Source organism: Neopelma chrysocephalum, unplaced genomic scaffold (genome assembly GCF_003984885.1).
Source record: "Neopelma chrysocephalum unplaced genomic scaffold, ASM398488v2 Primary Assembly neopelma1_25, whole genome shotgun sequence".
In the NCBI taxonomy this organism is placed as follows: domain Eukaryota; kingdom Metazoa; phylum Chordata; class Aves; order Passeriformes; family Pipridae; genus Neopelma; species Neopelma chrysocephalum.
The window spans coordinates 10,195,472-10,267,560 of NW_020897694.1; the positions used below are offsets into that span (position 1 = coordinate 10,195,472).

The 72,089-nt window shown below is 41.8% G+C and overlaps 1 protein-coding gene across 4 annotated transcripts; it reads left to right on the forward strand.

The window, feature by feature from the left end:
* Window positions 1-8,784: 8,784 nt before the first annotated feature.
* On the forward strand, window positions 8,785-53,882 carry FAM124A (family with sequence similarity 124 member A). Of its 4 annotated transcripts, none has more exons than XR_003532820.1 (5): window positions 8,785-8,913; window positions 19,217-19,248; window positions 36,477-37,216; window positions 39,098-39,265; window positions 48,051-48,125. XR_003532820.1 is itself a non-coding variant. In XM_027674406.1 (5 exons), the coding sequence occupies exons 1-5, from the start codon at window positions 8,855-8,857 to the stop codon at window positions 53,182-53,184; spliced, it is 1,062 nt and encodes a 353-aa protein (XP_027530207.1). In that variant the 5' UTR covers window positions 8,785-8,854; the 3' UTR covers window positions 53,185-53,882. The 4 variants fall into 4 exon arrangements, 3 of the variants coding, with proteins under 3 accessions (XP_027530207.1, XP_027530208.1, XP_027530206.1); XM_027674406.1 differs by lacking the exon at window positions 39,098-39,265 and adding an exon at window positions 53,107-53,882 and having other exon boundaries at window positions 48,051-48,203; XM_027674407.1 differs by lacking the exon at window positions 39,098-39,265 and adding an exon at window positions 48,874-52,025 and having other exon boundaries at window positions 48,051-48,203.
* Window positions 53,883-72,089: the final 18,207 nt, after the last annotated feature.

Consider the following 72,089-nt stretch of genomic DNA (forward strand, 5'->3'; position numbering starts at 1 on the left):
ATGTACAGGATGATACCTATAAATCACTGGAGGCCAGCTCCAGGCAGTAGCATTGCCAGTCACTAATGTGGAGGTTTTGGTAGACTCATCAACAAGTTTTGCTACATCACAAAACTCTGACTGAGACATATCAGAGCTGCGGACAACAGCCATTAGATGCTCTGTCACCTACACAGTGTAGAATTCCATGGGGAATGCAATCAGAGTGTAACTGTTACCAAGAAAGCTTTCTTGTTTCGTTAAGATTTTTTTCCCCACCGCTAGCTATGAGATGATACTAGAATGCTGCTAGAATGTGTAGCAGTCACCAAATCAGCCATATTCTCATAGCCAAACTGTTACTATGATAAGAGGTGGAATAAGCGTACCTATGTTCTGATCCACTTCATGCACTCTTATTCCTGGCCTTCTTACATATCAAAGTTGCATCTTGAGACAAATCAGTAAAGTATCATTAAAAGTTATGCTTTTCTTAAACAGCTGTTTTTGGCTACTGAATGAGAGAGATACTGGGCTAGGTGGATCTTAGATATGACCTAGTAGAACTATTCTAATAGTCACCAATAAAAGAAGATTGCAGAGCAGCCAGGGGATCCAGGAGGCACTGCAGTTTGAAGGACAGGCATTCATATGCTTCACTGATGGGCAACCATACAAAATACTATGGTAGATGGGAGGCAATAAACTCTGAAAATAAGCATATGGTTCTCAAGCTACACAATGAGTTTACAAAAAATACTAATGGAACGGCCTTAAGCTATTTTATGTGCTTCTTGCAAAATGCCAGAGCCAACTATTACATGTCCGAGTTTCTTACATATCAAAGCTGTTTTTTGAAGTTGATTTATACAAGCCAAAAGAACTTATGTAATTTTCAGTTAAAACTTGCAGACCACATATATAGCATGCAAATTTCTTTTCTAATAATCCTTTCTGGCTAATGGATTTTTGGGCTGAGTTTCTTCCCTTTATACTTTTAATTGGCCCAGTTACAGTTCTACAAATCTTTCAGCGCAGTTTGAGAACACCAGCTGAAGTTAAATTGAATTTCGGCTGCTGTGGTCCTGTCCTCTGCCCTGAAGGAGCCATCTACTGCCAGCCATGTTGTTCTGTCCCTCTCTGTTGTCTTGCTGCTGGAATTTGTGCAAGCAGAAGCTGAGTCTGTCCAGGAAAGGATAAACCACTTCTTTTTTTGGCTGGGCTGGTTTTCAGTCAGATCAGCTCTTCAAATTCTCCAGGTAGTGTGGAGATGAGCAGGTGGACATGCATGGTCAGGGATAGGAGAGAAGGGTAGAATTTGCAGCCCTTTAACTGAGTATTAGTTGCTGAGGAGCTCCGCTAGTAGCAGAATGAGACATTCTCTGTGGGTCACTGGATGATGCAGCTTTCAGGTTTAGTTGAGACCTTTAATTTGATCCTTTAATTTGAGACCTTTAATAAACTCTCAGAAAAGACCACCATGGTACAAATGGATGAACCAGAAAACTGGGAAGGTTTACATTCTTTCAATGATTTGCCTGCTCTGATAGGACACGAAAAAAGTGCCTAGCCCATATTTTGGGGGCAGAATGTTTCTATTTAAGTTCCAATCATTTTCTTTCTATGGTTCCTGTACAAGACTCTGCCTTCCATTCCTTGTCAGTTTTTAGTAGAATCATAGAATCATTGAATGCTTTGGGTTGGAAAGGACCTTAAAGATCACCTAGTTCCAACTCCTCTGCCATGGGCAGGGACAACTTCCACTAGACCAGTTTGCTCAAAGCCTCATCCAACCTGGCCCCGAACATTTCCAGGGACTGGACATCCACAAGCACACATTTATATCAAGCATGATTTCTCTCTTGCACCTGCCTCTCGCCACGCTGATCATCAGCAATGATGCCTCTGAAACAAAACACTCATGACTCACAAGTCATTGGCAGTCATTGCCTCCTAACATTCTCAGCACAGGTAGAGAGATCATATACATAAAGGCTGCTCCTGACATGAGAGAAGGGATGTAGTAGTCTCAGCCTCAGTCTCACAAGGAAGGGGAAAGGAGGACTGTACAAAGCCACTGGACACAGGAGCTCCTACACCAGCCAGAGCAAATGGTACTTTAACATCTCCCTCTACACCAGTAAATCTACTCTTGCTTACAGATCTCAGAAGTGGAAAGTGAATGAAATATCTTCTAGCAAAAACTGTTTAAATTTTTTTTCTGTGATCTAATTCACTATGTTTACTATTGTTTAGATTATGCATAAAAGAGGCACTCCTGCTGTTCACTTGATAAATAAGTTGTTAAAATTCACAGCTACTGAATGAAGAGTTCTAATAAAAATATTTAAAACTAATAGGACCATCAGACTGCCAATCTTATGATCAAAAATTTGTATCACAGGTAATTCAAAACTAGATTTTTTTAAAGTGTGGTAGAACTATTTATTAAGAAATAAAATTTGGAGATCAAACAGTGTTTTAACTGTAGCTGCTTGCCAGAGTAAAATTTTTCACTCTCATGACCAGCTGTAAAGGAAAAAAACTGAAGATCATTTTCACCTTCAGAAGAGTTTACATGTAAAAGCTGCTGTAATATTTACTGCTGCTGCCATAGGGGCTTAATCCTTCTTCTTTGAATACCAATGGGTACAGGATTGGTCCTTGAAAATAAATGTTTTATCTGCCTTGTAAAGCATACTATTACATGAAAAACTGCATTTAATAGGAGTTGTGATGGCTACCAATATAGGTGTGAACATCATAAACATTCACTGAGTATATATGAAGGGTTCGGAATGCTCACCAGAAGCCAGAACTGTCTTATTGATCTCATAAAAGTGACACCAAGTCCACTGTTTGCTTTCCTGGTATACTTTTCACATATGTGGCATGCCATGACACTAGCTAGCACTCCTTTAAATGTGTCAACTGAAACATTTCCACTGTGCTTTAATGGAAGTGTGCCAATACACTCTTAACATTTCTATCAACAGAGAAACCATGCAAACACCTGAGCATCACCAAACTCATATTCTGGCTCAAGCACTGCCTCCTTACCTCAACAAGTCCACAGAAGACAACTACATACTCTATCAGCCTGCACAGATCAGAGTAGTCTCTGGCCAAGCGGGCTAAGAGTACCTGGAAATATGTGCAAATTCGTAGGCCTATATCCAGCCATTGATATCTTGAAAGCCCCTCTCCAGTCCCAGAGGAGGTAGAGACAGCCTTCTTTGGATTGTGCTGGTGCTCTCTCTTGTAGGGTACCAAAGAAGGGGTGCAGCATAACCAGCTGGTGATCAGAAAAAGGAGAATTCAACCACATGACCTCCACATCTCTTCAGACAACTGTGACACATAGCCCTTGTACATCAGGCTTCCCACCTTCAGGGCTGTCCAAACTGGTGCTAAGCTCTTCTACGTTCCCTCACACCAGTAAGGGCTGGGTCAAGGTTTAGAGCAAAGGCTCACCTCTTATGCTTTATCTAGGATGTCAGTACTGATCAGTGCACTCACAGAGCTTGGGGACTGATTCAGTACTGCTTGGCACAGAGCTACTGCCTGTCGAGGCCTGGGTGTTGATCCTGGCACCTACATGCAGCAAACCACTGATTACATCAACTGGAAAGATCTGTCTGAATGGGGTCATTGCAAAGTGAGAGCAAGATTAATTCCTAATAGTCCATGGTGTGGAGTAATCTTGACTTCCTTCCCCTGGAAAGGACTTTCCATCATCCAGCTTGGTCAAGCCTCCAAATAGGAGCTTGCACAGAGATAGGGTACAGCTCTGCTTCCCCTTGTACTCCCATTGAATTATGGGATATTAGGATGATACAGAAAAGGATTCCAAACAGTCAAGGGTTTATAGCAGTTGTTACTGAGTGCTAGAAGTTTTCCATAAAAATATTAATATACTAGAATTCAAGTAAAAAAGAGCAATATGCTTATAAAATGCATACTTGCTGTACTGTACCATGAACTTTGGTAGGAGTGTGCATGCTACGGTTTTCAAATGAAACTTAAAAGAGTGGGACGTGGGAACCAAGCTCCCTTAAGCTTCACTGAAAACCCTTGTCTCAGTGTTTTGAAGAAACAGCTTTTTATTGCATAGTTGTATTTTACCTCAAAATTGTAGGAGGTTGGGTGTCTGGCTTGAGATCTACCACAAATGAAACTGACCTCATCATAACCCTTCAAAATCCCAGCAACCCAACAGTCTGCATGAGAAACTGCCACAAATATTTTGGCAACATTTACCAGTCTGAAAGTCAGGGCTGCTAGGGCTGACCTAGCATGAAGACTGAACCACATGTCAAGCCATAATTCTCTTCCTCCTTCCAAAACTGCAATTGTCTCAAGTTTTTTAAACCACAACCCAGTGTCTTAAGTCCACTAGTGAATGTTAACAAAGCCTTGACCTGCAGAATGCTAATTTCCACTGGGACCATTAAAGGAAAAAACCTTTTCTATAAATGCTGGATTCCGTAAACTGGGAACTTTATCACCGCAGCATCCAGAGTAGGATAAAAAGTGCCACTAATGGAATCCAAAACCCTTTATTAGGGGTAAGATTCTGCCTCCAGAGTCAGGTAACAGAGGGTGGAGACAGCACAGTTTGAAAAGTTTTAGTTGGGAATGAAAAATCCCATCCATAGACTTTGTCTATGGTACTGAATCCTCTAATAAGCTACATTCTTGGTCTGTCTCTCAAAACTAAGAGGACTCTAGTTTATAGCATTACGCCAGAAGGAACTGCAGTGGCATTTATCCCCTGTCTTTTTGGAATTGCACAGAAAAAGGGAGAGATCCCAAATGCTGCATGAAAAGAACAGAATTCAGTGCTTTTTTCCCCCCAACAGAGTGCCCTTATCACCAGAATTTCAGTTATACAAAAAGAGAAATATTTTTCTTCTCTCTCCCTACCCTACTACACCCTTTGCTCACATTCCATCCTCAGGCTGGTGCAGGAAAGATGATACCCCAGCAGATAGAACTCAGGGAGCACAAAAGGTATTGAAATTTGAATCCAAGAGTGGATTCATCAGGGAAATGGATGCTTTTGCTTCCTCTTCTGTTTTAGCCCACGCATGATCTGATGCGGTTCATATTTCAGCTTTCCAATCTGCCTTTCTTCAGCTCGAGGCTGCAGCTATCACTCTCCTGCACTGTGTTCTCAGTTGCTAAGACCATTATCTGATGGATGAGGAGGAGGTTCTGTTGCCTGTATTTGCTTCTGCAAGAACAGAGATTATAGTAGCTGGAGGTTGCAGTTGGATGATGCTTGACTTTGCTGATACAAGCTAAAATGGTTAACCTTGTGCAATTTATACATACAGCACCAGATACGTTGGAAGTTTCCTCTGAAAGGTAGATATCTCCTTATCAGGCACTGTGTAGGACTTACCACATAACAGATTTGAACACAGTCATAAAAATTGTCTTTACATCCTCTTTTAAGCACCTTAAGTCCTATTTTAGATCTGACTCTAGGCAACTAGGAATAAGAAAGCTGCCTGCAGAACTAACATTAATTTCATGTCCTCAGCATTTGGTTTTGACAACAGAGTGCTTAATTTTTTTGGCATCTTTGAAGATGTCTCCTGATACTTTTGTGTCTGAGTTCTTGTGACCACTGCTGCTAAATAAAAGGCTTGAAATTTGCAGAAATTTAACCTAGAAATGTTTTCATTATTATCTTTGTCTTTAAACTGACATCACAGCTTCATAAGTATAAGAAAGTAATTAAAACTTAACTTTTTTTCTTTCAAGAAACCCTACAGAGGACCTAACGTGAAGTACAGGTAACAGAGAAAACCTAAGTAAAAGCCAGGACTTAACACCTCATTCATTAAAATCTCTGAAATGCTTGGAATTTAATGCAGAGAAGTCTCCTTTTCACCATGATTATGTGAAAGACCAGAATAAAACAGAGTTAAATGGGGCAAATATATAAATAAGAGAACCTACACTTTGTGGTAACTTTACTTACTATCTAAATTATATATTTCCTTTGAATGTTTCTTTTTTCCCTTCTTGAGACAGATGGAATAAATTAATCTTAAATGCAGCAAAAAAATCTATTCCAGATCCCCTCATATGCCAGTGTTTAAACATAACTAACTAGAATAATAAAAGTCAGAGATGGAAAAGATCTATTAGCTGACCACCTAAAATTTTATATACAGAAATGTATCAATTTAACTCAACCTATTTCTAAATACTTAAGGGAGTCTGGTTACATCTTAAATCAGCTCAATGGTGGCTAGAGTCAGTTTATTTCACTTTGAAATCACTCTTAAAAGCAAATGGAAGTGACCTGTTCTTAAGCATAGTTGCACTAGCTAAATAAATGAATGTGTGTAGACTAAGGATCAGAGAGACAGACAGGTCTGCCCAATTCTGGTAACAGAGACTATCACATACCTTCTTTGGGGGGCTCAGAGTCGTCCATGGCCATTGCAGTGATGGAGAATAAAATGTCTACTCAAAATAGAGGCCCAAGTTGGGAATCAAGATATACTGAATTGTTGTCTCAGTTTTGCCTCTCTCTAGCCTTGGGGAAATCTCTTAATGACACACTAGGTCTGAAAACACATTAATGCCTCCTACCTGAATATGATTATTCAAATACTAGCAAGCTGGGTACCAGACAGGCATGGCATTTTGGTCGCAGTCCTAAAAGAAATTGTATGAATTTAATTTTGTGACTAAATCGTTCTTGATGGCAGTTTACCATTCACGAAGGATAGAAGAGTTTGTTTCCGTATGTTCTGAATTACTGTGTAGGTGCCTGTACAGGACTATACTGTATGAGCTCTATTTATAGTCTTCTCTCCAAACTAGCATTTAACAACTTGCTAGGGGAGGGATGGAAGAGGAATTGTAATTAAGGGGTCTTATTCCATACCTAAAGCTTTATATTTATGGGAACGTTAATGTAAAATCCTCCACATAAAATGAGAAATCATTTATCTGCTTTCAAAATGACATGCATGCAAACCTAACCAGACAGTCAAAACAGATCAAACACCAACTTTCCTATGTTATGATTTTTTTTCAAAATCTTCATGAACTTCAGTAGAGGTTGAAAGTTTCCTCTGAAGATCTCTGGACACAAAGTGGTCTGACCTTCTGTGATGCTGAGAGGCTACAAGACAGCACACGAGTTCAGTGTCTCTCCTAATAAAGCAGTGGGAATTCACTAGTTTCATAAAAAGCATTTTGGAGTTTAGTACTCATTTGTTGTTCCACAACACCTTGACAGCTCTTCCCAAGGTGTTTTCTTTTTCTTTGATTCCACAATGGTCCTTCTCATATCTAGATTATTTTAGAGAACTAGGACCATACACTATTACAGACAGCAGTAGCATGAACTACACCCAGGCTGTTAAACAATGCTAGATGTCACTATTTGTGCTACTACATACAACTTGACAGGTCACTGACAAGCTTGAAATGAGGGGAGGGATATCAACGCCATGCAACGTAGAGATACATATAAAAGTACTGGTAGCAAACTAAACCAGTCTAGCACTTCTTATGCTAATGAATATTTTTATAATCTGGTCAATTTTATGTCTTAAATGTTGAGATTTTCACTAGTTTTCTTCCTTCTTGTAAGATACAAATAATAAAAAGTAGAAGAAAAAACTTTTTATTCAAAAACTTTTTATTCATTATTTTTACTTCTGATCACTTTCTGCAGCTTCTAGAAATTTGGTAGTTGTTAGAGATTTTTGAAGAGAAAATTCCAATTCATCAAAGCATTTTCCACAACACATGAATGGAAGAGGTTTCCAGTTGTGGGGTAGATTTAATTATCCCACAACATCTAGATTGTAGGGAACACAGAGCACCCCATGCCAGTTTTGTGCTAGAAGCTGATTCAGAAGAGACAGAACTGGTATCCCAGCTTGGAGAGACAAGGTAACAAATCAGTTCTGTCACCTCCTTTTGTAAAATCTGCCACAGTCTGAATGAGCAGATCAAGGGAAGACTGATTTTTTTTTTTTAGCAAGATCTTGGTTCACACCTACATGGGTGGATATTTGTATTTATGCAAGTGATGGAGAAAGAGAGGTGTTCACCTCCAAATACAAAACAAGCAGGCATGCACGACATGAACAGAATATGGGAGCTCACCCACAACTGTTCCCTGCATTCTCATATTATTGACAATACAGTCAGCTGTCCTACATCAGCATTTCTTCACAGGCAGCATTCAAAATGCTCCTTTTGCAACATTACAGAAACTCTCATAAGATTGGAAAATCATCCCCTGCCCGGTTTTGTGTGTAATTTCAAAATTATTGTATTCAATGTAATGAGCAAGTGCCAGGCAGCACTGAAGGAGGGAGACTGGAGAAAGCTCAGCACAGTGAAAGACTTCAAATTAAAAGGCTGTAACAGGGAAATGTTCCAAAACCGGACGGATAGTGAGGACGTCCATACGCCCAACAGACTCTCTTGACTTGCGCTGAATATGGGGCGCCGCACCTTTAGCCCATCTTCCAACTGGAAATGCGAAAAGTGATAGAGTGGAGGTGCTGAAGTAGTTTCTGAAATACGAGTCCCTAAACCCCGTGTCCACGCGTGGATGAAAGGTCTTCTCTGCGGGCCGGGAGTGTTTCGAGGGGAGCGGGCGAGGCGGGCGGCGCTTTCCCCTCGGAGCGGGCGGCGGGAGGGCGGTGGCAGCGGGGCGGAGAAGGGGAGGCCGGGCCGGAGGAGCGGCCCCGAGCCCCGGGCGGGCCGGCCGGTGGCGGCGGGCGCTGTCTCTCACACTCGGCGAGCGGTGGCGGCAGAGGCGGTCGCGGCGGCCGCCGCTCCCAGCGGGAGGGCGGGCTGGAGCCCTCCCCACCGTGCCGCCGCCGCCATGGAGAAACAGCCTGGCGGCGAGGACGACTGCGTGGACTCGGGAGCGGAGACGGGCGGGTGAGTGGCGGGAGTCGCACCTGCCCCCGGGCCGGGGGCGCTGCGGGGCTCCCGCGCAGGCCGTGGGGCTGCACTTGTTGCCGGCGGCCGTCGCTCAGTGCGTCCCGGCAGCGGCGGGGCTGGGGCGGCGAATTCGAGTGCCCGGCACGGCTGCCCCCCTACAGAGGGGGCCTGCGCCCCGGCACCATCCCGCTCAGCGCCGGGTCTCCTTGCTTTGCCTCTCCTCTCCCCTCCCATCCCGGGGCTGGGGGTCAGCTGTGACCCCGCGGGGAGCGCGCCTGCCGCGGGGCATCACACTGCTGGGGCAGCCCCGGGGATTTCACATACCCCTTCGGTGGAGGTCCCCACCGCCCTCTTGCTACACGTGGGGAGGAAGACGCGAAGAGATCGTGGCCATGGGCTTCAAGTTTGAGCTCCAAAGGACGTTGTGCTACCTCAGCTGTGAGGCCCAGCGGGCTGTAGACGCACTGGTTAGGGCTTGGTGCCCCACCATCCCTGTATCCTAGGGATAGTGCGGCTGGAGATAGTCTGGAAGCTTGCCCAGGTACCTGTACTGTCCTTCAGGCAGTGACACCCGGACAGCATCAGGCAGAGAAAGCTGATTCCTTAGAACTACCATTAGAGAGCCACCTGAAAAGCAAGATAGATTTGTAGGCTTCCTGAAATTGAGTTGTTTCTGTCATGATACTCATCGTGATACTTGTCGCGATACTCATAATTTTGAGTAAACTTTAGTGTCATATCAGAATCAAGGAGAAAGACTTTTTTTCTGACTTCGTGACCCTACTGCCAGAGGTGTGCTATGTTTGTTAGTTGGATTGCTTCTCCTAAGTTCATGGAGCTGCAAGTGTGATCCATGGTGTCTGCTATTCAGCTTGCACCTTCGGCCCATCTCTGCTGGAGAGAGAGAGGAAAGTGCTTTCCAGCCCATCCTACATGCTGCTGCCATGGCATCTTGTCAGGAATGGCAACAAGCCTTTGCTCCTTCTCTGTCTCCAGATGGGCAAAAGAAGGTTGCATGCTCCTGTTAAGGTTGTACTTTCCTGAGTCTTCATTCTCCTCCGTTCTTGCTCTCCCAGTTGTTATTCTCCAACTTCTTGTCTCATGTATCTCCTTTGGCCTCTAGTCTAACTGTTGCAAAACTGTAAAGCTAATTCTTTTTACAGTGGTGTCAGGAGCACAGTACTAAAACCAAAGCAATATTACAAATAAAAAACAAAAAGGTGAAAATTGAATGTGGTAATTTTTTTCATATATCCAGTTATTAATTCAATTTTTTTTTAATCTCTTCTGTAGTCTAAGGACTTTTTCCATAACTTTGTATGGTGGGCACACCTAATGGTGAAAGTCATGTGACATGAACTTAAAGGAAAAAATTCAGGCCAGTTTTCCAAATATTGATTAGTCCCCTTTGGGGAACCTGGTTAAAAGGAAGACAAAGTAATCAGTGAACTCATGGCTAGTTCAAAGCTCAAAAAACCCTTATGGGTCAAGTCACTCTTAATTTGCTGTGTTTACCTTTAATAGAAAAACCTCGGTTTCCTTGGGACAGGCACTTGGAAGGATTTGACCCAGCTGGTAACATTAGCCTTTAGACCTCAGTGGCCAGCATGACAGCTGCTTGTGCCTGGCATTGATGCGGTGCTAAAGCTGATGATTTTATGAAGCATCTCTCTCCCATGCTTGACACTGGAGACTGGAGGTTGGTGTTAGAGTCTGTCTGAGGAATTTGAACAGTGACATATGGCAATTAATAATTGCAGTGCTTTGCACTGATGTATATTTTGAAAAGCATTAATGGGTCTCTGCATTTCAATTATTATTTTTAGTTCTATTTAGCAGCTATTTAACTCTAATAAACATGTTGCGTATGTCTCTTTCACAATGTTTATATTTCAGCTTTCTCACCAAACCAACTGTTCACAGCACTTGCTTTTCCCTCTTACCAGAAGATCTGCTATTTGCTTTGTCTCAGTCCCCTCACAGCTATTGCTAAATTGAGCTGTTTTCCTTTTTCTCCAGTTACTCAATGGTTAAAAAAAAAGTATAAGGAGAAACAACTGTCAGAGTAATTCAGTAACAGTTTTATGTCGAGTGGTCCCTTTCTGTCACTCAGGGAACAATAGTGGATAGTGACTCTAGTAAATCCAGGCACTGCAAGCCCTTGTCATCTCAATGACTGTATGTAATGATGTATGAGCTCTAATATGGAGCCTGTACTGCTGAAGCTGCTTACAGCAGCTACCAAATTGAACATATCAAGTACTCCACAGGGCATATGTTGCTTGAGGTTTTGTTGTGGCTGCCAGCCACAAAAGCAGGCAAAACTCTGTGCTAAAGGCAAGATCAATTACAATTTGAAGACTTCATTTTCCTCATCCGTTGGAAAATATGTTCCTCCTACTGCATTTGCCTTGGTAAATAGGGTTGGCAAAGAGTCTGATGAACAAAAATAGCATATTTTCAGTTCCTGAATCCAATAAGAATGGATTGAGCTGGTGTTGTCAAGTACCTAAATAAAGAGTGTAGAACATATAAGCCAATTAGTTTATATTGGCTGTTTATTAATGAGATTTGAAATTGTTTGTCCATTCTTGGCCTGAGAGACTCTGCCTGTACAAATTGTATCTTCTTGGGAAACGCATTTTGGGGGGTTTTAGTATAAAAACCTAATTTCATCTGCTACTGAAAACTTTCAGCCCAAAAGTATGGGGGATAGAGCTTTCTCTGGTAATAATTTTAGTAGTGGATTTGTATTATAAAACATGACATTTTAGGAAGATTAGAACAGTCTTTCTTTGGACTTTTATTAGAAAGTGAACAGAGAGGAAAAATAAGTGGAAGAAAGACATTGAAGGGAGGAGAAATATGTAAGTTTACAGAATTGTAGTTAACTGGGAAAGAAAACCAAACAAGCGAGGAAAAAAAATACTAAGTTACTTAAAATTAATTGTAGAAATCTGAATTTTAAAATTTTCTTCATTTTACAAGCCATGCAAATGCGGTCATTTCACTCTTTAGAAAAGAGCAAAGGGGTTTGGGGGCTAAAACACTCAAGACAACAAACTAAGACAATTTTTGAAGTTGTTAGGCATGCCTAATTTTGAAGCAGATTCTTGCTACCACTAATATCGAGCGCAAAGCATCTGCTGAATTCTCTGTATTCAGAACTGATATCCCAAGTGATACATAATGAATATAGAAAATGGGTATTTTCTCAGTTCTAAAGTTCTTAATTTTTTATTCCTGAACTTTTATTGGCTCGTGTTAGTTGTGTTCAAGGATTGCTTCTGTAGGAATGCTCTCCCCTGTTTATCAAGCAAACATGCATTAACAGAGCATAACACTTCGGTAAGATAGCTGGCATTAATGAAGATTTCAGCATATGTGACAATTCCCAGCAGAAATTTACTTGTTCACTTAGACAGCTGTAAGAGCCCAGGCCTTAAAAGGTTCACACTTTAATCATTAGCTTACTTATTGTTTCAATTTTTACCTAAATACATAGGTTTTTTTCTTCACTTTAAAGTCATTTAAAGTTTTCAGAAGTTGTAACTTTTAATTTGAGTTTGCAATTTTCCACTTATATTTCCATTACTCTTTGGTTACAGTTAATACTCATGGTGCTTGTTCCCTCCTTTACATTTTCGTCTGTGTTTCTGTTCCTCAAATTAATTTTGCAGAGATTATGTTAATTTTTCAACTGTGCTATATTTGTTTGTTGGTTTTCCTTATGGCTCTCACTAGCTGTATGTGTGATCCTGGCCAAATTGCAAATTATTTGAGCCTCTGTTAACTTATCTCTTAAGCAGATTATGTGTGAGATTCTAAAGCAGAAAATACAATTGTTAATAGAAGACAAGGAAGCCTATATAAAAAAAAAGGTGTTCCTTACTTAAAGGTAAAATACTAAGAATACTGTATTGTGTGTCCTCAGTCAGAATGGGTTGATTAAATTATCAAATGAATAGTAGAATGGTTGGGGTGAGAGGTTGTTTTCATGTCTCGTGTTTCTAGCTTAAAGGGATTCAACATTATGACTTTGTCATCTGTATGGTAGTCCTTCAAAATGACATGTCAGTCTCTTGTCACATATTTCATCCATCTATGAGAAACTCCCAGGAACACAAACCAAGGCCCCTTTTTTTTCAAGGCCTATTTTTACCTTGGGACTTCTTTTGTTTTTTGCTGAGACTTTCACTTTATGTAGACACATCAGTCCAGATATGTCATGGTACTCAACTTGTCTCTGATTTGACATTGGAATAATGTAAAGTTGAGCTGCTTATCACAAATCGGGGTTGAAGCACCATTTCTAACCAGATTTACTCACTGGAATGAAACTGTTTGGTTGAACCTCAGGGCAGGCACACCTGCAAGTGCCTGGCACTGGGGCTAGGTTCTGAAAGCAAGGTTGAAACAGACTTTAAATCACATTCTGGTGGCCATGGGCTCTGTGCTGACACCCCTGATGGCTAGGTCCCAGCAAGCAGTGAGGTTCACTGCAGCGGTGTGTATGTTCGATGTTTGGTATAAATTCAGCTTCTTCTGTTGCTAGTTAAGAGAACGAGGACCTTGGGAAGATGACCGAGCCTGGCTTTGGATATGTGGATACGTGACACCTGATCTGTCCCTCTGGGAGTACTCAGTGAATGAGTGGTGAGCAGAGTGTGCAGGCAAGTGTGTTCACTAAAGCACTGAGTGGTCCTGCCTCGTCAGATGCTTTTTGGAAGATTACAAACAACCTTTCATTCTTATATGATAATGATGATGATGTCTCTCATGTGGAGTCGCAAACATTACTGCTGGTAATAAGCTCCTGAGTGTAATGGTTAGGGCTGCACGATGGGAATCCGTCATCTGACTTTATCACTCTGCTAGAATTCTAGAGCAAGGATTTTGAGACAAGTGACTCTGAATTATTCCGTTTCAGTCATCTTGATTACACGAGTAGAAGTACAATGAAGGTAAGAGATTTGCATTGGACTGGTATTAGTGAAGCAGATTGTAATCTGATCTACAGGAATTTGGTGAGAAGAAACCCAAGACAGAGCTACCATGTCAAATCTTCTAACTTGTGCACGGGGCTTTAACTGCTATAAAATACTCCCATGTGCCCTCTGGAGCACTTTCTGAGGAGGGAAGGTAAAGAAGCTGTTAAACATAGCTCTTAATATGTAACAGTGACATCTGCAACAACTCTATGTAGAGAAGACATGGGAAATGTGAATCCAGCAGATGCCGTTCCATCGGTCCTAGGCAAGTGAAGGATGCAGACAGCAGAAGAGATTGTAAACTTTCCACTATTTCGTTTTGGAGAGGTGGGATTAGGAGCCCTGCTAATGGAGACCATGGGCATATTGGGGTGTAGTATTATGTTAGAATTACTTGAGATCTGTTTGTTTTAAACAGCAGACTGCCTTGTGGAAATGCTGCACGGCTCAGGAACCTTAGTTCCAGCCATGCCAGTGCATTAAACAGCATGTAGGGGTGTCCCTGAACACCAGGACAGAATTGTCCATATTGTTGAATACTTAAAATGGTTGATGGCATCAGTTTGAATGGGGCCATCTAGCTCTCTCCCATGTCATTCCTGGGTATGTTTTACCATGGGCCAAGGACTTGTTTTGCCATGTTACCATGGCTCAGGGATCATTCCCAGCAGGCCACTCACCAGTATGTTTTGGAAGGCAAGAGGTTTTAATGGTACAGGTGCAGACTGTTTCATGGCAGTTGGCCTTGGTCCCAGACAGTTCTCTTGGGAATATTTGTTTATTACCATAGCTGTCAGTGCTGTATCTCTTAACATGATGCTGTGCCACAGCTGATCAGTGTGCCAAAGAAACACAAGCACAGAGCAGTGCTGATGTAGCTACATTGCTTGTGTGATTCAGAGCTGTAATATAGCCATGTTTCTTACCCAAAGAAACAGTGTTTTCATATACTGTACTCAATGACTGCAAGCTGCACTAGCAGCTACTTACTGGTATTCCCTGGGATGTTTCCCTCTCTTGGGTATTTTCTCTGTATCACAAATCAGCAATGAGCAGTGCACGTAGATCTCAGAGGATTGCTCGGGATCTTTTGTGCTCCTGTTGCTATTACCCCTCTGATAGCACACAGTTGTGATCCTTCAATGGCACTAATGGGAATCGAGGTCCCACCTTTATCTCAAGCTCCTACATTCCTATTTTAGTGTCTTTTGACATCTTCACAGCTCCTCTTTGCTGGTGGACTGCTCATTGAGGACAAATTCTTTGCAGACTGGTGTGTTTTTTGACTTATCAATGAGCCTTCCTTTTCACTACCTCACACTGTTTCAATACCCTTTTTGATAATTTTTTTTTTCTCATTATGTGCCTATAAAAGGAATAGTCCTCTATTTGTTCAGTTTCTGTCCTGAATGTCTCTTTCCTTTTATTTATAATCTAACATCTCTCAGAGGAAATAGCTTGCTGCAAGACCATATAATTAGCCTGGAACCTCTGAGCCCCAGCATGGCCCCCATCTGTCACCATTAAAGACCATGAGTGTTTTACTCTTAAGTTATCCTAATGGGAAATTCCTCTTCCAAGGGAACTGATAGAAGCTGATACTTGGGATGTTTAAGCAGGAATGCAAAGAACGGGAAGGAACAAAGTAGTTTGATGTCCAGAGAGCCTATATGCCCCAGGAGATGTTTATTTCAGTACTTAATTTTTCTAATGCATGGCTTTGTCAAAGGGAATGCTTCTTGTGTGTATCAGTCTGAAAACCTTAAAAGACTTATACTAACTTCAGAATTTAGTGTCCTAAATAAGTGATTACAAGGAAAAATAATTATTTTGTGAGCCACTTACAAATACATGCCATGAATCTGAATGATTTGTGCTAATGTTTTGAAAATATTAAGGATTTTACTAGCAGTGTTATATTTGTTCTCAAGGACTAGATACAAGACAAAGAAAGGAGCTGAAAGGAGGACAAAAGGTGATTCATGTTGTCCCTGGTAGCACACAGAGAGACTCGTATTCAACCCATTTGGTTTTAGACATGTGACAAAGGGTCCTACATTAGGAATGTTGTTTTTGTAGCCTTCTTCACTAGACACAGTTAGGGAGACACACTTCAGACCTCTCCTTTTATTGACAATAGAAGTAGCTTGTGAGGGTGCAGTCCTCATTTTGATATATGAGGTTGACATGAGCTTAATTATCCTTTTTTTTTAATTATGTGTATGTCAGTTATGCAACAGACATGAATTAAATATTAGGTTGAACAATATTAGAATTACAAAAAAAAATACAATTCTAAAGCCTATTAAAATGTGTCTGTGCAATTAGTCTCCAAGCACACTATTGTCTCCTCCTTTCTCGCTCCCCATCTTTTTATTTTTCCTCTTGTCTCATTTTTCAGGTCCTTCATGTAAGGACTGCTTCTCCCTCAGTTCAGGACTCATTAGTTCTCCATGTCCCATAATGTGCCTGCAGCACTTTGGGATAATAAAATAACAGTGTGAAGTAATAGAATGCTGCTACTACTTGCAGTAAGCAAAAGGCAAAGTGTTGTCTTGCTTCTATCTGAAATACAAGCAGTGCAGACTTATTTTGAATTAGCTGCCAACTGCTGAACACAGATACATTGAAGGACAGCCCCAGGCTGTTTTGAAACAGAAGTGCAGAGTAAATGAATCCTTGCTTGGGATGCTTGAAGGCAGCTGGATGCATATTGCTTGCCTCTAGGCCTATGAGGAGTGACATGTTACACAGTTTTCACACCCTTCTAAATATACATGGTGCCAAATGACACTGACGTGACTTGCTGCTGAAAATACTATGCAGTTTTATGGCTTGCATAGCACCTTAGCCAGCTTCTGGGATCACTTCCCCTTGGTCCCTGCCCAGCGCTGGACCAGTGATGTGTGTACATTGCCCAGCAGTAGGAAGAAGGTCTTCTTCTCTGCTCATGTTGATGTGTTAAAAAGATAAATTACTTGTTGGTAGAATTGCCCTGTTAAGGATTGGGACTTGACATGCTTCAGTGATCTCCAGTCTAGGGGAAGGTTAGCAAAGCTTGGGGAAAGGGATTTACTGCTGATAGTGGGCACAAAGAATGCAGAATTTGTGGGCCACAAGGACATTTGGCAGAACTCCCAAGATAAGGAAGAAACTAACAAAGCCAACTCAGCAACTGTGAAGAAATGAGGAGATTGTGGCCAGCAACTCACAGCCCACTGAGTCAAGAAACCCACCTACTCAAGAGAAAAACTGAGCATGTGGACTAATTAGCATGAGATGTGAGAGAATCATTAACCAATAGAAGGTAGAATACTAATCAATAAGAGAACTCTGTGACTTGTAGCCAATGAACAGTGATTTCTTTGTTTACTACAATGTATAAACGGTGTAAAGTTTTGATATTAGGGGAGCCAGCTCGTTGCGGGTTACCACCAGCTACTACTTTGTGCAAATGAGAAGAAATGGAAATACCTTGTCTTCACGTGTAAATTGGTGCTGTGCACCGGGCAGCCTACATTTGGGACAACAGTGTTATTACTGCCTCTGCCTTTCTCAGCTACACCAGAGTCCTGGAGGCTATCGGTTGAGGGATAGCACTTTATTCGTGGAGAAGGTGCTGTGTAACAGGTATTCATGGGTGACTGATAGTGGCTACTAATGGCCTAATCCTGTGGTCTCTGCCAGTGTGGCAAAGATGTTTGCTTGCTCCCTGGCATTATCAAAGTGGCTGGGGGTACAGGATTAGCAAAGGAGAGTGAGTGAGGGAGAGCTGCAAGCCCCCATCAGCAACTCTCTCCCCAGCATTGCCCATATCTTTTCCGAAAGTTAGGATAACTTCATGGCACTTGATGGTATTAGTGCATCTTTTTTCATGAGTATTGTGGAAAATTCAGATTGTGTCATCTTTCACTGATCCAGCAGGCTTGGCAAAAAGATTTGGTCTCATGGTCTTTCTCACTTAAACCAGCAGTCTTGGCACCTGATCTGCAGAAAGTTGAGTGCTAAGCACAGAGCTGTGAAATATGGGGATGACTGTAATTGCTTTGTTTCTTCTGCAGAGATATGTCCATATTAAAATCAAAACCAGATACTATAGCTATGTGGGATTGATTGTCCTTTATTCTCTTGGATACCTGAGAGCCTAGAGCATGAAGGTATCCTGAGAATATGCTTAGATGGTATCCACTTCCACACAAATATCTTAGGAGTCAAGGCTCATATGGTTTCTTTAACTTAAAGAAATGTTGCAAACTTGCTGCAACTATTATATAAAAACAAGCATTTAGGTTTGAATCCAAGAACTGTGTTACAGCTCCCTGAGCACTTTAACTGTTATTTTCAGGGCACCGCAGGGCATAAGTGTGAAATGTTAATTGTGGCAAAGTGCTCTGGAGAGTGGGGTCTGTTTTGGGGACCCAGCAACTGGGAGGGTGGAGGCTGTGTGACTGGGAACTCCAAGCCGAAACACCTAGAAGTCATAGGTAGGGTCTCAGAAGTGGGGGTTTTTTATTAATTCTTTTTAGTATTCCGTGATGGTGTATTTTATTTACCTTTAGTGTTTCTGAATCATCAGGACATAAATGGGCTATGTCTTAATCAGCCCAGAATGGGGTTTTCAGGAGATTGGGGTTAGTGCAGCTGAAAAATTAATTGCACTATTGCTCTAAATACTTAACTGCTCTAACTTTATCATAGGTAATCCAGTATGCACTGAACTAGAACCAGTGGTTGTATAGTTTTATTGAGAGATGTCTTGAGGAGGAAAATGGTTTCCTAAAGCAAAAAGCTTTGTCATCTAAATGTTTGTATTTTAGCACTCTTTTTTTTTCTTCCCTGCCATTTGTGACCAAAGAACTATAAAAATTCTGCTCTTCCAATTGAGTTCTCTTAAAAAAAAAGAAAAAAAAATTCTACAAAGCAACATTTAGAGATCATAAAGTGAGAAAGGTGAGGAGCTGAGTCAAAGTCTAGTAAGACTTCTAGTCCTGACCTGTGTCTGAAGCAGACTATTTTTTCCTTGTAGAGAGCCTTCTGAGCTTTTATTTTAACACCTAAAGTTAGGTAGCGTGAATGCCCTAGATAAAACCCTAGTTGCTCTACTCACTTTGCTTACATGTCAAAATTCATGTGAGATGCCAGTTTTTCTGAATCAGTGTTCATAACTTGTTCCAGTTATTCTCTCAGCACAAAAATAATGCTAAATGGGCATTAAACTGTTTTAATATACAGTGTCTGTTATGTTTGGTAATTTTTTTTGTGATCTCTTTTCAGTGTAATAAATTCTAACTAAAATCATTGTCTTGCAGGTCTGAGTACAGCCGTATGTCCTCTACCAGCAGTGAGTATAACTTTGATTATTTTTTTAAAACAGATTCTTGTATTTTCTATTTTTCTGCTTGCTTCATATTTATTAACATCAACCTGATGTTATTGATGGAGTTCACTTTGACAGAGTAAAGCCCCCATTCCTCCTCTTCTTGGATCTATGTCTAGAAACAGCATAGAAAATTAAACTGATTAAATATTTATGACCAAAATATAAGCCGTGGGTAAAGTCATAAATATTGGAGCTCACAAGTATGCAAGGCAAAATGAGAATAAAACCTATAGACACTGTGTGGCCAGTATGAATGGGCCCTTCATCCGAAGGAGTTTGCAGTGATGAATGTCATTAGAGCTGGGGAATGCAAGAATAATTGAATTATTGTAAGCTGGTGCCAGTGAAGCACTTCAGAGCAAATTTTTCTTTGATTTCAAAGATGGTAGAGGCTCTAATAAGTGTCACAGGCTTTCCAGGTATTTACAATAGCCAGTTGAATTTCAAGTTACCCAACTGATAAAAGACGAATTCTGGTGTCTGGATTATTTTTTATTTATTTTTCACCAATGCAAAATGACGATTTTTTTTTTTTTTGAAGAACAAGGAGCACTTTTTCAGTCCTCTTTCTACTCACTCCAACCACTTCCTTAGTTGCAGGACATACTGCATCCTCAGCACTTTGAAACGCAATAATGCTTATTCGTGCATGGCTACTAGTATCTCTCTCTTGTCAAACTGCAAAGTGATGCCCGTCTCCCTGGTTCACACATAGACATGAGCTTTGTTTATGCCAAGCAAGCACATCAAAAATTCACAGATGACAAATTGTGTTTTGTAATCTGGATCTTTAGGAACCATGAAAATCAGAGGGGGAGAAAGCTGTCAGTTTTTTCTCATTCACACGTCCTGACTGAAGCGTGGAGAGTGTTATTTTCTATCTCCCATGGTCTTCAGTGAAGGACTTTTATTGATTGCAACAGGAGCTGGATCAGACAATTTTTGTAATGTCTGGCTCATGAGCTGGTGTGACTAGCAGGGAGCTCGCTGTCTTTCCTCCATCTGCTCAGTGTGTGTGTGTGTGTGTGTGAGAAAAAGAGAATTTAGTGCAGCTTTTTCCTAAATTCTGTTATTTAAATAGATTTCTGGATTCCCACTGTCAGACATAATTTTTGAAATGACTGGGAGGCAAAATCCAGGCAATCAACTTCTCATTATAGTAAAAGCATATTGGATTTGACTGGTTACACCAGATGTATGCCCCAGCACTTCCTCAGCTCACAATTCCAGGTAATGGGTTGGGGAATATGCTGCCAACTTCCTTGTCTTTTTGGGTGTTGACTCAATTATTTGCCTAGTAGAGGCAGCTAAGTTCAGAAGACAGCTTGTAAGTAAAATGTTTCTCATCTAAAAATTTGGTTTGGATCCCTTACCAACTTTGCATGACTGCTGCACATTTACAAATAAAGGTAACAAATTAGATTTGTAAGTCCTTGTTTTTATTAAATGAGCTGTTCTAAGGGGAATTTTTTTTGTTGTGTGGCAGCTACAGTTTGTCATGTTAACTGTGGGCACCTCACTATCTTGCTGGCCACGCTGTCCAGTGTACGTGGGGATTGCAGATGTATTTCAACATGAGTAATTTGTCAGTACAAGAAGATATTATCATTCCAGCAAAGACACACAAGTTCAGGAGACAGGACAGTCTCCTTCTTTCTCTTTTCTGCTTCCAATGCAAATTATACTGATACAGCTTCACAAGTAGTATTATTTAACTCTGTATTTGAACGGGTTTGTGGGGTTAGTTTGGTCAGACAGTGCAAGAGTAACAGAAACAGTTATATAAAAGAATTTCAGTAAAATAGAAATACTTTAATGTCAGAGGCTGGTAGTCAGTGGGTACATAATGCATTTGAAGAAGAGATTACTGGGGAAGAGAGGTTGGGAATGAAAGGTGATTTGGACCTTTTAATTTCTTTGGGGAAAAGATTAAACAAGTGATATAATTCTCACTACAGAAAGCAGTCTAATCAATGATGATGTTAGGCCCTAATCATAAAGCAAAATAAACTGTTGAAAATTAAGAAGCAAAGAATCTCAATTATCTATAGCTCCTTCATCTGAAGCTCCTGTTCCAATGAAGTGGAGTTTATCTAAACCAGAAGGATCATAAGCTAATTTGGTTTTGCGGGGGTCTTTCTAGATGAATTCCACTGGACAACAGTTTTCCACAGACATGGCAAGAAAAGGTTAAGAAAGATTTAGCAGGTGAATTAACTACAGCTGCCTATGTCACCGCAGCTGAGCAAACTGCAGGACTTTGCACCAATGCAAAGGTGTACAGTAACTCTACACCCCTCTAAATCAGAAGTAGAATCTCATTGACTGCTATACAGCAGTGGAGGAATCATTCTGTATATGTGTTTATTTTTAGTACTTTTTTTCCCTAAGCATATGGCAGCAGTTATCAAGTATTACTTCAGCGGTTCAAAGCCCTGCCTGGTGGATTAGTTGGACCTTGGGTCTATGCAACATCTCTCTTTTCTTTTTTTCCTTTGTGTCCCAGCTTCAAATAATCAAAACCTGCTTTTTTACTGTCAGCATTCATCTAGTATTTGTGGTTTTGTACAGCACGTAATTTGGGAAAGAGTATCAAAGTTTGTAGAATGTGGGTATTTCTGCAAGAAAATGCAGCAGCTATCTGCTGTGCGGACTCTGGCTATTGTCAGCATGACTGTGCCACTTTACCGTTTCTTATTGAGTAGAGCAAAAAGGCCAGGCAAACCTGTCCGCTGGATGCTGCATTTTGAAGTATTACAGTTTTCAAAGGTTCAGCAGTATGATTTCAGTGAAGAAAAATGCTGATTATTTTTTTCTGAATTTTGGTGTGTATAGTCATTTTTCCCTTTGTTCTTTAGGGGGAAGTGTGCTTTGTCTTGTTAAGATGTTTTGCATATTGGTGTGCTCTTCATTAGTCTAGGAAATGTATTAACCTTCTTTTTGCTCATATTTTTAATTACCTTTTCAATTATGGTTTTCAATTACCATTAGGGATCCCTAATTTTGTATGAGAGAGAATTGTGCTAGGCGCTTTACACCCACAGAAGAGACCTTTACCCGAAGTACTTAATACCAAAATATAAAGACCATAGGTGGCATATGGATACAGTTGGAATCACAAAGAAATAATTAATTAGTGTTGGCTGGCACAATAAGCAACAGTCTCTGTACATCATCATTTTAATTATCTTCTGATTGCTTTGAGCTATGTGTTTCAGGGATGATTTTTGACCAGGGAGGAGGCGTTTTGATGGGGGCTGCTTACTACCTCCTCTTCATAATCTTTGCCTTTATGATAATAGCTCTTCAGAAAGACCCAAACCAGAAGTGGACATTTTGAAGAAAGACTTTTGTGATTTGTATCATTCACAACGGATGAGAGGAAATGGCCTCAAATTGCACCGGGGGAAGTTTATGTTAGATATGAGGAAAAATTTCTTCACTGAATTGCGGTCAGGCATTGGAACAGGCTGCTCAGGGAAGTGGTGGGGTCACCATCCCTGGAAGTATTCAAAAGACATGTGGATGTGGCACTTAGGGATATGATTTAGTGGTGAACATGGCAGTGCTGGGTTAATGATTGGACACGATGATCTTAGAGATATTTTCCAATCTTCATGATTCTATGATTTTAAATATTCCATACCTAGTCAGCTCTGGAGCCATACAACCAGATTGTCTTAGAAATAATTGTGGAATTGAGGGTTTTGCTTTTGTTTGGTTCTTTTTTTAGCTAGGCAGTGAGGTAGCTGCCTGGATACACATTTGTACTGATCCAGGTAAGTTGGTAAATGAAACATAAAAATGGTCCCTTGTGGAAGAGCTTAGAACATTTGAGATAGCAAAACCCTGTAGCACGCATTAGTTCATGTTGTGCTTCTCAATGAGGTAAAGGGCTCGCTCACCTGCTTTGCAGTTGGAAAGCTGGTAATTCACTTTCCCCTGCTCCCCTGCCTTTCTTTAGCAGCTAGGAAACAGCTGAGTCCTTCTGGGGTGTTTTTAGGTTGTTCATACTCTTCAGTGGTAAACCCGAGAGCTGGGATATTAATATTTTATTTCCATGTTGCACATACCCATGTTTCTAACCCATGGAATTTCACCCACTTTCTGGTTCTAAAAATTAAGCACAAGAAAGTTTGTTTTGGCAGATTTAAGATATGTGAGTTACTGAGCGTATTTCCTGTTAATAAATTTTCTATTTGATATTCTGTTCCTATGCTAGTATAAATTCAGATCTCTGTTTTGGGATTTGGTCAATGTTTGGTCAACATTGTGTCAGTGTCATTTGCATCAGCTCCCTGGGCTGTGACCCTATGGGAAGTCCACACTATAGCAGGCTCCTGCCAGAATCTGCAGACCTTTGGAGAGAGGAACCCACACTGGAGCAGGTTGCTGGCTGGACTTGTGACCCTGTGGGGAACCCACACTGCAGGAGTGGGTTCCTGAAGGATTGCACCCCGTGAAAAGGGACCCACACTGGAGCAGGTTTGCTGGCCAGACTTGTGACTCTATGGGGAACCCACACTGCAGTAGTGAGTTCCCGAAGGATTGCACCCTGTGAAAAGGGACCCACGTTGGAGCAGTTCATGAAGAACTGCAGCCTATGGGGAGGACTCATGTTGGAGAAGTTCATGGAGGGCTGTCTCCTGCGGGAGGGGCCCCACACTGGAGCAGGGGAAGGACTCCTCTCCCTGAGGAGGAAGCAGTGGCAGAAACAACGTGATGAACTGACCGTAACCACCATTCCCCATCTCTCTGTGCCACTGGAGGAGAGGAGGTAGAGAATGGGGAATAAAGTTAAGCCCAGGAAGGAGGGAGGACTGGGGGAAAGGTGTTTTTAAGATTTGTTTTATTTCTCATTATCCTACTTTGATTTAGATTGGTAATAAATTCAACTAATTTCCCAAAATCAAGACTGTTTTGCTCATGACAGTAATTGGTGACTGATCCCTCCCTATCCTTAACTCATAAACCTTTCATTATATTTTCTCTCCTCTGCCCAACTGAGGAGGGGAGTAACAGAGTGGCTTTGGTGGGTACCCAGTGTCTAGCCAGGGTCAAACCACCACAAGATGAATACAGAAAAATGGCTTCCTGTTACTTCTGTGTAATTTCAAAATCTGTCTTCAATGAACTGTTAAAGATGATGAAAACTAACCAGAAGCAGGAAGAGGAGTGAGTTTGATTTGGGCTTTGAAAAGTCTGTCACAAAGCTTGAATGTCATAATATAGTTGCCTACTTTAATTTAGGTTAGTTCTTACTGATTCTGACCCAGGCACTGCTGGACTGGGTATTTTCTAAGTCTGTTTCTCCAAACAATGTAATTTAATGAGTGTAAGGATGTAATTATGTTCTTTTATTGCTATACAAAGATATACTGTAGTCTGTATTGTTACTTATTTCCATAGAGAACTGAGATGCTTTTACAATGGCTAGCAATGAGCTGTATTAAATACAATTGTAAAAATAATCTACAGTGGGCTTGGCAGCATTATGCTGTTTTTCCAGAAGGTGTTATTATAAAAGAAAGACTAATTAAAGTATGAGGAAAAATGCAAGAGGAAATTGGACCCAAATCATGTAAAGTCTTAGCCTGCAGCATCTGTCAGTGTTGCAAATTCAGATGTTCTGTATAGTAGTGAAATCTGAAGTGTCAGCTCCTGTGGAAAATGTATCTGTAAAATAAAATACATCTTCTGTATATCTTGCCTGGCCTGTGTTATACTGCTAGGTGTAAGGAGCGATGGTGCTTCCCACCATGTCTGGGTGAAGAAGGAAAATGTAATTGTAACATGCCACTTAGCAGTCTTTGACTGTGCAAAACATGTTATGTAGCTGGTTGTCATCAAGTTCCACCATGATGAAGGACCAAATGCTTGCATACGGGATAGAAAAGTATAGTACTGAATCACAAAGTTAGGATTGGAAGGCACTTTTGGAGGTCAGGCACAGTCATGTGTAAGGACATGCAAAAAAGAATGTGTAACTTGAAATCAAACCTAGATTTGACTTTTATATGCCAAGTGTGTGGCAATGACCACAACACGCCATTCCCGTTGTAAAGACTGAAGTTCCTGTTCAAATCTGTACAGCTTGGAGTAACCCATGTATCTCTGTTTTATATAATTCAGAGTTTCCCTCTTTGGGATCGTTTAGCATGCACCAAGCTATGTGTCCCATGGTTAAATTATTTCCCACTGGCTTAGTGCTAACTTGGGATTTCTGTAGCGGGGGTGTAAGCGTACCCTAAACAGTTACTGGACCAGAGCTATGAAAACATTGTTTTCAGTTGTTTTGTGTAGTCTTTTCTGTCTGTATCCAGTCAGGGGTTTTTTTTCCTGTCATACAAATACAGCAAATGAAAACTGGACTAGTTATTAAAAAAGAATAATGTGTATGGATGACAATCTGAATGTTTTTCTAGCTCCTTTTTAAAGCACACAGTCATAATCAAAACCATATAACCAAACACATCCTCTTTTTTTATTACCAAGTATAATTCAGAAGCATAGGAAGTCTTTGATTGACTGAGCTATCAAGTGCCATACAGTTCTAGTAAAAACTTAGAGGAAATATTTCAGAGAAAGTTAAATTGGATTATTTGATGATGTGGGTTAAATTTCCCTCTGTGGAAGTGTTACTACTGCTGTCCCAGAAAACCACAAGGAGCTAGGCAGCCATTTAGTGGGTGTTTTACCCTGAGAAATGGGTTGCAGGAAATCCAAGTTCAGCTGGTACAGTGATGAGAATGATCTGGAAATGGTTGTGATGTCTGTCTGAATTGTTAAAGCCCAAAGAGGGAAGCTAAAAAGTCCCATGGCAACTTCTGACTCAGAGGCACTACTTGGGATAGAACAGGAAAAGCTATCTGAGTCACTGAATCAAATAACAAAACACTTGTGAAGGCTGAAGCTATTGAGACAGTTTCTACTAAATGTGCACTGTTTTGACAATGCCAACAATTAGTTTCCTCATTTTATGGCCACAGTGCATTATCGTGGTGTATTTCCTTTAATGTGAACTTTTAAAATAAATAAATAATGTTTATTTATGCAAGCTTGCTGGGGAGCTGAGACATTTGGTAATTGGTGCATGCCACATTCTAGAGCAGTCGATGTCTTCTGCCTGCCTCGTTTTTGTTGGTACAACATATTTGTTAATTAGTAGTTTAGAAAAAAAATGGTATCTGTGATTTCTGAAAGGTTCATGAAATATTTACCAGGTGACTCCTGGCTTCCATCATATGGGACCAGGATGAAGCACCAAAAAAAAAAGCATGCTTTCTGTTCCTGCTTCCCTTATCCATCAGATGGTACAGGGTAGATCTTTTGAGCCACCTACTGCTGTCAGTGAAAAGATTATGAATGAAAAGATTATGAGATTCAAGCTAATTTTCCACTATTGTCAAGTCTAAATGAGTCCTTTGCTGTAATGCTAATATTGTTTGTTGTCTACAGAGACACAAATGTGGCAATGCTTGACCATGTCTCGGGGTTTGATCCTGTATTTTCTTTGGACATGTCTAGAGTGTAGTTGTTTTGCTGTGGCTTCTGCCTGCTCTCTGGCTTTTCTCTGCCACCTCTTTCTGATATCAGGAGCATTTGTGCAAAAGTGCAAACTCATTAAAAGAAGAGGTCTGCCTGAAAATTAACATTTATAGCCAAAACAGTTTTCTGACTGCCACCAGAAGACACAATCCTTAATACTTCTTGTCTGAGGGCTTCCTTTCAGTATGTTCAGCAAGCTCTTTCAACTTGCATCTAGACCTGACATGTGGGAAGCACTGGAAACACTTAACTGGGAATACTAGGGGGAAGAGTGCCAGCAGTAAAGTCTTAAATTGTTTTAAGCCCATCATAAAATCACACTCTCAGTTAACTAGAGTACATTGTGTGTGGTATGGAGCCATTGTTCGACCAAATTTGTTAGCTGCTCAAGCATACAGTGTTTCTTGGGGTTTTTTTAAGGCAATGTTCAAGCCCTTTTATAAAAAACATATTTTTTAGAATCTCAGCTTTACATAGGAGTCAAATTTTAAGAGAACACAATACCTGTAATCACAAGACTTTTAAAAGTATGGTGTTGGATGCAGTTTGTACAGCTTTTGATTTACTAGTGGCTACTGATGGGAGTTTTACTGAATTACTGCACATTGCAACACTGTACAGAATTTGGTATTTATACTGAAGATCGGTATCTGGGTTCTTGCCAAGTACAATCTTTCCATATCTTCCTTTAGGAAGATTTATGATTGGGAAGGACGTATTTTTATGCAAAACTTTTCTTAAATGGAAATCTGCAGCCATTTGGAATACTGCTTTCTCTGTTTCAATTTCATGCCCTTTTCCCTTCCCCCCCCCACTCCTAAAAAGTGAGGTGATTTTTTTTTTGTTGAATTCTACATACAATATGAAATAACAATCAAACAAATTAATGTCATAGTTGAGCATTTATAATTAACGCACCTTCCCTATATCTCTCCACTGGACTGAATTTAGCAGCAATATAGGCTGTCACATGAAGTCCCACATCTTACTCTGATGGCCCAGGCGCATTCGTGCCAGCATCACCAAACTCACTGGGTCAAATCCTCTGAGCAGCAGGTCACCATTGTGCTTCAGTTCCCCACTCAGGGCTTTCTGATTACTGTTTGTTCTTGTGCATTTCTGAAAGACACAGAGTGGCAATTGCCAGCTGTTTTCCATAGATCAGGAATACTCATCAGGATATCAAAATAAATTTACCGTGCTGTTTCTGTTGTGGGTATTGGGTATCCTGTGAGAATTAATCTGTGTGATGAAGACATTTAGTCCCTAGAGAGGCAAATGGATGTAGATCGTGGCTTTTGAGTGAAGACAGCTGAAACAGTCAAGATAGTTTGAGGATGCCAAATCATGTGAATCTATTTTGCAGCATGTGCAGACTGAGACAGCAAGACAGCTCTCAAATTGTGGCAAACTGTGTGGAAGGGAAGAGAGAAAATTACAGCAGCTTACACCCAGGAATATTTCTGTAAAGGTGTATGAGTACACCAGCATTTTGGGGTTCTTACTTTTCAGCAAGTTAGCAGCTTAATCTGTGGTTGAGGAGAGTATTGAAGGCTTCAAGTGCCCTCCAGAGGATAAGCAGATGATAAGGTTGTTGGCTTTTTAAATTGGAATTCTGATTATTTCTGACACTGCTGTTGCCAATGAAACAAGGTGTCAGCAGCATATTTTGAGAGAGGAGAACAGCAGGCAGTAAGAATAAAGGAGCTCACAGAGAAGATCGTAGCACTGGCAGAAAAATCTTTCTCTCTGGTAGTGTTTGTAAGGAATTGCCAAGCAGTTTACTTCCTTGTAACCGTGGTGTGAAAGCACCCACTGTAGGTTCCTAAGGTTGTCTGCATGAAGATCCAATACACTGTCTTCTCAGAGCTGGAAGTCTTTTTTTTACTAGGTGCTTAATATACAGTAAGCACAGCCTTTGCTTTGATATGCCTACAGGCCCCATAAAGCCTAGGTAAAATACACGGACACACCAAGGAGAAAGCTGAGGGCCAGGGACATGGGATTACACAGCCAGAAACACAGTATGACATTCTCATCCCTTTCCTTTTACCCTGTTTCTCTGAAGGGAAACGTGATGTGAATATGTGTCATCTTTCTTCACAGAGACACTAAATTCCCACAGGTTTCATTGGAAATAAATGAAAGGCAGTGGGACAAATTTTTGTCTCCACAGAGAAAAAAGACTGTAATATGAGTTCGAGTTACCTCTTTTCCTACTCTCCAGCTGGACAGTCAGCCCACAGGCAACACACATCCCTGTATACCAAGCATGAACTGTTTCTTGGCTGCCAGGTAGTTTGGGGATGAGTGAGAAAGCTGTGAATCAAGAGATGAGGGAAATGGGGACCGAGGACATATCTGTGACCTAAGGAGTGTCTCTGACTCTTAGCCTTACTATGAACAGTAAGCCACCTGACTACAGGAGCCAAAGAAGGTGGTTTTGGAGGATGTAATGGAAGATATGATAATCACATAGTTCAAGAGTTTTTCTTCTGTAACACTTATCACAAAAATACTTCACATTTGACAAAGAGTACAGCAAGATAAGATACTAGAACAAGAATGATTTTCAAAATATGCGCATAGGCACAATTTACCCTCCATTTTAGTTTCACAGTGAGGCATCCAAGATAGAAGGGTGTACAGTAGAGAGTGATGGGCCTTATCTGAAGTTTTGATTCTGTCTCTCACCTTGGGCTACAAAGGGAACCAAGTACAGCCAGCCTCCTGATGGAGGGACATCCTTCAGGTACCTAACTCTCCCTGGGATGACTCTGTGCCACAATAATTGTGATTCCTATAAAGAAGATGGGGGCCATATGGCTCTGAAAAGGGCCAAGGCAGTGATCTTGGCACCATAGACCTGATGCCTGCTCAGCTGGTGCTACGAAAAAAAAATCTAGGAGCCGTAAGCTGGGGTGAGATAAGAAAGGGTTTAATTATGCCAAGGCAAAGATGTTACACGACACGCGCCGGGCTGTGCCCGGGATGTTACATTTATAACAATATCTGGCCAATCCTAAGTGTGTCCACCCTATAACTTTTGGCCTGGTCCACCCCCTGGCCCGCCTCTTGGAATTGGGTCTGGGGTGCTTTTTGGGACCCCCTCTTCATCATCTTCATCATCTTCAGGGTACAGAGAGCAGGGTGACCCAGTTCTTTGACTCTGTCCTGCGGTTTAGGCCAAGATACAAGCGTTCTCCAAACAAGACAGGCTTGCTTTGACTAAGAGACTAGACATCTTCTACTAGATATGGGAATAGGGTTGATATGGGGGTATGGAATGGGGTGAAAGGATTAAGGAATGTATAAACTAAGGGATACTACGGGGAGGAGGGAGAAAGGGGTTTATTTCTAAAATCTACTTCTATTACCTATAAAACTTATAAGGTTTACAAAATTAGAAAAATAAAAAGACATTAGGGGCTTAAGGCATCAGACCATATGACTGCAAATGGGAGAGTGAGCATCAGAGTGCTTTTGCATGATCCATGTAGGACATGTAGCTACACAAGTGCCCAGGCCAATAGAGGGGAGTGAGCAGGAATGCATGGAAAGGTGAAGAATGTGAGATGAAGTGAGATAACCCCTTTCAACAGCAGCTTAGGTTGATCATGCAGTTACCCTTAGGCAGGTCAGGGGAAGGTAATATGTAGAGGAGGGACGATAATTCACTGGAGCTGTAGCACACTGAGGCGTTTCAGCAATAACTGCACCATCTACATTGCCTTTGCTTGATCATGCAGGGCCTCTGTGGACATTAAGTATCAGTTTTTGATAAGATTCATTCCCTCAGGGTTGGTTGAATGCTGTACACTAAGGGCAATGATGCCTCTTAAGAGTATTCATATTAATATAACAGAGAAGGCTTTTTATCTCCATCAGACAGATACTGGGCTTAATTTTTGAGCTTTGTTTTTGCAATGTTGTTGTTGTTGTAGTACAGCAACTGGAGGAGCAGATTGACCATTTTGCAATGCTTGTTTGTATGCTGGGCTGTTATGCACTGTCTATACTACCTAAGTACAGATGGAGGAGTGACCATCCTGACACCATCGCAGAACGCTCAACTGCAGCTCCTCAGGAAAATGCTGCTCTGAAGGGAGTGTGAAAGAGGTTCCTCCTCTTGGCTCTTTGCTGTGCAGAATATCCCCTTTCTTCTTGCTTCTGAACGTCCTTCATGAGTTTGAGGTGGTTCTCAGCAAAGCATGCTGAGAAGCACATTATCCAGCAGCTCTTCATTCGTCAGGTGCTATTAAAGAGCAGGGAAAGAGAATGGAAGAGCTGGTGAATCTGTCACATCCTGCTTGTTCAAAAGATTATTGATGCTGCATAATTCATCAAAGCATGACTTAACAGTGGGTTCTGGTGCCAGAGGTGTCCAGTACTGCTTCTGTTGCAGCTGCCCATAAAGTGACGCTCCTTGTTTATGAAAATAGCCTCTGCCTTTGTGTCTGTCCATGAGCCTTTCAATTAGTACACCAAAAATGGTCAGTCTTGCCTTGGACTCAGATAAAGTGTGAAGGTCCTGTTCACTGAGAAATTCTACCACTGTGACATTTCTTTGTGTTTTGGAATGTGATTGAAATAAGGAAATATGGACATTTTCTGTGCAACAGAAATCCTGGGAAATATTCAATTGGAAATATTATAGTGCTTTTTTTCTGACATTATTTATACAGTGTTTGGGGCTATTTTACATTCCCACAGCGTAAGATATGTTCAGGTTCCCATGAAGCAGCATGCTGCAGTGGAAAAATGAAAGTTAGCATTCCAATGTTCAGGTTCTCAATGCAATAATACAGGTCAGCAAAAAAAAAAAAACCAAAGTCAAGTATTTTTAGGTTGGGTATTTCCTCTGAGTTTCCTGAATAAAAGATTGAAAATGTAGGTGACTAGAATATTGAAAATATCTGCCAAAGTTTGGAAATGCTTTTTCCCTTGCACAAACTGGGGCCAGGAACCAGTCTGCCTGGACAATCTTTCTTTGTTACAAATTCAGTCCTAGCTCACATACTTTCCAGGTCTGCCTAACCCTGTAGGTAAGTCCTCATTAAATACCTCCTGGCGAGACAGAGAGGTCTTTAGGTTCATACCTTGTTTCACCAAAAGGTTTAGGAGAGATATTTCAGGGAGACAGATACTTAAATCCTTCCTAAACTTTGCTACAGGCTGAGTTTAGTCCACTGGAGAAGCCTGGAAAATCAGATCTCATTTAGGCTGCTGATGGTGACTTCTCCTGCAATAAAAAAGGGGTTGGAACACTGCCCCGAGAAGGACAGGACTGGTTTTTGGTCAAGAGGGAATGCAACCTGGGTCTGTCACAGTGTAAAAGAGGGACCAGACTGCCGGGTCATGGCCATAGTTTTGCTGGAGCAAGCTATGCAAGAGAGCCAGGGCCAAAAAACAAATCAAAGAGGGAGAATTCTCTAATCTAGAATTATGCAGGTGGCATGGAAGAAAACTCTACAGACATTTTGCCTCGTGTTGTTTAATGTTAAATGCATACATACTCCAGGAAGAAGGAGTGTTAGCTCCAGTTCCCCATATTTGCAGATGAGTCTAAGTGCTTCCCAGCTGCTGGGGTTGCTGACTTGATGTTGCACCCACTTGTGCCTGCTTTGGGCCAGGAGCTCTGCCTTCCTGGCCAGCTGCAGCAAAAATGGTGTTACCAGATACCTGAGTCGTCTTGGCATCTCTCATGGATGGTGGCTGCCCCCTCAACCACCACCCTAAGGGAGCAGAGGACTTAACCCATTCCTTCCCTCTTCACTCATGGGCATTTGTGTCACCAGATCATAGAATCATATAATCATTTAGGTTGGAAAAGACCTCTAAGATCATGAAGTTTGACTGTTAACCAAGCACTGCCAAGTCTCCACTAAACCATGTCCCTAAAGGCCACATCTACACATCTTTTAAATACCATCCAGGGGTGGTGACTCTACCACTTCCTTTGGCAGCCTGTTCCAATGCTTGATAATGCTTTTGGTGAAGAAATCGTTCCTATTATCCAATCTAAGCCTCCACTGGTGCAACTTGAAGCCATTTCCTCTTGTCTTATTGCTTGTTACTTGGGAGAAGAGACCAACCCCCACCTCACTACAACCTCCTTTCAGGCAGTTGTAGAGAGCAATAAGGTCTTCCCTGAGCCTCCTTTTCCCCAGGCTAAACAAGCCCAGCTCCCTCAGCTGCTCCTCCTAAGACCTGTTCTCTATACCCTTCCCTAGCCCTTGTCATAGCCATCCAGCTGGGCACCTCTGGCCAGGGAAGGGCTGGGCAGCTCTGGATGCCAAGAAGGTTGGCCTCTGCAGGCACTGCTGTTCCGTTCAGAGTGAGGGGAGAGGAAAGGAATGAGGAAGGCAAGATCATCCTCCACAGGTTTTTCAGAGGTGGCTGCCTCTTTCCATACACACAGCAGGGGATGTAGGCAACCTGTCCTGTCTGTTCTCTAGCCAAGGCAGCTTCAACTTCAGAGAAGTCAAACTGAAATGAGATAGCTGGCACAGACAGACTTGACAGGACCCACTGCTTCCTGTCATATTGTCTTTCTGATGAAAAGATGGTGGTTTCTGGGCAGGGAGAGGAGGGAAGGAAGAACCACAGGGCAAGACTGCCCTTCTGCTTTGCAGGACTTTCTTTTATCTCTGCTCAGCAATATCCCATCGGCAACAAAATAAAAATAATATGTAGAGAAGGACCCATACAAAGCTCAATCATAAAATATCAGGTCTGACAGCCCCACAGAATTTGGGCTGATGCTTTAACCTCTCACACGTGATTAATAATACCTAACAGAAGAGTAAAAAGTTTAGAATTGTAAAATACTCTCTCAATCCTGGTAGTAATTACCTCTTAGCAAAGTTAGTGCTTGCCAACTCAAAAAGAACTAATCCCCTTCTGTCATAGAAAGGGGAAAAATGTAACAGCTATGAGAACTGTGAAGCTTATTTTCAAATAGATGCCTCAGCATTTTGATATTTTCTGTGGGATTAACTAGTAACACAGGAAGGCTAATACATATGCAGAGCTTTCATTTGCTTCTGTAACAATTTGCCGGGGGCAAATAGAACTGTGTCATGAGAAATGGTGTTGTTTCCCCTCCTTCTTTGTCAGATGGAGCAAAAGACTTGTTAGTAACACAGAAACAATTTGCAACTTAACGTCAGTTCAGGGAAAGTTTCCTGTTGCCTCATATTTCTGCTTTTCTGAAGTTTCTCTTTTTCTTACCCAAATAGAAAGAGCTGCCATTTTAGAAGCACAGAAACCACATAATGAAAGGTGTAAAAGCATTACAGGAAAAGCATAACATAAAATAGAACTGAAGCTCTTTCTCCACTGATCTGTTACACTTTTCCCCCCTCAACTGAGTTGCTTCTAGCTCAAAAAAAGATGATTTGCCCTGCTCTATGTATAACCCCAGTTCCTAATGATGGCTTTGTGCTGTGCCTCTGAGGCTGGTTCTGTGAGCATCTGGTGCCAATGGGTACAGGCAGTGATGGCTGCAGAATACTAATGCTGGCACTGGCTCCCACAAGGCTCTGCTTGTGAAAAATGCTTTAGCCATTCAGTGTCCATGCACCATGCTGAGCAACAGGAGGGCAGAAAAGCCATGCTCAGGGACTTTTTTTTCAATGCAGAGCAAGAAGGCATCAGCAACTATGGCTCTCTGCTTCACATTGTTATGCCCAGCCTTCTTTCAGAGCTCCAGTCATTTATATGCATAAATATCAAGCCTGTCACTTGTTGCAGGCTTTGATAGCATTTGTGTAACAAAGGAATCAGAGGGAGAAAAGAGCTGAACATCTTCTATTCCAGTCTTAGAGAATGAATGACTGCGTAGCTATGGTGACTGCTTTCTGGTTTTATTAGATCACTGTCCTCTGCAATTTGTTTTCCTTCCTGTCCTGCTGCCCCATGTGAAGGACCATGAGAGGACCTCCCCCCACACACCCCTTTGTTTTTCTCCCACACTGTGACTACCCCACATGGGGATATCTCAAAGAATTACCTACCAGTAACGATTACCACAGCAAAACCTCTAGCCACACACTGACACAGTTTTTCTTTTTGCTTCAATTTTTTTTTCCATTAGCTATCTGACAAAGTCACTCCACATCACCCATTTCACACAGAGATACAAGAACTCTCATGTAATTGTATTTTTGATTACTTATTTGATTTTTCTCTATCTCCCTTAGGCAAGATGCATGCTTGCTATTTGCTGTGCATGCCATATCTTTCTGCAGCCTCAAATTGAGGCTGATGGTATATTTACCAGCCATCTCTCTCTGGACAGCTATGAGCTGCATCTAGATTTTCTTTGAGCTATTCTGTATTGAAAGACAACTAAAATACACTACTCGTATAAAGCTGCTTTTCCATTAAAGCAATTGGTGAAGTATCACAAGAATGTTATTCTGATGCCAGGAAGGAGGAGGGAGAGGTTTGTACTGATTGCTAATAGGAGGGGAAATAGCCTTTGAGACAATTCCCCTATTAAATGTGGTCTGCACAATTAAAAGCTTGGGAAGTCTTTCTGAGGTTTCACACATTTGGGCTTTGTGCCTAGCCTCAGGGTCTCAAACATGGAGGTGGTTTCAGAACACCACACAAGGGGAACCATTTCAGCAAAAATATCAAGGTTACATGACTAATTTATTAAACTGTCTTGGATCATCATGCACATGCATCTTTATTGGCATGCAACTCCAGCAGAACAGAAGTAGCAATTTCTACTCAGCCCTCCAACCACACATTGCTCCGCTTCTGAGCTATCAAAGAGGTTTCAGGGACAAACAACAGATAGAACCCCTGTGAACATTGCCAAGGCTAACTAGAGGTTTCTTTCTTCCCCCGAGTAAGTGTAATTTTTTTGTGCTTCCTGCTTTTATGAGTCTTCCCTAATCTGATAAAAACCTTGAAGCAGTAGTATTATAGTCTTGATAGTCTGAAGATATAAACAGTGGAGAATTTGTTGGGACAAGTAATATATTTTCCTGAAGAAAGACTTATGTGCCCGAAGGCTTCTCTGCTTTTTTTTTTTTCCACAACTGTATCAGTCGGTGTAATAAAAGATATTACCTCTCCCTACAAACTTCACCTTACTTATTAGAACAATTTCCTCCAGGACACAAAACATTCTTAACTGAGTGTTAAGAAAACTCCAATGTCAGGGTAATAGAGTGGAGTTCAGTGGTGTGATTTCCATGGCCAAAGCCAGTTGGCACAAATTAAAACAAGGTGGAATGAACATTGTCCACCATGATCATTCTGCACATCACTAATATCCCTTTCACCCCCACTCTACATCAGTACTTTTGTCTTTCCTACCTCTCAGCTATATGGAGCAGCTCTTTTCTAACACATGAATACACATTGAATAATGTCTTCTGGATGCTACTTCAGTAGAAACAGTAACTCTTATGATATGCATGATGAAATTTCTCTGCTTCTGATTGTTTTCTTGGTTGCTGTATCTCTGTACATTTTTTTTTGTTTAATACGGGTGAGCTTGAGAGAGATAAAAAAAAAGCTGACTGTGACTGAGTGGACAGTGTCTTCTTTAAGGATCACCTAAATGTTGTCAACTTGGTTACAAATTACAAAATGAAAGGATTTTTTTTAATATATTTCAGGTGAACTTTCTGTGGAAGGCATACAAGACCCATTCCTTGTTAGTGTACATATTATCACAGACCCAGGTGAATCCAAGACTCTTCAGCAAGCCATCGATAAGCTTCTAGCCTGGATCCATCCAGACCTCCAGCTGTTCCGAGTCTCAGAAAGACGAGTGCCCAAGAAGCACAGGAAGCCAGTTAAGGCTGGTGTTTCTCAGCCAGCCCTTGCTGTCATTCTGTTTCTGCAGGAGGAGTATGGAGAAGAACCAATCTTGCAGCTCCATGAAACCTTTCAGCGGCCACCTTGGCATTACCACCACACAGAGCTAATGCATGGGAAATTCCTCCCTTACATGCCATGCAGCCAAGACTTTTACACTTTGGCTCCAGAGACTCCTCTGTGGGCCATTCGCCCAGTGCACTACGGGAAAGAAATGATCCGCTTCACCATATACTGCAGGAATGAAAACTTTGGGGACATTTTGAAATTGTATGAGTTAATATTGAAAAGACCTGTATGTCAGAAAAAAGCAGACTTTTGTGTTTTTCCTGTCTATTCTAACATGGAAATAGACATTCAGTTTTCTTTAAAGAAACTTCCAAAGGGCCAGGTGCCAATGACGACAGAGTCAGCAGTGCTGGAGTTCAGAGTAAAAGATGTGGGGCAGCTTGTGCCTCTCTTGCCCAACCCGTGCAGCCCCATCAGTGAAGGCAGATGGCAGACGGAAGACCACGATGGAAATAGGATCCTTTTGCAGGTAAGTTCAGTACAAAGGGAAACAGAAGCACATTTCTTGGTTTTGTGCAGGAAAGCTTAACCTGAAAAGACAGAAGAATAACCTTTTTTTTTTTTTGCTTTTCCTAGGAGAAAGAGCCAGGACAGTACTGCTAAACAAAGAATCTGAAACCCCTTGCTGTGTGTGTAACTAATCAGAAAAGAGTGACTGATATTATCCAGATATCAGTTAACCTCAGTTTATGCTAAGAGTGATGTGAGGTAGCTGTTTAAAAAGTGCAGAGAGAAGGAATTATGAGCCTGACTGGAGAAATGATGGCTGTAGAGTGTTGTTTTATAAGAAATATGGGCACAGAATTGCCAGAGAGTTTTAAAATAGCCCTCAGTTATGAGAGTTTTATGGAAGACAAGCAGAATTCCTGATGGTACTCATTATATTCTAGCACCACTGGATGACATACTGCATCTCTCTTTTGCACAGTGATTATCAGAATGAAGAGAGAGGTGATGAAGGAAAAGAAATGCACCCTGAAGAGCAGCCTAAGAGAGACATTCCCACAGACTCTCCTTTTGAACTAATCTGAAGTGCTTGTAACCAAATCCTAAAAGAGAGTTTATTTGTTAGGACATCTATAGGCACCATATCTGGGCAATGTATCAGCATGCTCTGCTTCACTACACCACATCCAAGGGAGATAAAAGGATAACAAGTACCAAGCTTTTAATAGCTGCCTGCCCTGCAGAGAGGGTATCTGGCAATCCAGAGCCAGGTTAATATGCATTCTTGCACTGCAGAGGTATTTATTGCTGCTTACATTTGTATCAAGGAGCAGAGGCCCTCACCTTTAAAAGACTGTTCAGATTTCAAAGGGTATTTTTTTGGACTGAATTTCATTCATGTGGCTTGTGTGACCTTGTTTCTGTGGAAGAAGTGTTGGGAATGCCATCCTTCCACCATACAGACCTCCCAGCATGCAGAGAAGTGTGTACACTGTGTGTAGCACAGTGCCTCGGGATTTGTAGCTCCTGGGACTGAAAATCCAGGTATACAGGGCATCTGTGCTCTGGTGAGTCACATCCAAGTGGTAGTGAAGCCTTTCAGTGCTGCTTTGCAGATGCCACCCTCACAGAAACCCCATGCCAGAGCTGAAAAACACACATATAGGGCTGAGAAGGGTAACCTCCTTGCCCATCTGGCAAGACAGTCACCAATTTGTCAGAGTTACTGATTGTACTGTAGGCATATCCATGTCTGAGATAACTTGTAAGCTGAAACTGACAAGAGTCATCATGAAAATTATACACAGCAACCACACTCACAAATATCCCCTTTTCCCTGTTCTTTCTCAGGGGGTTTCTGCTATGTGGTTTAACTTTATGGGATCTTGTACTGGTTTCAAGTAAATTGAAGGGAAGGGTAAAAAAAATAGGGCTTCTAAATAAGGCTTTTGATTTAAAACCAAATTTCAGAAGTAACAGATGCAAGGCAGTACAGAGGTAAAGCAAGACTTGCTGAGCAGCAGACTGAGGTAAAACCTGCAAAGAAAATCAAAATAAGATTTTAGCCATATGTATCAAAAAAGCAAAAGCCTGCTAAGTGTGGCCTTCAAGTGAAATTAATTTTCATTTCTATTTTTGGTGAGGATGATGATTCTGAACAGGAGGGCAAAATGACAAATGGGAGTGAAGTTACAGAAATGGAATTCATCACATTTGAAGTGTGGTGAAGCAAAAGAAGTTTAATATATGCAAAGTGGAAGGAAAACAGAGACTTTGGATCTAACTTATGCGATTATGAAATCCTGAAAACTAGGTCCTGGTATACAAGTTTTAAGCAAGTCTGTACAATTAGAAGTGGAGCTCTACAACTAAATCAAAGGGAAAATGTCCTGTTTGTACTCAGGTACTACAAGCCACAAGTGCAACATGACCATGGAAAGAAAAATGCGTGCAGTCTCTAGTGTGTACTGGTGTTACTATCCCCTAAGAAACGTGTAAAGTGTTTGTGCGTTGGGTCCCAAAGGCCTCCCCTGTCTTCAACTCTGGACTCCAGAAAGGTGACTTCTGAAAGGTGCAGGTACAGGGAAGGGCTCTCCCCCCGTGCAAAGGAATGCTAAGACTGTCTTACAAAGAGAAACTGGAAGACTAGGGTCATCTGAGCCCAGCCAAAGTAAGTCTAAAGGGAGCTCTGACTGTGCTTGGAAAATAGACAAGAAGGTAAACAGCAGGAACAGGAAAAGGCTGTTTCACTAAATGGTCGTTCTGACACAGGAACAAAAAAATTGTCAATAAATAGATTTTAGTTGGCAGTGTTCAGATTGATGGCTAACTACATAACAGCCACCTAGGAGGTGCCAGCAGGTTAATACCTTAATTCAAGGCAGGATGGTTGGTTAGGGAGAAGGAAATGATGGAGCATGGGTTGTAGGATACACTGGATTTTGTGATTCATGGACTCCTTATATTCTTTTAATTCATTCTAAATCCAAAGAAATTATAGTATCTACCTTTGAAAGTGGCAGGCCTACATTTTGACTTTTCACAGGGAGCTGCTATTATTTATATTATCCATGCAACAGCATTGGTAATACCCTTCTCTTCTTTCCAGTTATATGAACTCAAACAATTACTTCCCAGTATTTTTCAGTCTGCATGTCTGTTGGTACTTCATAATCATCAGAATACTGCACCTCTTTAAGGATTAAAACTACAATTATACCAAAAATGATAGATTTGCATCCCTATTAAATTGCAGGCAGTGTTTAAAGTTTGAAGTTTGAATATACCTCCATGATTAGGCTAACAAGATGTGACCTCTGTGTTTTTCTTGGTGTCCTCACAGGGACTTGGATACTTGCCAGCCAGATTGATCCATGTTCTTAATCCATTTTGCAAATGCAATTATCAAGGGGCTTAGATAAAGTCAGTGCAAGAGAAAACAAAGTTATTCATGGGTAAGATAAATCTGCTTAATGCCACAGAAACTATTCCTTCATTTGCAAGGGAGCCCTTCAGAACTATTTTGTCACAGTAGCTTTTCCACACTGGCAAATTAGCTCCAAGGGTGCAGCTATATGCCAGCTGAGGCGCAAAGGGTAAGCTTCAGTTGGCTGTAGCAGGAGCAAGGCTTAAGAATATGATTGCATCCTGTGGGAAGACACCCACGCTGCTTCACCAGTGCTAAGCCCAGAAACAGGAGCTCTCAGGAGCTCTTGTCAGAGCAGTGGGAAGAATATGTAAATAGTGTAGCTAAGAATTTACCATATACTGGTATACTGAGTATAGTGCCAGATTTGCAGGTCTTGTCCAGATTCCTGGCTACCTGTGGGCATAATCCACACAGAGACAGCTGAAGTTCTAATCAACTTGTTACTCCTGGCTGTGCAACATGGGAAGCAGGAAAGGTTCATAAGTGATTGGACTGTTTTGGCCGTGCGTGTTTGGAAAGCAGGGGTAGTGAGCAGAGAGAAGAAAGTGCACAGATGACTTCTTTAAATCATGAGAATAACTTTCAGTAGGGTAGGAAAAGTAAAATAATATTTTGGCAGAATTTCCTAGCTGCTCTGTGTGAGGTGGAACATACAGACATATTCAGGAGGAAGGTGGACATCACCAAATGAGTATTTCATCTAGGCAGTGGCTCAGCACTTAAGCATAGGACCTACTGCTGTTTTATGTGCCAAAGGGTACCTGAGCCACCAAGAAAAGATGTCTGGACAGATTAGAATCAGGACCTACAGGAAGGCTGTGCCTTCTTGGAATGCCAGACAGGCACCCTAGGAGATACCAGCATGTACCAAACATGTATGTTGAGGCACCTGAGTCACCATGTAATAACCAGTTTCTTGCTGAAATCTGCCCCCCTTGATCCTCCTCAGCACCAAAATCAAGACAAGTAAAAATCAAAGAAATATATGGTTTGTTACCAGTCTGTGGTAGTCTTACGTGAAATAAAATAGTCAGATCAGCCCCAACTGAGACTAAAAGAAACATTTTACTCTCCTCTGCAGCATAAGGAATGGTTTGCCCCTCAAGCTTATCTTAGCTCAGGAGAGGCAAATCTTGGAGGCTCGGAATCCACTTATTTTTACGTTTGGGTTTAGGACTCAGATCAATGTGGTCATGGTTGCATTTACTTCAGCTAACCAACCAGACTCTTCCAGACCTCAGCTGGCTCTGCCTTTCCTCTCCAACAAAAAGGACTATTCCTTCTCCTTCCCCTAGTTTCCAGTTTGGGTGCCTTGATGGTCCAGCATTCATATGACCTTGATAAAACATGTAAATATTTTAAGAGCGTTAGTCAATCTGCTGCCATTTTAGATATGGGCCTTGTGGCACCTCTGTCATGTCCCTGATGGAAGCATACAGCTATTTAGTATCCTGAAAACTGAAATGCTTTCATCTGCCTGCAGTGTCAGCAGGCTCTGTAAAGAAATGGCTTAATGATTTGTGAAATGGTTAACAAAAAGTCGGGCTTGATGATACAATGTATGCCTGTAGTCTTAAATGCAGTTAAATCATGTCATTCCTGTTACTCAAAGCATTACCAAGAGCAGATGCTGGCAGATAAAGGAAAGAAAACACACTCACTACTATAGTCTGGAGTCACTACAGTTAAGTACAAGTAGAAAAAAGAAAGAAGAGCATCTAAACCAGAATCAGAGGAGGCAAAAAGACAAAAACAGGCAAAAAAAGAGCAGTTTTTCAGAGAACAGTTTAGTCTGCAGGAAGGGAAATGGAGGTGAGAAAAGAGCTTCAAGCTTGCTTGAATTAATAGTGCAGATAGAGCCGAACTGAACACAAAGAGGAAGAAAGACAAGAAAAGCATCCACTGGAGGAGGTTGCCCAGAGAAGTTGTGGATGCCCCAACCCTGAAAGTGTTCAAGGCCGGTTTGGATGGGGCTTTGAGCTGCCGGGTCTAGTGGAAGGTGTCCCAGCCCATGAGTGGGAGGTTAGAACCAGACAATCTTTAGGGTATCTCCAACGCAAACCATTCTATGACTGTTACGACAAGCAAGGATGTGCCCAGGGCATCTTTACAAAAATTACTTTTAGTTTCTTTAGAAACCAGTGAAAAGGACAGTGTTTGGAGCAAAAATTGACTCAGTCAAGGGAGGTGCCTTAAGCTGATCTAATTAGTCTGTAAGTTTAATACTAGCATCCTGTTGTTAAAAATCTTTATTTTTCCTTTCCTTTTTGTGACACAGGTGTTTGGTTCTCCTTAATACTAGTGACTGGAGGTTTTTTGGGGGGGCATAGTGAATCAGTCAGTAATTCAAATAGGAGGAGATTTTTTAGTTGGTTTTTTCTTCAACCTAAGGTACTTTATTTTTTTTGTTAGTGCAGTTATGTTTCATGGCATACTAGGATCTCTTATGACTCTATACACCCAGCAAAAACTCTTGAGAGTGAATATATTTTGTGCTACAAAGCACCCACCTTTTCTAGTTTTGTAAACACACTCTAAGCCACTTTTGAAATACATTCAACTTTAAATCAAATTTGTGCATTTTGCCTTTTGATATCTTGCGCTTCTGAATACGTTCTTTCAAGTCTTACTTTCAAGTAAGACATATTATGGTGATATTGAGGACTAACCTCTGCCATTTTTTCTTGTGTTGATTTTTTCCTGGATCAATCCCACTGGTTTAAATACAATTAAACAAACACCGTCGCACTCCTGTTGAGCAAGGCAGGCAAAATCTGGGCTCGAATGGTGATGTCATTGCTGTGCTGGCTGGGTCCTGACCTCAGCAGACCCTTGCTGGCAGTTCTTAATACAGATAATACTTAGGGAGATCTCTATCTGCTTTCTGAAAAAGCAGATAACTTAAAATAGACTGCAAGAACATTCATGGATTTTTTTCTGTTAGGTCCAGGCAGCCCAAGGCAAAAGTGCATTTCTGCAAACTTCGCCACAAGTTGTTTATGGCACTCCCGGATATTCATCATGAAATTCTTCTCCAGCCCATTGTAAAACACAAAGACTCTAAAACCCTCCAGGCTTCACAAAGATTTGTGCAGAGATTATAAATGAGCACCAGATTAGCGCCAGATGAAAAAATCTGTTCTGTTAGAGAGCTAATCTGTTCAGTCAATGGCCAGGTTTGTTGCGCATCTCTGTGGCAAGGTCTGACAAACCTGTGACCCTGTATTTGGAATTTCAAATCAGAGTGTCATTTTGGATCATCTCTTTGTCCTTTCAGATGACTGACCCCCTCTCTGGCATCTCTGTGGTACTTGTGCCTGTTGCAGGCAGCATGGCTGTACCAGGCAGGACTCTTCCAGGCTGCAGGGAGGTAACAGGCAATGCTGAGAGCAAGCCATGAGAAGGCTGAAGATGAGGACTTGAAAAAAAAATTCAGAAAATTAAAGATGCAACTGTTTCCAAAGCCTATGGCAGGCTTAAGGAGGTGGGATAAGCCTCCTCGAAAAACTAAAGAGGAGCGACCACATAATTCATAGGCTGGATGCAACACTCCATGTGTCATGCCAGGGTGGCACAAGGGAGCACAGTGAATGGGCTTGGCACAGGACTAGAAGCTAATTTTGCCTGAGTTTTAATCCTGGCTAAATCATTGAATCCTCTCTGTGATCTCTGACAAGTTAGAGAATGTAGATATAGAAAAGTCTCATTAGTCCACATAATCCAGTTCTCTACAATATAGGATTAGCCTGTAATCTTTATTCACTAGTATTTCATGAGATGGAGCTTCTGACGCACTACCTATTCTACAGTTGTGCAGTCTGGTATTCTCATAGCCAGGAAAGTCTTCAGTTATATTGCTTTAAGATGAAAGTATTAAAATAATATCTCCCTATTGTTTCCCTTTTTGGCCCATGTAATGAAGACCAGCATTGGAAAATAGGTCTTCTAAATCTGAATTTATCTAAAAAAAATTATTGAGGTAAGCAATTCTTCCTATAAACAGAGCTGTTTGGAAATAAGCTGTGTTAGTGATGTCACTTGGCCTGCCCTGCAGGCAGCCATCCTAAGGCAGGCTGTACTTGTCCCCTTCTCCTCGCTGATCCACTGTTACCTCCTGCCAGGCCAACTGGGCTTGACCAGAAGCTGTGACTCCGTATCAGGATTAACAGCAAATACCTTGTATAAGATGAAATGCCTCTGTCTGACCACAGGAACATTAAAAGAGCTAGGGAAAAAAAGTCTAAAATAACACAACTCTAAAACTAGTATCTTACCTGAAGTAAATTGTTGTTAGTTTTAGCCCAGATACCTAAAGTTATTTGGCTGTTTGGGGCAGGTTGCCCCTTCCAAGTACTTCCACTTAGAAGTGCATTTCCCCTTTCCTTTGAATTTTTACTTTTTATCTGCATTTTGGATAGAAAGTTCCTGCATGAGAACAGGGGTTTTAGCAGGAGTGTTTCATCTCACCTCATCCATTTATTGTGGTATTGCCGTTGGGTTCACATCCTCTTTGGTGATGCCTCGGGTGAGCATCCTTTTGAGTCCTGAAAATGTGGTTGCACCTGTAGTCATCGTGTTGCATATCTACAATCCCAAACTAACAGAAGCTGATTTAAACTAGAGAGTTTCAAAATAATAGAAGGAGCTCAAAGCAGCTGTTCTTATGTCTGTGCTTTACTCCCAAAATGCTTAAGATTTTCCCTGTATTAATAAATTACACATGCCCAGCAACATTCCCAGTCACTGAAATCCCTGTAACAGAGTGGCCTGTGTGTGTGCTTCTGAGCCAGCCAGGATACAGCAAATACGTACAGTTACACAACTGAATTGGACCAACTATCTCTTAATAGTGGTAACCTGAGAGACCAAATTAAATTACTTTTTCTTTAGAACAGATGTCAGAAGTTATGTCAATAAATAAGAAATTATTACCATCATCTAAATACATGAGATTTTTATTAGTGTGCAAAATGCCTCCTGTACACACCAAAGCCAAATAAACACATGGGAGTCATCTCTGCAGGATTTGATTCAGCTCCAAATCACAAACACCTAAAATTGATGTTTACCTTCAGGTATTTTTGTGTCAGCTACAGTCTATGTTCTCACTGTAGTTGGTGGGTATGTACTCAGTGCAGCCCAAGGACATAGAGAGCAATTCAGCTAAACAGACACAAGAATTTCTTCAGGGAAAGCTGAATTGCTCGCCAGACTCCATTGGCTTTATTAAGTAGACAACTAAACCCTACCCAGGATGCCTGTGTAGGATATATACATATATACATATGTACACATATATTCGTGTGTATATATACATATGTATGTATATGTATATACATACATATGTGTATATGTATATATATATAAATATATATATATATACATATATATGTATATATATACATGTGGACAGGTGGTATAGTCTGTGCAAGGTAAAGGCAACGCTTTTGTACTGCGCACAGAACTCTCTGGGGTGCAAGTACAGATCTGTTCCCAAAAGCCGTATGTTTTCAGGTACAGTTTCATCCAAGTTGTTACCAGTGGTCCCATCCTTACCTTTTCACAAACAGGAAGACGAGACTTGCTTGAATCCTTGATTTCTCTGGATGCTTGATCTACCAAATTATCAACTAAGTCTACAAAAATACAAAAATAGCGTGAAAACAAGCCATGGTGGGGCAATCCATGATTTTCTCTCTTAGAGGTAGAAGTGTTCTGGAGGTGCTTCTGTTGATTCACCAAGCATGATGGTTGAGTTCATGTAACATATCTGATAACAGAGCTACTGCAGAAAAAAAATAGTGCCTTTGGTTAATGCAAACAAAATATAATGAGAAGTGTTTTCTTAGACAAACCCATCAAAAGAGTGATCTGGCTGTGTACTTTCAGCATGTCATATTCTTATTTCTGGGTTATCCAAAAAATGTCTTCATTTAAGAAAGAGCTGGTATTTTCTTCATGGGCACAAGCCTTTTATCTTGCTGAGTATTTTTTAAGCAAATTGGTTTATGTGTTGCATAAATAAAATAATGTGTGTAGAGGTCTAAAGTGATTTCTGGCTAATGTTTTATTGTAATTGACTCATTCTGTTTGACTTATATGTACTCAATTTCTTAATTTCTCCGTTAATTAATTTAATTCTTTATGGCATTAAGGAAAACAGTTTACTGTATTACACAGAAATAGGTTATGAATTAACATATTTCATTACAGATATATATGTGTATATATATTAATCTACAACATCTAAGTGAACTTCTGTGGCTTGGCTGTCCTATAAATCTCTACCTAACTGATTATGAATGAGCAAAACAATTTTTGCAGATGTGGAAATCCTTTTTTGCCTCTAAAATCACTTCAATAAAAAACAGAAGATGGTTATGACAGATATAGGTCACTAAGACAATGTGATGTGCACTAGCAAGATGTTAAAAGCAGCAATGTATGGAGTTCTTTTAGAGACAGGGCATACAAAAGACCTCCTTTGTTGCCAGGTCTCAGCCCTTTCTGTCATGTCATATAATCTCTTTGCTAAAATGAAGAAGCTCTGTCTTTATCCTTTACTTGCCCCGTAAGACTCTTCTCCTGTTGTTGTTCTTAGAAACCTTTTATTAGTTTGTGGTGCAGTTTTTTAATAGATATTCGTCTTTTTTTTTTCCTGTGGCTCCATTTTATCAGTTCAAATTTATTCTTTTTCACATGTGCATGACTTTAATCATGTGCGCATTCTGGATGAGGCCTTAGCAGTGTTGTCCATAGTGCATTAAGACTTTTTTAACTCACTTGAAACTGCCCCATATCATGTTGTTGCAGCCTTGTCACTTTAATAGCACATAATGATCAGGAATCCCAGTTCTTTCTTTCTCCTCTGTTGTTTCCAACTGACAAGTCCCATAGCTGAGATTATTGTTTATCTTCAAGAATATATATCTTGCACTTTGTCCCGTTAGTTTCTGTCCCTTTTGGGAGACAGATCAAGCATTTTTTATTATGCAAGAAATTCCAGTAACAAGAATTTAAATTAAACTTTTTGAAAGGCAAACTTCTAAAAGCCTCACTGAAATAAATGGGATGATGAAAAACCTGATTGCTCGAACACAGTGCAGTTACCCACACATCAGTGTCTAATCCCATAGGAAAGCCACCTGGCATCCAGCCGCTTCTTGAGAAGGATATTGGCTTCCCGTTTGTCACAGCTGCTTTCCCTGCTTGAGTATCTGACAGGCAGACAACTGAATTCTGCCATAGGACTGAGATTCAGGTCCAAATTCAGATCACAGCCATCAGTTTCAGTCTTCAGTCTATGTGTCTACAAGCAAATTATATGTCTGTGCATAATGTCACTATGAGCTAGTTAACAGAGCAAGTGGGTTCTAGGGTGCACTGCTCAGCTAACCAGATGTGAAAGAGAAAATGTGAAAGAGTTGAAAGAAGTAGTAAATTTCCATTGGGAAGACCGAGAATGAGCTTCCTTGCTGAAGGCTTTCTGATGTTTCAGAGGGGAAAACAAAAAAAAAACCACAGCAAGGAAGAAATGTGAAATTATCATTTTGGTAACATATATCTTCCATGTATTCATTTTTGTTCTTCAGTTGTCCACTAAGGCAGTAATGTAGGAAGAGAGAATATGAATGAATCTGAACAAGTCAATAGGAAATGAGAATTTAAAGCTAGCGTAATTCAGCCCCCCAGGCAGGGCTTCTCTACCATTTATTCTTGTTGTCTTTGAGGTTCCTTATGTAAATATTTGGGATTTTGGCAGGGTGGTTTCTCTTTGTTACTGAAGTGAAACATTTGCTGCAAGCATACTGACTGAAGTCTGTTTCGTAATTATTTGCAGTAACAACTCAGCAACGGAGACCTTATGGTTGTAAAACTGCCAATTCTGTATTAATGTGATCTTCTTTTTTCCCTCTCCTGGCTGCAGCAAGCACGCAGTTGGTGTAGGAAGGCTGCAAAGCAGAACAAGCAACTGTATCCATCTCTGTCAACAGATTCCCACTTCACCACTCTGCCAGCCTTTCTTCCTCAGAGCCACCTATCTATCTCTGAACAACCACAAGAAATGGGTCAAAAAAAGGTACATCCCAAGAACGGCCTTGGTCATTTTCTTGGTTTCTCCCAGGAGGACTTGAGACACAGTGATGGGAGAGACTTCACGCACAGATCCAGCAGTGTCTCCAGCATTTCATGGTCATTTCAACGAAGCAGGTCTCTGTTCTGTTTGCCCACAGTGAACTCCTCTTCGGCGTCAGAGACATTTCATTTCAGTGAACCATTTCATTTTTTAAATTCTGGGTCAACTGCAACCAGGTTAAAAACATGGAAATGCAGCCCCAAGCTTAACATTGATGACTTGGAAGGTGCCCAAGAGACTGATGTGGATACAGGGATGAAGCTGTCCTTCTCGGACCTGTCTGTGGTTTCTGCATACTCTTCCCTTAATGGATTTTGCAGTGAGTTGGCAGACTCTCTTCCCCCACAGAAACAAACTGTCAGTAAGGCTAAACAGGCAGCCACCAGTGGAAGGCCTGTGTCAGCCATGTGCAATACTTTTGAGTCAGTTGATGATTCATTGCATTCTCTTTCTGAATGGTCTTCCAGTTCTTTCACATCAGCATCTCCCACCAAGCATCACAAACAGTACTTGAGAGCAGCTCCATGCTCTCTGGACAATCATGTTTGCCCAGCTTCACTAGTTAACGAAGAAGAATTTTACATCTGAGGTTTCTCTATCTTATACCTTCCAGGGCAAACATGTTCTGCTTGTGAATGGCAGCAGCGGGTCCACCTTGAGCATACAGAAGGTTCCTCACTGAGGAGAAGGTGATGCAGCAGAGCATGTTAAATATTTGAAGAAAATACTCAGAACCCTCTGAGATAGGTATTCTCAAACTAGGTACAGTAAAGCAGTCTGAGCTTGCGCCTTTACCTTTGTACTGGAGGAGATGATCAGCACAGAGGCTTTTCCACAGCACTGCAAGGTGGATGTTTTCTGTGACTGACCCTTTGGTGGTGAAAGAAATGCCAGAAGAGACATATAGTATTCCATTTTAATTTGGCAGAAAATGAAGATTAATTTGATACCAAACTGCTTTAACTTTCTGAGAAATTCCTTTAACTCAAGAAAGACGGGAGAAGAAAGGGGTCTTATTTCCCTTTCACAAGTTCCAAAGGCAGCTCTAAGCACAGCAGATCCCAGCAGTACCTCTCGAGTAGAGTCAGGCAAGAAGTTTCCTGTGAGGAGACACACTGTTCCTTCTAACCTCTGAGACCGGGCAGTGGTGAGGAGGGGGAGAACCACAGAATCGTCAAGGTTGGAAGAGACCTTCAAGACTGTCTAGTCCAAGTGTCAACCTAGCACTACCATAATCACCCCTAAACCATATTCCCATGTGCCATATCCACCTGCCTCTGGAACACTTCCAGAGACTGACTCCAGCACCTCCCTAGACAACTTATTCCAAGGCCTAACCACTCTTTCAGTGAATAATTTTTTTCTAATATCTAATCTGAAACTTCCCTGGTCGGGGAGGTTAATTTCTGCTCATCCTTGCACTTGTGACATGGCAGAAGAGACCGACCACCACCTCACTACAACCTTCTTTCAGGTAGTTGTAGAGAGCAGTGAGGTCTCCCCTGAGCCTTCTTTTCTCCAGGCTAAACAGCCCCAGTTCCCTCAGTTGTTCCTCATAAGATTTTGCTCCAGACCCTGCCCCAGCTCCATTGCCCTTCTCTGGACTCACTTCAGCACCTCAATATTTTTCCTGTAGTGAGGGGCCCAAAACTGAACACTGGATTCGAGGTGTGGCCTCACCAGTGCTGAGTAAAGTGGGACAATTGCTGCCCTGGTCCTACTGGCCACACTGTTGCTGACAAAGGCCAGGATGCCATTGGCCTTCTTGGCCACTTGGGCACACTGCTGGCTCATATCCAGCTGGCTGTGAATCAGCACCCCCCAGTCCCTTTCCACTAAGCAGCTCTCAAGGCACTCTTTCCCCAATCTGTAGCTCTGCCTGGGGTTGTTGTCACCCAAGTGCAGGACCCAGCACTTGGTTCATGTTATTGAGCCTCATACCGTTGTCCTCAGCCCATTGACCCAGTCTGTCAAGATCTCTCTGTAGAGCCTTACAACCCTCCAGCAGATCAACACTCCTGCCCAACTTTATGTCTTCTGTGAACTGACTGAGGATACACTCAATCCCCTCATCCAAATCATTGATGAAGATGTGAAAAAGGACTGGCCCCAATACTGAGTCCTGGGTAACACCACTAGTCACCAGCCACCAAATGGATTTAGTTCCATTCACCACCACTCTCTGGCCTTGGCCATCCAGACAGTATTTCACCCAACAAAGAGTACACCTCTCACGTGCAGCCAATTACTTCAGGCGAATGCTGTGGGAGATGGTGTCAAACGCTTTACTGTCAACAACATCCACCACCTTTCCCTCATCTCCTGAGTGGGTCACTTTGTCATAGAAGGTGATCAGGTTGGTCAAGCAGGACCTACTTTTTGTAAATCCTGGGAGCCTGATACCCTGGTTGTCCTGTACATGCCATTTGATGGCCCTCAGGGTGATCTGCTACATGACCTTCCCTGGTACCAAGGTCAGGCTGATAGGCCTGTAGTTTCCCAGATCTTCCTTCCAACCCTTGTAGATGGGCATTTTATTTGCTAATTTACAATCAACTGGGACTTCTCCATTTAACCAGGACTGCTGGTAAATGATTGAAAGTGGTTTGGCAAGCTCTTTTGCCACTTCCCTCATTACTCTCGGGTGCATCCTGTCTAGGCACATAGGTGTCTGACTGGAACCCTTTCCTCCTGGATTATGGGGGCTTCATTCTGCTCCCTGTCTCTAACTTCCAGCTCTGGTAGCTGGATATCCTTTGGGAAACTGGTTTTGGTATTAAAGACTTAAGGCAAAGAAGGCATTAAGTACCTCAGCCTTTTCCTCATCCCCTGACACTTTGTTACCCTCTGCATCCAGCAAAGGATAGAGACCCTCATTAGCCCTCCTTTTGCTGCCAATGTATTTATAGAATTTTTTTGAAGAAACTTCATTCCTTCCCCATGGAAGAGGAAGCTCTACTGTATCTCTGACAGACCAGATGCAGCAAGTGCCAAGAGGGAAACATTAGAGAACATTTTGAACCCCTCCCGTCCAAAAAGCCCTTCATTTCCAGTTGGAAGGGAACTATCTGGGCTGTTGTCTGAACCACTTGTGTGGACAGGGGTAACCCGAGTACACCATGTTTGCTACTTCTAACTCAGGCAATACACAGCTTACTGAAAGATAACCCAGCATTTTTATATAGTCCCAAATGTATGACAGCTCCATGTTTTTTTAAAGGATTGATATTTTTCTGTTAAAAAATAATTAATGCAGAAACTTATTCTTTGTATTTCCAGTGAAAGCATACTTCTGGGTAAAACACATTTCTTCTCAAATACTTCTCTCCAAAGGGAAAACAAGTCAAATTTTACTGGCTTTCAAAATACACATTCTTGATAACCTGTTTTGCTCTGGTAATTTGGTATTTAAAAAAAAATGTAAGTAAAAAGTTAAGTACCTTCTCCAGGATTTAGGTCACATAAACAGATTTCATCGTGCACGTTCTGAAAAGTTACATTTTTGGTAGAGAAGTATCCCTGGTTGCAGCTCTGGTCTAGCCACTGAGAAAATAACCACGTAAAAATGTGTATGTATAATGATGGATGTAGCCTATGTACAGGTGTAGATGCTGAAGGCCTACCATGATGGCATTGTGGTGTGTGGAATAAAAACTCATTTTTTGAGAAATTACTAGGTAATTTTAATCAAAAGAATTGCTGCTCTGCAGAAAAAGGGGGGAAAAAAAGGAAAAAAAAAAAGCAGAAAAGCACACATACTCTAAATAATAGTTACAAAAAATGGAACAGCTTCCCTAGCCCATTTAAGGAAGTGCACAGTTTTTTACAAACAATTCTGGGAGGAAGCCTGGGGGAAACTGAGTACATGTTTATAGGGGAGGCAAAGGAATTCCAATAAACCTGCACCCCCAGTCCAGAAGAGGCCAGAGGGATACTCAAGAGTCGGAATGCTGCTCCTCAAGGCTTTTTCCTTTTTGTGGTTGTTTTCTCCACACAGGGAAAAAGACATCAAGCTGAAGTCTAAGTCTCCTGTCTGTGAGATAGTATCATAGCATGTACCACCAGAGGTAGACTTTGTCTTTTGTGCTAAACACAATGAATAAACAGGAAGTCTATTCAAGCTCTAAGAGCACAGAAGCTTATCAGCCTTCTCCTACCCTCTAAAACTGTGTAAGCTTACTGCATTTTGGGGTAAACTGTTCTCTTTCTGGGACCAAAAATAGCACTAATGAAGGATTTGTCATGGTGTGGATGTGTTTACCTTCTCTATGCTCCTTCAGAGCCCACGAAGTCTTTCCTCTGACTTTCATGACCTTTACATCAAATCCCCCTGGAACATGGTGAACCCAATTTATCTAAAGTCCCCTTCCATGTTATTGTTTGTACCCTGCCAAAATACACTGTGAAGTCAGACTAGCCACTTTTTCTATCAGCCTGCAATTCACCGTACAAGCAGTGACAGTCAGGCTCCACAGGTTTAAATTTATGCTTCATTATTTTGTGTCATGTTCATGGTCGTACAAAAATAAATGATGAAATAGCATTGTATATTTATTGGACAGACATGTTATCAACACTAGCTACTTCCAGATGTGACAAAAAACAGGATAAATTTGATTCAAATCTGTTAAAAATTTTAGTATTCCTTATTTGGATTAAGAAAAAAAAAGAGCGTTTTCACAATATTTTAATAATACAGATAAGATTTGATGTGAACATGAAATAAAAAACTCATTTGACCTGATGTAGCTGTCTGATCCTGGCACCATGCCAACACCCAAACTCCTGACAAAAGCTGAGTGGGGTTTTTCATGAAGAGGAGGCTTTGAAACATCTTTCCACCTAGGGCATGCCTCTAGAAGAAGGCACATCTGATGCAACAGGAAGCACCAGTATTGGAGATCTGCAGAGAAGTACGGGATAGTTCAAGTGTCAGTCCTGAGGTTCATGTGTGGTATTAATGGGCAGCTCCTCAAGCATCTCAGCTCCAGATTTTAGCACATTCCTAATGGGAAGAAAACCAAATTAGTCCCCACAGACTCTGAATTTATGCTGTCTCACTGGTTCTGTCTCCAAGTATTTCTGTTCTGTGTACTGATACCTAACTAAAAATGAAAGTTTTAATTGTTTACATTGATGGTACTTGTAACCAAATTTTGTAAAAAATTGAGTGCCCTACTGTCAGGAAAAATAGAGGTGATAGTGTGCAGAAAACACTTTGTCTATAAAAAAAAAAGCCAGATTTTGAAGTGTGCTTCACTGAAGGTAGGCTTCATTAATTTTCTTCCCATTATTTAAGTTTAGTTAGTTGCATATTCAGTTAGTTGAATATGCACGTTTCATGGCTTTTACTTATTGTTTTGATTAAATTATGAACAATGTTCTTTAAGAACTGCAGGCTTTCCCTGAACTTTCTCCTCACCCCAGAATGCATTTCTTCTGTGAAATAAAATAGAGATAAAACGTCAATTGTACTTATTCTTCTGCGTGTTCATTTATGAAGTATTGCAGACTCACACAGTATTTTAACTAGGCTTCAAAAATGACTGCAGTGCCACAAGCTCCACAGCTTTTGGCAGAGTGTGTCAGTGGGATAATTACAAAATAAACGTAGCAAAAACACTTTTATGTTGGACTCAGCTTTGCCTCTGTAGACTGGGTCTTTTGATTCTCACTGAGGTGTTTTAAATCATTTGCTCCAGTAAAGCTGAATGATAAAATAGGAGCTATGACACATATTGGTAATCTTGCATGCTTAAATCCCGTCTTGGTTTGTTTGATATAAGTTGGTCTTCATAATAGTCCTTCCATCTTATTTCCATCAGTGTATGGTGTTATCTATTATACATTTCTTTATTCCCCCCATGGGACATGTCTGCGTGTCAGCATTACAAAGCTGTGTAGGTTTGGCTTTGTTTAGTTTTTATGGTTTTATGGTTTAACATTATGGGGTTTATATATATTTGTATGTCAGAAGAGGCCTCTGGAGGTTGTCTAGTCCAAAGTGCCTGCTGAAAGCAGGCACAAAGCTGCTCAAGCCTCAAAGTTTTGAAATTAAGTTGTTCAAGAACCTTGTCTGGTCAGGTTTGAAAATATCCAAAGGTAGCAATTTCATGGTGTCTCTGGGCAATGTGTGCTAGTGCTTAACCACTGTAATGGTGAAGAGTTACTTCCTAGTCTGCAGTCAGAATTTGCCATGTTCAAACCTGTAATGTTTCCCTCTTGTTTCACTCCGTACCTCTGAGATATTCTGTCTCTGTCTTCTCTATAATCCCCCATTAGGTGCTGGAAGATTGCAGTTTCTCTTTCAGGCTCTTCTTCCACATCATATGCTGTCGCTCCCTGACCATCTGAACTCTCTCCAGTTTGTCAATGTCTGTCTTGTACTGAGGAGCCCAAAACTGTACGCAGCCTTATGGATGTGGTTTGAGGAGCGCTCGGTACGCAGGAAGAATAATTTCTGCCAACTTGATGGCAACTTCCTTGCTCATACCACCCAGTATGCTGTTGGCCTTATCACTGCAAGGGTGCCCCACTTAATCATGTTCAACTTGCTGTTCACCGGGATCCCAACATCTCTTTTTGCAGAGCTGCTCCCTATCTAGTAGGTTCTTTAGCTTGTGCTGTCATACCAAGTTAGTCCATGCCAGGTGCAGGGCTTGTATTTGCTTTTATTGAACTTGGTGTGATTCTCATTGGTACCTTTCTCCAGCTGATAAAGGTCTCTGTGAGTGGTAGCCATGCCTTTCAGTGTATCAGTTATGGCCCCCAGTTGGAGGTCATATGGTAACTTGCTGAGGGTGCATTTCATCCCCTTATGCAAGATGTAGATGAAAATGTTGAGCAGCACTGTAACTGAAAAAAAAGTGTTGACCTCAGAAGAATGCCATTTGCAGTTGGCTACCAGTTAGAATTTAACCTGTTGTCCAATGCCCTTTAAGTCTGACAATCCAGTCAGTTACTCACCCATGTTGTAGTCCACCCATCTAGTCTGTTTCCTTGATTTGGCGACTAGGATACTGTGAAGACTACGTGGAAAGCCCTGCTAAAGTCAAGGAAAGTTAAATTCACTATTCTTTGTCCATCCATCAACGAAGTGATCTCATCAGAGGTGGCAATCAGTCTTGTTTACTGTTCGTACAACACGATGATAGCTTTTCCAAATCATTGTCCTGTCCATCTTGAGTGTGGAAATGACTTTGAAGATTTCTTGGTAAACTTCCAGGGGACTGAGGATAGACTGATCAGCCTGTAGTTCCCCAGATCATTCTTCTTGCCATTCTTGAAGTGGGCTATGACATTTTCTTTCTTTCAATCATCTGGAACTTCACCAGTCACCACAGCCTTTCAAAACTGATAGAGGGCAGTTTCATGATTACATTGGCCAGTTTCTTTTGCACTGTCAGCCCCATGGACTTGTGTATGTCCAGCTTACTGCATCCCTGACTCAGTCTTATAGTGTGATTACTAATTTTGTCCTTGAAATTTTGCTACTAGACACAGACATGTGGCAGACCTAACAAAACATCTCATAAGCGAAGATCTTGTGAGTGAAGACACAGGTTTTTCCAATTGGCAGGTTTTTCCAGTTACAGAAAACAGGAACTCTTCTTGTCTGTCCTGAATCACTTTCCAGTTGTTCAAAGAAGGTTCTATCTGTCTTCCCTTCTCGATTCAGTGGGTTGTAGGAGACACCCACAACAATATCACTTTTGTTAGCTTCTCCTGACCCATGGGCTCTTGATTTTCTCATCCTGTGTTCCCTCACAGACATGCATGCATTCATGCCACTCAGTTGCTTAGAGCACAATGCTCATCGCCATCTGCCACCCTTCCAACCTGTATCCAGCCACGACAGCTCTGTTTATACAGCTCTCCATAACATCTCTAAATCATCTAGTTTTACATCCTGGGAGTGCTGAGGTCCTTCAGGAGTGATTTGCAGGTTCAGCAGCCTGAGCATTGGCACTGGCTGTCCTATCTGCCCAACAGAATGGAGTTACCCAGGTTTTGGTAAGACAGCCCCACCTCACAAAGGGCTTTGGAAGCAGATTAAAACTGTGTATTTGTTAACTACTGAAGAAATCACAATATTGGAACACATTGGTGTTTCCCTCTGTTCCATTTTCTCTTTTCAAGCTGAGAAGTCTTAATCCAGTTATTCATTCTTCATAGGAAAACCATTCCATGCTTTTGTTCGTTCTTGTTACCCTTTTGTATAATTTTCTGTTGTGCTGCGTGTGTTTTGAACCAGAGGGTCCATAGCCATGCATAGTTTTTGGAGGTGTAGCTGCACTGTAGATGTACAGAGTGGCTTGAAGGTGTTTTCCGTTTTATTCTCTGTTCCTCTTGTAGTAGTGGAACTTGCTGCTTTGGCTGCAGCTGAGCACTGAGCTACCCTTTTCTTACACACTTAGGTAGCTCCTAGGTCCAACTCCCAAGCAGAAAATGTCAGTTGAGACCTTACTATCATGTATGTAAAAATATTTTTTTTTTTAGCAAACAATTTTAGAATTAGCTACATTGAATTTCATCTGCCTTTTTATTGCCCAGTTGGTGTCTATTGTGAGACTTTTCTGCAGCTTCCCCAGTTGTTCATCATCTTTACTATCTTGGATGCTTAATAACCTCAACAAACTCCCATCTTGTGATGCACTTCTCTTTTTCCAGTTTTAAGCCATGCTGAGCAATGTAAGCTTGAGTACAAATCCCTGCATGACTCTGCTGCCAAACCTCCTTCCACTATCAGAAGTGGCTATTTATTTCTGCCTTCTGTTTCCTGCCTTTTAATCAGCTCTTTATTCACATAACCTTACTTCTTAAACCATCACAGCACGGTTTCTTTAAGAGGCTTTGATGAAGGACTTGGAAAACCGTTCTTAGCTGTATACCTACTTGTTGATGCCTTCTGAAGCCCCTAAGAGGGGTTCAGAGGTGTGATTTACTTTTATAAAACCATGCTGACTCTTCCCAAAAAAATCCTGAAAATTATATCTGTTCAGATAATGACTTGTCTCTCGTCTGAGCCTAAGTGTCATTTGAGTACAGAGCAATCCTCCCTGTGGCATTCTTTCCCAGCTTCCAGGATTCAGCCTAGTGCAAATTGATAAATTTACACAGAGTCCAGACTTCCTGAGCCAAAAACTACTCAGATCGCTGTGTGACCAACTGCTACATTGTGCTACCAATGGATTTATCCTCCCTCAGTTTGTCAGATTTCCTGTTGAATTTCTTTTAATTCCTCAGCAGTTCAGGGGAATGAACAGCACTGAATTCATTCCCTGCATGAGAAGATAGACACATTTATTTGAAGCCTTCACCCAGATAATTTCACTGAGCACTTCCAGAAGTCAATACAGAGTGCTGGGCAGCATTGCCTCAGTAGCTGGGAAGGCTTGTGTGCCCCTGAGCTCAGGAACCAACAGGTTGTGGGGTAACTGTGGAGGAGTCCAACTGCTTGTTGCGGAAAGCCTTGCAGCCTTCCAAGGCGTAAATCCTGTGGTGGGGAATGTCTACAGTGGTAAATGGAAGTTGGACAGGGGATAGGGAAGAGGTTCAGACAATGGATCATTTGATTGCTGCTTGTCTCTGTTTTGGACCACTTCAAGCAGCTTTTGCCAAGACACTACCTGGTGGTGCCCTTCACCCCAAGGACTGTTCCCACTATGGAAGAGGCTACATCAAGCCTGTCTCCAATGTTGTCCCACCAGACTTGGCATCTTTCTACCCTCCCATGTGCCCTTGGGCATCCCACAGGGCATGAAACTCAGCCTCTCAGGATCATGCTGTAAAAAACACCTCTCAGCTGGGCTGCAGTGCAATTTTCACTTTATTTCAGATAATAACCTCCTGTGCAAAATGGGCCAGTTTTGTCCTAGAGCTGAAAGGATCCTGCAGCATTCCAGGAGGGAAGCCAGGCCAGCTGCTGTGTGGTATGTCTAGTGACCAATGGGACATTTCTGAAGGGTGTCAAACAGTGCTAGGCTGGCCTTGGAGCTGGAGAACAGTATTCAGACTGCTTTCTTTTGAGCAATTTACAGATAGTGTTGCATCAATTTGGTTGCAGAAAGGGCATCTAGAGTCTTAGAAAGCTTCACAGGTGCACCCTGGCCCTGCTGTGGCCCAGCCTCTTGCATTAAGCATGGTTGATGTTTGAATCAGTTATCCTTTTTAATCACTTTTCTTCTGAATAGATGATGCATAAAATGCAAAACAGCTTGCTAGGTGGAGGCCATTAATCAAATCTGCCTGTCATAAATGAAAACTGCTGACTTAATGAAACATAATGAAATGGCAATGGAAATGGATTTAGCCAAAGCTGACCAGCCGGTAAGAGAAATACCCCATTCCCACCTTCGTGACTGTGGAGTGCCTGTATCCTGTGACGGGATCACAGCAATGCAATACCTTGGGTTTTTGCGCCACGCTGGGAAGCCACCAGCCTGCAAAAGTTGCTAGTGCCATCTCGTGGTTCTCACGCACGTGAGTGACAGCGCAAAGAGCTGTCAGCCCAAGTGGGTGACACCTGCAGGGCACCTGGCGAGGGAACCTCAGGCTCAGTGCTCTCCTGCCCTTGTACCCTCCGTGCCCTGTATTTCAGCCTAAGCTGCTGACAGTACCCGAGCTGTGCTCTCACCCTGCTGCTGTGCTTTATCGCCTTCCTTCCATCATGAAGCTGGGGAGCAGAATAACTAATGGCATGATGACCCAAAAGGCTCTGACATGTTCTTTTGCTGCTCTGTAGCCAAAGGCGAGGAAGCAGCCAAAGCCCACAGGGAGACCACTCAGGGCTGCATTTGAGTTGGAGCTGAGCATCTGCTGTGAACAAGCCCCTCAGCACAGCATGGTAAGCTGGCTGGCTGTCACAAATTCCTCTATTTACTTTGATGAAAATTTTAGCCCTCCTGGTACGGAGATAATCTGCTAAGTATGACCCAACTCCTGCCAAGACAATGCTTCTTGTGAGGTTAGCGGTGCTACTGGAGAGCTCCTGCTCCTTAGGTATAATGAACTCGGGGACAGGGCTGCCCGGAACAGATACAGTTTAAGAATGCAACACATAATACCAATTTTATAATTCCTTCTACTTCCATGAATTAACAGCCATCTTTTTGCAGTTCACATGTACTATTGCATGGACAGATTATTTTTTAAACTGGGCTGTAATTAGGAGCAAGAGGGGTTTTTTCACATGGTTTGCCATGACATAGTTATGAGTCCCACTTTTTCCTACTTTTTGGGGGGTTTTTTGGTCACAAGAAAGCAAAGCTTCAACTAATTACTCCGTGGCTCTGCTTATGGAATTTGACTAGGTGCCAATGTTCCCCTGTTGTGCCATGTAAAGCCACAGAAATGCAGCCTCTGCCCTTAAGTTTCTCTCCTCAGCACTTTGGTGCCTTACTTGATTTCAAGAGCTGACTGCCCTGTGGTTTTCCCACGGGAGGGGCAAGGATGCTCATTCCCACCCAGCCACGTGTGTAAAGACTGCAGAAGTTTTGAAGAAAGGACTTTTGGGGCTGCTTAAGGCAGCAACAGAAATGACCACTGCCAGGGCTGCCACTGCCACACACCTGGCTAGGAGATAGTGAGGCAATATAGATAGCTGGCAATGAGATCAGGGTAGTGCTCAGACAAGCCAAAGGGCAGGAGAGGAGCAGAAAGATAGGATCCATCTGTGACCTTCCCCCTGTTTTCTAACCCCAGATGGTGCACCAGCTCCAGGTATGTGGGGCTATGCAATACCCTGCTCTTCAAGGAATTGGGGTAAGATATGTGAATGGGGAGGGAAGTCATCAGCCCTAGGGGCTATGGATGCTGGAGCTGTCATGTTGCCAACCACTCTGAGTGCATAGTGCTTTACAGGTTTCCAGGATAATATTTGCTCTGAACCAACGGGCTGGTTTGCTGTTTCAACTGCTTCCTTTGCCCTGTACAAGACATCCCAAAGAGTCACACCATGTGCCTGAGTGGATTGTCCAAATGCTTCTTGAACTTTGTCAGGCTTGGTGCTGTGACTACTTCTCTGGTGGTGTTCCAGTGACCAAACACCCTGAAAAAAGGTGGAAAATCTTTTCCTAATATCTAACCTAAACCTCCCCTGACACAACTTCAGGCCATTCCCTCAGATCCTGTCACTGGTCAACAAAGAGAAGAGATCAGTACCTGCCCCTCCTCTTCCCCTCACGAGGAAGTTGTAGACTGCGATGAGGTCTCCCCTCAGTCTTCTCTTCTCCAGGCTGAACAGACCAAGTGACCTCACAGCTCCTCATACGGCTTCCCTTCAAGGCCCTTCACCATCTTTGATGCCGTTCTTTGGACGCTCTCTAAAAGCTGAATATCTTTCTTATATTGTGGCACCCAAAACTGCAGATAGTATTCAAGGTGAGGCTGCCCCAGTGCAGAGCAGAGCAGGACAATCCCCTCCCTCAACCGGCTGGCGATGCTTTGCCTGATGCCCCCCAGGACAGGGTTGGCCCTCCTGGCTGCCAGGGCACTGCTGACTCAGATTCAACCTGCCATCAACGAGGACCCCCAGGTCCCTTTCCATGGCACAGCTTTCCAGCATCTCATTCTCCAGTCTGTACAAACATCCAAGATTGCCCCATCCCAGGTGTAGAATCCAGCACTTCCCCTTTGAACTTCATGTGGTTGGTGATTGCCCAGTCCTCTCATTTGTTGAGGTCTCTCTGCAGGGCCTCCCTCCCTTCAAGGGACTCAACAGCTCCTCCCAGTTTTGTGTCATCTGCAAACTTGCTTAGTGTCCCTTCCAGTCCTGCATCCAAGACATTTATGAAGATGTTGAAGAGAACAGGGCCTAAGATGGAACCCAATGGAACCTCACTAGTGACAGGTCACCAGTCTGATGTAACCCCATTCACTATTATCATGCTGCCTGTCTCCACAGATACTCCTCTTGCCTGTCCTTTCCTTCCTTCCTTCCTTTCTTCCTTACTTCCTTTCTTCCTTTTTTCCTTCCTTCCTTCCCTCTTTCCCTCCTTCCTTCCCCTAATCTTCTCTTTTCTTTTGTTTCTCTTCTCATTCAGCTCATCCGCTCTCTGTCACAAAACCCCAGGCCCATAAAAATCCCACTCAGTCCAGTACTATCTCTTCCTTGGCCAGCACCAGCCTGGAGGTGTTCCCGCTCAACCCACTCCACCAGTTCCCTGACGTACGCTTTGTCTCATCCCTTCAGACAGGACCCAAGTCTGAGGCTGCATTTGCAGCTTTGTGTCCAGAACAAAGCATGACAGGACCCAGGCTCCTTTCCTTTCCTGCCCACTCATCTCTTTAGCATCTCCTTAATAAATCAATTGGATTTGGTACTTACCGTATCTCTAGCTGACTGCAGGGGACAAAATTCTGCTTTCAGCATCGCTGGGAATCATTCAGTGACACCATAAGGATGCAGCTGCAGGTGTGCTCTGTTATTCTCTGCAATGGAGGCTTGTTGTCTGTTAGACATACCAGGTCACCAGAATCTTTTCTGATGCTGTGATTTTTGGTAGGTGGTCCAAAGAAAAATTGGCTGCTCTCAGGACTGTCAGCTAGCTTGCAGCCTGACATGAATGAAGAGCATAGCAAGATGGAACAGATTTTTGCAACAAGCCTTCTTTGCTGATGTGTTAAGTTTGGTGGCATCATTTGGAGAAGTGAATTAATCTTCTTGGAGTTGTGTACAAAAGAGACTGAGAAAGGAAAACGGAGAAAAAAAGGATGTGTGAATCTATGTTGATTATTTCAAAGTCATAAACAAGTGGCATCAGAAAAGATTTTGACAACCATATGGACTTTCAGAAGTGTGAAATCTTCTGAAAATTATATGCAATCATGTAAGGACTGGCATAGAAAAAATACAAGATATGGATGGATGAGAAGTACAGACAGGGGACTGCAATCTGTGATACAGGAGTTAAGATTCTGGGTACATGAAAAAATGTTATTGAGAAAAAAGTATATAAACTAAATTAAATTAAATAACATAAGAGAATTCTCCCAAAGGTGATAGGAATAACAGTCGATCCTATTTCTTATTGCCGATTTTCAGAACTAGACTCTGGGGAGCAGCAATCTCAGGGACTGAGCAACAGCTTTCCATGAAAATAATTGTTGCTTTTCTGGGAAGCTTCACTGGAGATGCATATGCAAGCTGGATTTTACACAGGACAAAAACTACAGGTAAAGGGTGCAGGTCCTGCTGAAGAGCATCAGCAGCTTCAGCTGAGTTTGGTAACTGATACGGCAGTGATACGTTTCTCCCCTGATGTTCACCAAGGGGACACTTCTTATCCCAGAGCTTGAGAAGTGCTATTGTTGCCCCTGAGAGGCAAGTAGGATGACAAGAAACCAGATTTGCAAATTTTGTAGCTTTAGTGTAGCACATCTTCATACATGCTGTATGTGCATATGGCAGGGACATCTCCATGGGCCACAGGGTCTGACAGATGAAGATACATGATATGAAGTCGCTCACACACCAGAAAGGAGTTACGTGCTGCTTGCTGTGTTGGGGAAATGGGGACTATCGGTAGGGGCAACTCATCAGATCTGGACAAGGGCCACCACGCTGCTTGAGGTCTTACCTCCTAGGAGGAGAGAAACTTGAGAGGTCTAGACACTGTCTGGGGACTAAGTTTAAATGCGGTCACTCTGAGCATTTTTATAACCTGAGTGTTTGACGTGTTTCCGCTTCAAGTTATCACAGTGCACAGTGTTGTGAGATATAAGTTGCAGCCAAAATCTTTTCAGGTTACTTTTATAAATGGCGTCTGATTTGTCTCTGATTTCAGCTTCCCCTTTGGCAGCATTCCAGGTCCAGGTACTGGTCTGTATTGCTCATCACACAGCGAGAGAATGGGAAAAGCAGATGAAAGATGAAAAACTGAAAGTGGAAAGTAAACCAGCTATGCCATCTGAAAGAAGCTGGAAAAAAGTAGGCTGAATGCTCAGAGGAGAAATTATCTATCATGAGAAAACAGATCAGGGCAAAAGCTGGCTTTCATGTATCAGTAAAGATGTATGATGGAATGAAATGGATGATGTACATGAAATTAATCTGTTTGCATAGTTTGAACATTCAATCTGACACATCAGCAGTACTTAGACTGGGAAGTTACTGTGGTTAGGAAAGAAGAAAATTAATTTATCTGTACATCCTGTAATGCACATTAATGTGGCTCACCAAAGCACTGACATCTCAACCCAAAGAAATGCAAAAATGACCAACACAGGGAATCCCAGAATCAACTGAAAGGTCCTAGCTGTTCTTTCAAGGGAACGCTTGTGTGATTTTGGAAGCCCTGTAAAAAAATTGCCTACCTCTGTTTTGCTTTGCACCCAGAATGACGAAAGTACAGCATCTGTGCACTGCATACACCATATACTCTCCTATAGTCTGATATTTTGAGTCCCTCTTTCCGTTCTACAATACTTCCATTAGACCACAATATCTTTAAGAAGTCAGTACACACCCAAAAGAGTTCACACACATCTTTAATTTTTCCATATATGTCTTCTAAGTATGTCCTTCCTCTTTTTCACCTTTCTTTAGGCCATCACAACACCCAACAATCCTTTGTTGTTTGGTGACATTAGCACAGTCACCAGTAAATTTAACGTCTCACTGTCTCTTTCCACCACTGAAGGTGATACTTGAAGTTAGTCCTAAGAGGTTCCAGCAAGAAAGTGTCACTTATGAGAATGTGATGAACTGTACAGAGAAACATTTTTTTGCTATTTAAAAAGAAAACTTCTGAGAATACTTTAAGATGCCATAATCTGTATTTTCAGACTCTGGAGTGACAGGCCTAAAGAAAAGCATATCAAGACCCTCCTTATTTCTTTATTTAATGAGCTATGTGGTTTAGCTGAGGAATTTAAATGATTGACTGAGAAGTATTTGAAATTCTTGAGGGTCATAAAGATCAAGGCAAATGAATCAATCCAAAATAATTAATTTTGACACTGTGACAACCACTAGCTGTTTCTTTTTTCCCCCAAACAATCTATGAATATTTTTTCTCTTCTTGAAATGCTAAAGAGTCTTATTTTCCAAAGAACTGCAACATTAAATGTCCCCATATTTGACAAGAGCATTTACAGAGAGTTGTAGCTGTTCTGTCTCTAAAAGAAAGAACACATCAGAGAAAACCAATTTCTTGATTTCTTGATTCATTCATTCGTTAGTTGGTCCTTAGACGCTTTTTCTTAATTAGTAGAGTTGTTACGAGACCAAACAGCAACAGATACACATTAAACACAGAGAAAAAACCAAAACAAACAAACATTAAGAAATAAATGTTTTACCTTCAATTGCAACAGTAATGCAAGAATCAAATATGCCATGATCCTGCTATCAAGGATCATTTCGTATTGAAGAAGTGACTTTCAAAAAGAGGAATTAGCTTTTTAGCACTTCTTCTTTTCTATTATTCGTCGTGTTTCTGATGAAACAAGATAATTTAACAATTTAATTTTTTTTATTCCATAACACATATTTACTGTTTTCAAAAATACAGCCTCAGGGGCTGAGAATACAACAGTGCTTTTCCCACCTTGAAAGGCATCTCAGGACAAAAGTGCACAGATGAAATACCAGCAGCCATCCAGTAGTGAATGGCACATGCCTTCAGTGGGGCTTCACACATGAAGGTCAGTGGACCTTCAACCACATGGTGTCCTGGTCTTCCCAGAGAAAGAATGAGAATAAAATTGTGTTACCAAACCTAGCTCTAATGTAGTCCCACTTACTACAGAGAAACCTAAACAAAACCGTTTTATTTTATCAGATGCCTATTCCTGCAGACTTCTGTTTAAAGGAGGAGAAGGCACTGCTTGTTTTCTGTAAGAACTGGCCCTGCATTACAGCCCTGAAAGCTCAGCTTGGAGTCAGCTCTCTTTTCCTGCCAGTTTCCAGCTATGTTAGAATGAGGATATGAGGCAGAACCTGCACACTTATACAGGAGAGGACAGCCAGCAAAATTACTGCCACTCTGGGGATTATTTTATCTCTCTTGATCTCCATTAACTGCAATAGCTCAGAGCGGAATGCTCCAGGCTTACAAGGAAAAAAAAAGAAGGAGCGTAGAAAGCAAACAAACTACACTGGAAACCAGCACTTGTTCATGTGAGTACATGGTTGCCTACTCCCATAGCCTGAGTTGGCTTTTGGCTTTACTGTTTGGAGAAGTCTGAACAATGGTAAACCACGCTATGCCCAGAGGACTGCAGGTGCCCCTATCACTACAGTATCTGAAGAAAGTCCATGTAGCTTCTTGGTGAATTTTTCTAGTGTTAGCTACTTTATGATCAGCAAGTTACTTTTCAGGATCCCATTTCTGGGACATTCTTCTCCCCTGACTTTTGTTCTGCTGCTCCCTCCCTTTTTCCTTCTGTACAAACATTTGCAGCACTACAGAATAAGAAATTCAATTTTAAAGTTATTTCCCTGAGCCATAAGTGTGATCCTATCAGCCCGCCTTGATCTAATGCAAAAGTCCTAAATGACCATCTCAAATGAGGCAACATTTCAGAGGCCATGGTCCAGCAGAGCTGAGGTTCTGTGAAGAGTCTGCAGGCAGCATGCCCTGTCCTGTCCTCCCCGTAAAAATTTTATTTTAACATTTTGGCTCTCTATTCAAATGCTGGTCTGGCCATGCCACTGTCAGGAAGATCAAGAGCAGAGCTGCTAGCATCCAGCACTAACACTGGGTAGGGTCTTCTTTTGGCTCTGCAGCAAGAGTCACCCTGTGTCCCCAGTTTTGCCTGTTGCCTTAGCATTTGGTGGACCAACCCTGGTCCACCTCCCACCATCAGGAAGTCAGAGAATGCAACTGCAAATTAGCACTTGTTCCTGTGGGACTGAAATCCCACTTTCTAATGGCAGGCACTTCTTACATACCCCTTCAAGTACTATGTGTGGAGTCTCCTCCCTTGAGTGTCAATGCTCCTTGAGGTTACTCCTCAAGGAGCAAAAGAGCCCACAGTCATTGGTATGGGTGAGTAACATCAATCTCTACTTAGTAATTGTTTTGCTAGCTTTAATATCGCTGTTTCAATATTACTTCAAAAAACAGTGCACTATACTAGTCGATATAACTCTCTGTACTGTGTAGTAAATAATTCTGGTTAAGGTCTTTTAGTCTAATCATTACCATCATCAATAAAAAAAATCATCTATTTTATTCACATAAATATATTTGGTTTGCCATCCTTAATCCTGTGGGACAAATTTGCACAAAGGTTCAGCTACACCTATATAACACCTCATACCTGCCTTACTCATTGCATGTTGGTTTTGCTTTAATGGCTACCATGAGGCTGGGGGAGACTTTCAGTGCTCTGCTTTCCATGTGGCATGAGGGCAGAGTTCAGGTGCTTGGTAAGGGAAGATGAGAGCCATGGTGGACAGCATGCGAGTAAAGGCACAGAGTTGCTCATGAATTCACGAAGTTCCATCAGACATGATGCTTGTACACAGAAGGAGAAAAAGAAGGAGAACTTGTGTGAACAAAGTTGTGCTCCTTTGTGGCAGAAAAAGAGGAAGAAATGGATCTTCTCTTTGGATTTTCATGCTTCTCACTTTCAACCCTGTTGCAGTGCCATACCAAAAATGCCATCTATAAAAAGGAAACCTCAACAGAAAGCCATTAGGAAGAGGCCTTCTAATTAGTGATTTCCCCTTTCTTTACAAGTCCAGCTTTGTACGGCAGTCTCCCTGCTCCATGTTTAAAGCTCTATCTGCCTGTAAGTCACCCACAATACAGAGCACAGACCTCCCTCCATGAAGCACATACACCGGCAGATAATCCAGATCAGTTTACCTCTGTGTACCTGGCAGCATGCTACTGTGCAGTGACCAAATATCAGAAGAGTTTGTGGTTAATTAGGATCAGATTAATCCCTGCTGACTGCCTGTCTCTGTGTAAAAAGGGCACTAGAGGTTAGAAAATATTAAGTACCTTAAATGTCTACTTGCATAATGTAAAAACCTACTGAAGATCCAGACTTTGTGCTTGAAAGTGTTGATGTGAAATTATTTACCCCCTAGAGGCATTTAAACATGCTTCTTATCCTATCAAAGCATGAAAATCCATTAAAAAATTTCCAGAAGAAAATGTAATAAATATTTGACCACAGAAAATAATAAACCTGCAGCACAATGGAGACAAGGCATCTGCAAAAACAATGCCTTGGAGATTCTCAGTTATTTCAAACTTTTAAGAATGTAGTTCAGTATATGAAGTGTAATTCTTATAGCTACAATAAAGCTTTTTCTGTGATACAATTATACCTAGTTTTCAATTTTATTAGTTCCTATTTATCATAAAAATGCATCAGCTAATAATTAGATAGCTTTATACATACACCCTTTCTATGGCATTCCTCATGGAGCCCTAGGAGCTTCACAGACAAGACAGATTTCTTTATTCTTATATGGTCAAAGTACTTAATGCATTCATGACACTAAAATGCAGATTATATTTTGTTGAGATGCTTAGCCATCCCTAAGCATGTATGTGGTTATTGGATAGGTCAAAATATGGAGAACTTTTGTGGTTTGCTCTTAATTTTAAATGTAACCATATTGTTACATAGGGAAGGATCCTGAGATTGATTTAAAAAGCTAAGCAGCTAGTAGAAAGATTTTTAGAGGCACAATACCATAATAAAGGTTCTACAGGTCCATGAGAAAATGTCACATTTACACACACCACATACACTAATAGACCATTGGGCCTTTTTTTCTTTCTTATTTTTTGTTACTGGCACATTCATATAAGTATTAGGGACATTTATATAATAACAGGATATTAGCTTATTTTGAGGTCATCTGTTCTTGTGACTTATTCCCCATTTACAGTCATAAGCTTCTCATTGTGACATCACCTTGGCGGCTGTAGCACTACCTGTGATGTCACCAAAAGAGATTATAACCTAAAGTGGGGAGTAAGCTGCAAGAGCAGATCAGCTTCTAAAGAATAAAGGTTTTGTTTTGCCCTGTTAGCAGAAGGAGATGGAAACATCAACCCACCCTTTCTCCCCTACCTATCATGGTGGACCAGGGCCATTTTACCTCATAGGCTGGTAGTGCAAGACTGGGGCTACCTGGGTAGAAGGATGTGGTTAGCTTGGGCAAACTTTGATGCAATAAAATGGGTGCATGAGAAAATGCGTGCAACATGTACAAGTACATACAACCTTGCTTCTCTGCGCAGCTCAGGGATACATCACAAGCTGGGGTGAGACAGTAGGACAACAGCTTTCTGTGAAACTGCAGTGAGCACAGGGAGGCACACATGGAATCCACAATGGGACACATTGCAGATGTGCTGTCCCTGCTGCGTGGGTCTGGCAGCCCCAGAGGTCACTCAAATATTGCTCAGTTGGGTCCAATTCATTTTCTGACCTGACCCCCAGGCTGAAGGGAGGGTATCTGTGAAATGACAGGATATAAAAGCTGTGGGTGATGCTAAGCCACTTTGGCAATGTGGCTTTCAACGTGGATCCCCCTGGTCAGTTTAGGCCACGGGAGAGGTAAAACCACAGCTGGTGAACTGGCCTATGCAGAGCTGCTCTTTAAATAATGTTCTTCCATGTTATTCATTCTCCAAGTTCAACTCTTACCTACTCAACCAAATCCCTCTTTCTGAAAACTAGACTTCTTATGGGAAGTCAGCACTACAACTTCATAAACATCTTCATATTTTCATCTTCTGTTTGGTTCCCTGTCATTTCAGCCATATCAGCATCAGAAATTGCAATTGGCAACATACTCATATGAGGACCTCTTCCTATGTCATTTACTTGGCATCATTCATTTGGCACTGTGGAAGACTGTGATAGTCAGTTATATAAGCATTTGGGGGTATCAGCTTTTAACTTACTTTATATTCTGTGTCAACAGAAAATGCATTTAATTTGTCAGTTCTTGTAGTCATTAGGGAGGAAAATATGCTGCCACAGTGCTGCTCCCCACACTGCTTTTGTCTGATTGGCATGTCTTGTCTGAGTGTGAATTTCCACCAGGCCCCATGCAGAGTACTGTCTCTCTCCCAGAAGCATTTTAAATCTGCAGGTACCAAAAGGATGTCATTTGGGGGCAGAGGTGGCATTTGACACACTGGCAAGTCAACTCTGAATGTGCTGATGCAGCACCTCTGAGTTACTGCAGGCAGCTAAGTAGCTGATCTGTGACAGCAGCCCTCACAGATCGCTGTGCACTGAGGAAGGCTCTTACCATACATTCAGAGTCCACAGGGAAGAGGCTGTACTGCTAATATCTTCATATAACACTGAAGGAAATATGTACACAGTTGAGATTATCTCTTTAGAGCTCATGCATATTTTTTCCCAGAGTTCCTTAAGCCATCTTCCCCTGTGAAACATGCATAGGAGAACTACTTGCATTACAATAAGGATGTGCAAAATCTTTAGTCTCTCCTCAATCAGCCTTTTTTCCTTTTTTATTGTTTTTTAATTCAAGTAAGTTTCATCAAGCTAAAAAAGAGAAGTTAACTTATTCTTATGTTACCTCAGCCTTTTTTATTTTTGTGTACTGAAAACTTTATAACAAAAACAGTCACTGTTGGTTAGAAAACTGTCTTGATTTGGAGTTTTACTCAGTCTACACTTCTGCATGTGGAAATACATGTCATTTCATCACTGTTACGATATTAATCTCATTCAATGGAAGAGGAACTCCTGTTTGCTTTGCTTTGCTTCCCACCAGAAAAAGGCACCACTGCAGAAGACATCACATAACACATTAGAAGTACTTACCCTGGAACTTGAAAAAGCTCTTGACTCAAGCACTGATTTCTCACACCACTTATTAAATTACTGCCTGACTAAGTTTTTGTTTGCTACCGCTACCTGTCTTCAAAACTGCCCCTGGGTAAAGTCCAGGTCTCGTTTATTCCAGGACTCATCCCAAAAGCCTCCATGGCAAAGCCTGGATCCCACACAGTCCTCCAATGCCTACCCATCAGCCCTTGTATCCCCAAGTGTGCCAAGGTATCCTTGGGCATCTTGCAGGGCAGGAAACAATGATTCCCAGGGTGACACTGTAAAACCACTGCTCTGTTATTCCACTTGCAGTATTAGAGATAAAAAAAAATGAACTCACAAAAATGTTATATTCATGTTTCAGAGCCACAGGGGCTGAAGAGGATTGAGAACCAAGTGCTGCACAGTTTGGTCACAGCCAGCCTGAGCCCGTGCTCCTCAGCAACTTAGACTGCACCATGGGCATGGAGACTACTTCCAACTGTGGAGCTGCCAAAAAGCCTCTATTGCTGCTAATAGCACTTCTTTCCACATGGAGCTGGGCAGGAGGGTATGAGGGAAGGTCTGGGGTCTCCTGCAGAATGGAGATTCATTCTGGGATTCTGCACTGTATGACCTCCCTAGCAGGTCCTGGCTGGCCAGGCACTGGTACCAAGCCCATCTGCTCAAACCATGACACCTCACTGAGCAGATGGACTTCTTCTTTGAAGGTGACCCTCCACAGTGGTCACCCTTTGAAGAGCCAGATTTTGTCCTCCCGCCCCAGGGGAAGCAGAGGCAGGGCTAGTTTTTACATGGCATGTATATAGCAGTAAGAAAATTCACTTGAACTTGCTCAGCGGGCAGTTTTGCAGCTCCACAGTCAACTGCCTCCCCATAGAATAAGCTCTGTATAAAATGATGATGCAAATTTTTCTTATCCTCAGATTCAGCAGAACCACCTTCCTGACAGAGCAAATGTGCTGGTGTCTTGCAATGCAGGCTCTCTCCTGGAGGAGAGATATAAGCAGGGAGGAAGCTGGTTTGGATTCTATTTAATTTCCCCAGGGTTATTCTATATGTTAAAGAGAGCAAGCACACAAAAAATAGATGCAGATAGAAGGTTAAATTCTGTTATCATTTATGAAGGGGTAAGTGTACAGTAATCCTACTGATAATAGGTTGTGCTAGAGTGGAAGGAAGACTATCAAGGGTTGAACTTGATGATCTCAGAGGTCTTTTCCAACCCAGCTGATTCTATGATTCTATGATTATGGGAGACTGACCTGACACAGAAAAGCAAACAAGAGGGTTCTGAAGAGGAAAACCTGCTTCCCAACTGGTTCTCTCATCTTTTATCTTCCAGCCTTTCCCTGGGCCAAATTCTGCTCTAGATCACTGTGTAAAGTCCATGCCGTAGAAGCTCAAACTGGCCAGAGCCCAAAAGCTGAACTGCTCCCTCGTTCCTCTCAGTAGCCACACCAAACTAGGGCTTGGTTTTCTTAGAACACAGATTAATAAATCAGAGAAAACTCCAGTCTCCCATGAGAAACAATTGGTTGTGGGGAAAGGTTTCCAAAGAAATCTCTCTCTGTCCCTAGTGCCCATGCAGGCTGTGCCTTTCCCTCTGGTTTCTCATTTGAATCCTGTGACTGCTAGTGCTACCAGGGCTGAACAAGTTCCTCAGCTTCCTCCCTGATGCCATGGAGGCTCAAACCTGAGTCTGTTTTCCACAGCCCACAGTCCTCCAGGAGCTCCCCATCTGCTCCAGGACCCAAATTTGCCTTTCACAGTCCTATACCTTAGAGTAGAAGCTGAACCATGAAGACCTTGAAGATGAAGTTCTGAAGAACAGGTGCCTCTGACTGTTTCTTTTTTCCTCATCTTTTTCTATTTCTGCCTATTTTTGGACCAGATGTTATAGACCCACCTATGAAGGCATCTGTCAGCTGAGCAGCTGTGGGTGCTTCAGCAGTCTGTCACCTTGCCCACTACCATGGTCACACAGGAGGACCTCAAGGGCCCATACAGTAACAGCACTGGCACACTGCAGACACAGGATCTAAT

Coding starts and splice junctions, on each gene's coding strand:
- FAM124A (XM_027674405.1), top strand. CDS start 8,855: ATGGAGAAACAGCCTGGCGGCGAGGACGACTGCGTGGACTCGGGAGCG. Junction 19,249..36,476: donor CCGTATGTCCTCTACCAGCA/GTGAGTATAACT, acceptor AATATATTTCAG/GTGAACTTTCTGTGGAAGGC. Junction 37,217..48,050: donor GAAATAGGATCCTTTTGCAG/GTAAGTTCAGTA, acceptor TCCTGGCTGCAG/CAAGCACGCAGTTGGTGTAG.